This window comes from Pristiophorus japonicus, chromosome 10 (assembly GCF_044704955.1).
Source record: "Pristiophorus japonicus isolate sPriJap1 chromosome 10, sPriJap1.hap1, whole genome shotgun sequence".
NCBI lineage: Eukaryota > Metazoa > Chordata > Chondrichthyes > Pristiophoridae > Pristiophorus > Pristiophorus japonicus.
Window position 1 is genome coordinate 115,991,984 of NC_091986.1, and position 72,089 is coordinate 116,064,072.

Sequence of the window (72,089 nt, forward strand, 5' to 3'; positions counted from 1 at the left end):
CCCAAATGTGTTGGCTAAGTTAGGATAGTTAGGAATCAAAGCAAACAAAGGCAGCCCTACAAGGGAGAGGTGGTGAAGAAAGGGTCAACTGCAACAAAAGGCAGAGAACAAGAACAAATAAGGATAATATACCATGGTCCTGTTCAAAAAGGATGCCATTGGTGACCATTTTAGCCAATATTGTAAATGGTTTCCCTTCCTCAGACACTGTCCCACTGGTCCTCTCTGTCCTCACTAACCACTGGTCTATTTCCCTCCCACAACACTAAAACAAGGGAGGGGATGGTTCTGGACTTGGTTTTAGGGAATGAAGAGGGACAGGTGGAAGGGGTATCAGTGGGAGAGTATTTTGGTGCTAGTGATCGTAATTCAGTAAGATTTAGGGTAGTCATAGAAAAGACAAAGGGGGACCAGGAATAAAAGATCTCAATTGGGGTAAAGCCAATTTTGCTGAGCTGAGATGGGATTTGGCCAAAGTGAACTGAAAACGGCTGCTTGATGGTAAATCAGTGTCAAAGCAGTGGGAGACATTCAAGAAAGAGATCCTGAGGGTACAGAGCCAGTAAGTTCCCTTAAAAAAGAGGGGTTAACAAATTTAGAGCCCCCTGGATGTCAAGGGACATAAAGGATAAGAAAGGAAAAAAGGGAAGCTTAGGAACTCAACACTGCAGAAACTATAAAAGAGTATAAGAAGTGCAGGGGTGCAATTAAAAAAAATGAGGAAAGCAAAAAGAGCATGAAAGAATGTTGGCAAGTAAAATCAGGGAAAACCCAAAGATGTTTTATAAATACATTATGAGCAAGAGGATAACTAGAGAGTGGGACCAATTGGAGACCATAAAGGAAATCTGTGTGCGGAGGCTGAAGAGGTGGGTAGGATTCTTAATGAATACTTTGCATCCTTTTTCACAAGAGAGGGGCAATGCAGACTTTGCAATGAGGGAGGCGTGTGAAATATTAGACAAGATAAATATCGTGAGAGGGTAAGTATTAAGGGGCTTAGCAGCTTTGAAAGTGGATAAATCCCCAGGCCTGGATGAAATGTATCCCAGGCAGTTAAGAGAAGCAAGAGAGGAAATAGCAGAGGCTCTGACCATCATTTTTCAATCATCTCTGGCTACAGGTGCGGCGCCAGAGGACTGGAGGACTGCTAATGTTGTACCCTTGTTTAAAAAGAAAGGGATAGACCGAGTAATTATAGACCAGTCAGCCTAACTTCGGTGGTGGGAAAATTATTGGAAAAATTCCTGAGGGACAAGATAAATCTTCATTTGGAAAGACATGGATTAATCAAGGACAGTCAGCATGCATTTGTCAAGGGAAGGTCGTGTCTATCTTGATTTAATTTTTCGAGGAGGTAACGAGGAGGGTCGATGAGGGCAGTGCGTGTGATGTAGTGTATATGGATTTTAGCAAAGCATGGCAGACTGGTCACAAAAGTAATAGTCCATAGGATCCTGGGTAAAGTGGCAAGTTGGGTCCAAAATTGGCTCCGAGGCAGGAAGCAAATGGTAATGGTTGATGGGTGTTTATGTGACTGGAAGGCTGTATCCAGTGGGGTTCTGCAGGGCTCAGTGCTAGGTCCCTTACTTTTTGTGGTATACACCAATGACTTGGACAAATGTTGGGAGTATGATTAAGAAGTTTGCAGATGACTCTAAAATAGACTGTGTGGTTGATAACGAGGAAGAAAGCTGCAAACTGCAGGAAGATATCAATGTACTGGTCAGGTGGGCAGAACAGTGGCAAATGGAATTCAATTTGGAAAAGTGAGGTAATGCATTTGGGGAGGTCTAACAAGGCATGGGAATACACATTAAATGGTACGACACTAAAATGTCTAGTGGAACAAAGGGACCTTGGAGTGCAGGTCCACAGATCCCAAAAGGTAGCAGGCCAGGTAGACAAGATGGTTAAAGCGGCATATGGAATACTTGCCTTTATAATTCGAGGCATGGAATACAAGAGCAAGGAGGTTGTGCTTGAACTATATAAAACATTGGTTCGGCCGTAACTGGAGTACTGTGTGCAGTTCTGGTCACCATATTACAGGAAAGATGTGATTGCACTGGAAAGGGTGCAGAGGAGATTTACAAGAATGTTTGCTGGACTGGAGAATTTTGGCAATGAGGAAAGATTGGAGATGTTGGGTCTGTTTTCTTTGGAATAGAGGAGGGTAAGGGGAGACCTGATTAAGGTGTATAAAATTATGAGGGGCCTGGATAGAAAGGACCGGTTTCCCTTGGTAGAGGGGTCAACAACCAGGGGACATAGATTTAAAGTAATTGGGGGGAGGTTTAGAAGAGATACGAGGGGAAATTTCCTTACCCAGAGGTTGGTGGGGGTCTGGAACTCACTGCCTGAAAGGGTGGTAGAGGCAGAAACCCTCACCACATTTAAAAAGTACTTGGATGTGCAGTCGAAGTGCCATAACCTACGGGGCTACGGACCAAGAGCTGGAAAGTGGGATTAGGCTGGAGAGCTCTTGGTCGGCCGGTGCGGACACGATGGGCCAAAATGGCCTCCTTCCGTGTTGTAAATTTCTATGATTCTTAACCCTTATCAAAGTCACGAATGAGTTTCTGTGATGATTGGTACACTATCCTTAATCATCTCTGCTGGCTTTGACCGTTGGTCTCATTATCCTTCTCCAATGCCTCTCCTTCCTCACTGGTCACTTTAATTCTCCGCTCCACTCCCACTCTGACCTCTGCCTTGCACTGTTCCAGCGAAGCTCAACGTAAGCTTGAGGAACAGCACTTCATCTTTCGATTAGGCACTTTATGTTGAGACCAGAAGGCTATAAAGTTCAACAATTTTAGATCATAACCTCTGCCCCTACTTTTTCCACATGGCAGCTGTTGATGATTCTGCCATTCCCATTTACACCTCTTCCAGTCTCATCTTTTGTTTCTTTACTTGTCCCATTACCATCTCCCATTGCTTTCTACTTTCATACCTTTTGTCATTTAATCACTCCTGCCTTCCACCCTGTCACAGACCTTCCCTTTTGTTCTTTACTCCCCTGCACTTGCTTAAAATTGGTTATATCTCTAACTTTTTCCAGTTGACGAAAGGTCATTGACCTGAAACGTCAACTCTTATTTCTCTCTCCACAGATGCTGCCTGACCTGAGTATTTCCAGCGTTTTGTTTTTATTATTGCCTCTCTTCCCTTGTTGGTTCCACTGTTAACGATTCAATCATAGCCTGGTTCGCATCCCCTCGCAGTCAACTCAAGTCCCAAGATTCCATGCTTGGCCTCCACTTCATTTACATGCTGTCCCGGCATTATCTGAAGCCACAGGGTCAGCTTCCACATGTACACCACTGACAGCTACTTCTAGCTCATCTCTCTCAACCTTTCTGCTACATCTGCCATCATACTGCTTGCCTGACCTCCAGTCGTGGATGAGAAGTGACCATTGGGAAGGTCAAAGCCATAGACTTTGGCCTCTGCTACAAACTCCGGACCCTTGCCACCAACTCCACTCCACTGCCTCAAACTGAACCGGATTACTTCCAACCTCGTTGTCCCTTTCAACGGAGCCGAGCTTCCAACCTCGTGCTCGATTACAAAGATCACACAGCTCCAACCCTACTTCAGCCCATTCACTAAAAAACTTGGGAACTTGAATGCTCCTCTGGCATCTGATCATTCACCATCGTAAACTTCAGTTCATCAAAAACTCTACTGCTTGTATTTAGCCCAGAGCCATTGCCCATCTTCATTAACCAACATTGGTTCCGGAACACAAAAACCTCTTAAAATTTTCATCCTTGTATTGTCGAAGACACCGATTCAAGATAAGACTCTTAACACAAGCAGCCCGTCAGATTGTTAGTTTATTGTTACTTGTATACAAGGGGAGAGTGCCCTAGACAAAGGCTTAGGGTACCAACTCCAGTAATACACAGGAATTAGACCATATTTATACACCCAAGTAAACAACTCGCATGTGATGGTTCCTCTTTTTTTTTCTAGCAGTTAATTTAATTACCTCATCAGTGTTATCCAATGGCTACTTGTCTTAGATACCCTTTCCTTATTTTGGGCTAACCTCTCCTTGCCCCCTGTACACAGTGTCTGTTTTTTTTGGTTTACACATCCTTATTGTGATTATAATTAGACAAAGAAGACAGATGACCTTAGCTGCTGTGAAGTAATGCAACCCATGGTTTCAACTGCTGACAGCTTGTTTGATATAGTTGCTGAAGTAAGCTCTAATTCTTAGGTTGACCAAATATAATGTCCCACAGCAAGCCTTGCAATCTATGGTTGCTCTTTTTCTATCTTTCCACAGTATTTAAAGTCCTTCATGATGTTGTCCCTTCTTTCTCTATAATCACCGCCCCTCCCCCCCACACACACTTCTGACTGCCCTTGTATAATTTCTTCCCTAATGCCCTTTACCTCCCTCTCCTTGGGAGGCTTGGGCCTCAGCTAGTTATAATCCATAATAATGACTTAGATGAGGGGACTGAACGCAAGGTATCCAAGTTTACTGACGATACAAAGCTAAGTGGGAAAGTAAGCTATGAGGACGCAAAGAGATATAGATAGACAGGTTAAGTGGGTGGGAAAGGTGGTGGCAGATGAAGTGTGAAATTATTGACTTGTCAGAAGAATTTTTTTTTTAAGAAATAAGGGTTATAGATTAGTAAATGTTATTCAGAGGGATTTTGTTGTCCTTGTACATAAATCAAAGTTAACATGCAAGCAAGTAAGAAGGCAAATGGTATGTTAGTCATTATTGCAAGAGGGTGAGAGTATAAGAGTAAGGAAATCTTGCTGCAATTATATACTTGTCTTAAATAGATGTTTGATGGATGAGAAGGTTGTCTTATGAGGATATTTTGAGTAGAATGGGCATCTGGAGTTTAGAAGAATGAGAAGCGATCTCCTTAAAACATAACATTATTAGAGGGCTTGACAAGAGTAGATGTGGAGAAGTTGCTTTCCCTGGCTGGAGAATCTAAAACTTGCGGTCATATCCATTTAGGACTGACATGAGTAATTATTTCTTTGAGGGTTGTGAATTTTTGGAATTCTCTACCCCAGAGGACTGTGCTCAGTCGTTGAGTATATTCAACACTGATAGATTTTTGGACAGTAAGAGAATCAAGGGATTATGGGGATAAGATCTGAAAAAGAGAGTTTTAAGTAGATGCTCAGCTATGAATGATGGAGCAGGCTCAAGGGACCGCATGGCCTCCTCCTATTTCTTAGGTTCCTCTAAAGACTCTCCTCAAAATTTCCCCCCATTGACCAAACGTTAGGTCACTCCCCCTTTAGCTCAGTATCCATGGTCCTTGCACCTCTGAAGTGCCTTAAAATTGTTTAATGGTATTATATAAATGTAACCATGCCAGATCTACCCATACTGGTTCAGATCCTAAGAATTTATATGTTCTAATGTGCACAATTATTTAACTTACTGTAACCCTTTATAATCTTGAAGACTTCCATCAGGTCATCCCTTACCCTTCACAGAATAAAGCAAGCCTCAACTTCCAAGTCTTTCTTCGTAACTAAACCCTCATCAATGGTATGTCCTAGTAAATCTACACAGCAACTTTTTCCAAGACTTAAACCCACAAAGATGTGGTTGGAGACTAGGCACTTATTCCTTAGGTTACAATGGCACCTTAGAGGAAAAAAATAATTTAGCTTTTGACGTCAACTATTGCAACATTAACTGTTGTTTCGAGGGGCCCAGTGCGTTAAACTTATTTACACAGGTTTTATTTTAATTGTAAATTAAATTGTGCAATGACTTATAAACAGTGTAGGAGCGAAAAACCTTAATCAGGGGTAAAGTAATTCGGTGTAATTAAAATATAAAGCAAGAAGGGCTGAGAGAAAGGTTTAAATGTGTTCATTGTAGAATAGCTGAATCCCACATCCCAGCAATTAGGCTGAAACATAGGTGGTCAGAGAAATTCTCTTAGGAGATAAGAACACCCACAAGATTTATGTAGACAGCTCACAGAAATAATGAGAGGAGGCCACGATGTTCCAGCCACATGAGATAACAGGAACAAAGCCTCTTTTAAAGCAGAGGGTAAGCAAACATCTGCCAAGGACAGAGTTAGCCTGGGAAGACATCCCCAGAAAAGTAACGTAACCTGCAGGGCTGTTCCCTAGCAGCAGCCGTCAGAACTGAATTGACCAATAGAATAATTAGATATTACTGTAACCAATAAAATTAATCTAACTGTAGTAACCAATGACATTGCTGAAAATTGTATTGACCAATGTATTAGTAGTAGGTGGGCAGGGACTGGTGGCAAATAACCAATGGAACACTTCCCCGCCTGGTTTCTGTATTTCGACTCTATAAACTGCAATTGCACAGCTTGTCCTGAGAGACCTGGAGCAGAGCAACCAGTGAGCGCACTGTTGCAAACGGCTCTCCCTTTATTAATCAGGTTTTAACAATTATTTTTTCTCCATTCCGTGTCGAATGTTATATTTTTAATACTCCACAACAAACAGCATGTACATACAGGCAGACAACATAAAAAAATATATTTTATTGACAGCAGAATAAAAGCAACAAGCAGCACGAAAGGAAAAGTCAAACTTAACTACACAGTATGCATTATTAGATATGCACAAATAGTAAGATTTCTTTGACAAAATGTATAACTGGACAAAGCAAGCTGAGAAAATATTCAATGTCACTGGTACACATTAAATTCACTAAATTTGGAACATGATTCATTTTTTTTTATCGAAGTCTGTCCCAGCGCCAGATAGTGGCATCATCACATACAGCAATGAGAATACTGCTATCTCTACTAAAACTGGTTTGTCGTATGGCTGCAGTGCATTTCGGATAAGCCAGTGTTGTGCACCTAAGGAAAAAAATAATTACATTACAAAATAGTTGAAAGCTTAATTGCAGTATCAAAAAAAAAGTGCAGCAGCTCACCATGGTGATATTTGCAAATGGTATGCCACAAAATGGACTTGGACTTCTCCATGTTGCAAGTTCCAATGTCAGCTGTACAAAAGTCAAGACACTTCCTTACAGGGAAATCTAGAAAATCTGAACTTCTTTCTCCAGGTGAGGGCTGCCATTGATAAGGTTAAAATTGAGAGGGGGGCATTAAATGTACAGTATTTTAAACCACCAGACAATTTTTTTTTTTTTTTTACGTGGAAGCAGTTTCTAAATCAAAAAAAGTTTTTTTTTTAAAAAGGTACAATGATACAGGGTGCAAGAATGAAATTTGTTTCAAGTAGTCTCTATTTTATTAAGTAAAATAAGTCTAACTAGAATCTTGACATTTTTGGAGAGCAGGCTCCATAGAAAGCAATACGTCTATGATTTCAAAACAGCTGGAGAAATGCTTAACCCTGAGAAACCACATTATCTGCTGCCTTGATTTTAGCAAAAGTCATTTAAAAAAACAAGAAAATAAAATACTAACTTGGCCTTGTGAGGGTCTTCCACTTCGAGGTCCCACACATAGAGTTTTCCAACTTGATTACCTAAAGCCAGCATCTTTAAAAAGAAATCTAGATTTTAATAGTTGAATAATTTCAAAGAAACCACTGACAAAAAGGTCTTTAAAATATGTTGATTTCATGGTAATCTTAAAAATCTTGGATACGAAAGAGATATAACTTGTATATTACTTAACTGGAGATCAAAAATCTCTTCAGTAATTAATGGCGACAATCCACTCAAAGAACAGTCTAATACAAAGCCTTTTTATCAAAACAGTGAAGTAAGAGAAGGCCACTCGACTGCCCATGACACAAATTTAATAAAGGGACAACAGCACTTAAATCGATCCAAATTCTCCCCGCCCCCCGCACGACTGTGTTGTGTGTAGATATTGAACTTCTTTCAACAAACAAGATCGATCATAACCTATGGGAGGGTTATTGGTAACCACTTACCTCAATGATTGAGTAGTAGACTCCACTGCAGAATGGGAATACACTCCTAAATTATACTAACTGAATATTTTAAGCGCACTTCATTCTTACCTTCTGCCAAAAATCCATTGAGAACCTCATATACCAGATATCACACTGACTGTAATCAAATCTTCCCAGTATGGTCACATTTGATTCATTTGGTTTTATTCTATCAATGTCATCTTCAATTTTGCTAGGTTTCCAGCATACAATGGCATTTTCACAAGACTGAAACAGATAACATAATTGTTACTGCTCGTAATCCTTGTAAATACAAGCTGAGCTATAACAATTTATCAATTCAACTGACCCAAGTCAAAATAAATCAACTAATTTTATTAGAAAGGAACTGAAATCTTTTGTAATTCACTAGGTTGATTCCGGAGATGGAGGTTGACTTATAAAAGGATAGGTTGAGACTATACACATTGGAGTTCAGAAGAATGACAAATAAACATAAGATAACGAGGGGGCTCGACAAGGTGGATGCAGAGACGATATTTCCACTCATAGGGGAAACTAAAACTAGGGGACATAGCCCATTTAAACTGAGACGAGGAGGAATTTCTTCTCTGAGGGTTGTAAATCTATGGAATTCTGTGCCCCAGAGAGCTGTGGAGGCTGGGTCATTGAATATATTTAAGGCGGAGATAGACAGATCTTTGAGCAATAAGGGAATAAAGGGTTATGGGGAGCAGGCAGGGAAGTGGAGCTGAGTCCATGATCAGATCAGCCATGATCTTATTGAATGGCAGAGCAGGCTCAAGGGATCAAATAGTCTACTCCTGCCCCTATTTCTTATGTTCTTCTGTAATACTGAACACTCATCTTAAGGTACTTTCTAAAATGCAGTCTTTAATCAACAGAAATATCCACTATGCAACAACTTGTATTTATATAGCACTTTTAACATAGTAACACGTAAAGGCGCTACACAGAAGAATTATAAAACAAAATTTAACACCGATCCGCACAAGGAGAAATTAGGGCAAAAGACCAAAAGCTAGGTCAAAGAGGTAGGTTTTAAGGAGCGTTTTAAAGGAGGAAAGAAAAGTAGAGAGGCAGAGATGTTTAGGGAGGGAATTCAAAGTTTAGGGTCTTGGCAACTGAAGGCACAGTCACCAATGGTGCAGCGATTGAAATCAGGGATGCTCAAGAGGCCAGAATTAAAGGCACATAGATATCTCCGGGGGGGACCTGAAGGAGATTATAGAGATAGGGAGGGGCGAGGCCATAGTTGGATTTGAAAACAAGGATGGAAACTTTTTTTTTTACATTGAGGCGTTGCTTAACTGGGAGCCAATGTAGGTCAGCGAGCAAGCTGGGGTGATAGGTGAACTGGACTAAATGTGAGTTAGGAGACGTCTGCAAGAGTTTCGGATGACCTCAAGTTTACATAGGGTAGAATGTGGGAGGCCAGTGCATTGGAGTAGTCAAGTCGAGAGTAATGAAGGCATGGATGAGGGTTTCAGCAGCAGATGAGCCGAGGCAGAGGCAAAGTCGGGCGATGTTACGGAAGTGGAATTATCTAGAAATCTCTACAACAACACTACTGTTAAAACCAAATGAATATTCACTAGAGGGATTTTTAATTTCTGCACATCCTTTTCCTGAAAAAAGTCAACCACTATGCACTGATTTCTGACCTGGAACAAGCATCCAACCCTACTCCAACATAACCACAAGAAAGGCCACCAATTTATAATTTAGCCACCAAAATTATCTATGTAGATTCCCATAAACATGGAGGGTAAAAGTTCAGACAACCTTTAGCCAAATGAATGTTGCAGACAAGAAAAGAATGTTTACCTTTGATAATATCAGATCTCCAAGCCACCGCACACAGTCCACATAATTCCTGTGTATGTCTCTTGTGGAGAAATCTGGGAAATGGATTTTCTGCGACACAAATGGCCTACAATCCAAAAAGACATTTTTATGAACAGTTTTACCAACGTTCCATCTCTCCTCTAAAATAACTCAGACAAGACCGTGATCATTGTTAATGGTACTCAGAACGTAACATTATTAAAAATACTTGCATTTATGCAGTGGATTATCACATCTCACCAACATCTTCATACACAATGAATTACTTTGAAGTGCAATAACAATGATATAGGCAAAAGGGGCAGAAAGTTTGTGCACAGCAACCAGCAGCAAAGAGAAATAACATGAATGATCAGTCTGTTTTGGATGAGGATCATTAGCCAGGACATTGAGAGAACGGTGATCTTCTTTAAATAGTACCATGGGATCTTAAAAATCTACCTGGTCAACAAAGTCAGTTTAATGTCTTATCCCAAAAAAATGGCAGCTCTGACAATGCATCACTCCCCAAACTCTATTGGAGCTTCAATCTAGATTGTGAGCCAAGATCCTGGAATGGAGCTGGTATCTACAACTTTCTAATTCAAGTGAGTGATACTAACTATGCAAAGTCGACACTTCAATTAGGCAATGAACTTTGTTGTTAAAAACCATACTTGAAGTATGTTTTTTAAAATTCTTTCTCCGCTCAAGATATTGATTGGGGGTTGCTCAGGTTTATTATACCAACCTCAATTAAACTCTAATACTTCACCCAAGTGGTCATCCTTCCTGTGAAAGGCTGACTGATTAGAGGGGGAATGGGGCAAATGGAGAAATCACAGCTAAGCCCAATCTACTGTCACCCGATGTCGACATACGTGCACTTCCAGCAAGGGTCTCTGGATAGCAGTTAGCAGATTCATTGGTTAAGGATGAAAAAACCAGTGGTATTGTCCCTAGCAATTGAAATCAGCTAACCTACAACAGATCAGGAATCAAACTTAGCACCTACATCATGTATGTGGCTCAGAAAATTACCTCAAACATCAAAGGACTATTCCCACATGTTACGAAGGTCAAAAGACAGTTACAATCGTTTTTTTTAAATCCAAAGTCTGTGGAGTTTTATTATAGCATTTTTAGATCTTCCTCTGCTAGATTGTACAGCAGTTCAAATGCGATAAAAGGTAGAGGAAAAGTCCACAAGGCAGGTGAAAGGGAGTAAACAAGAGCATCAGTGCCAATTTTCCCTGCAATTTTTTGTGAGCTGTGCAGCCACTTTAACGGGCTGCGCAGCCCATTCAAAAATCCACACGTGCGGTTTTTGCATTTAAAGGCCTGTGAGCTGGCTGTGCGAGTCTTCCAGAGTGCTGCACAGCCATACAGCTTAAAGGATTAAGACCTACCTATCAATTAACGTACTTGTGCAAAAATGTGTAACAGCTTGGAAAGCAGAGTAGTAGAATTGGTTATAACATAGGAGTTTCTCCACAGTACAAGCTGAGGAGCTGAGAAACAAAAAACCTAACTGACAATTTCCATTATGAATGTGAACGTATAAATTCATAATGGAAAAGTTGACACGGGAAATGAGTGAAGATGTTGAGATTTTTAATACATTATATAGATAGACATAAAATTAAAGAGTCTCCATTTGAAGTCATGCACGAGTTGGCAGGTGTAACATAAAAAAGTCCAATTATAATACCAATTATATGGGAAATTAATACTGAGATCACATTTTTATAAACCATGGAAACGTAAATTTGAACCAAAGATACCAGCATGAAAGTTTTTGCTATCTTAGTAGAATAAGTAAGGTCCTTTTTAAAATAAAAAATACATCCAATATAAATTTTGCAACAGGCAACGGTGCAGTAAGGTAGCAAAAAAGCAGCCAGTTCCACAATAATAAACGAGTAATAGCGAAAGCAAGTCCAGGCAATGTGATTTGAAGAGGGCTGAGGTTTGAAGTATATAACCGTTACCTGTTTGTTTTACTTGGGTTATATTCATTCGATGCTTTAATAGCTTTTAGCATCCTTTCCGAGTTGATTCGCCACAGTTTAAGGGAATGATCCATGCCGCAAGACATTATTTTCTCTCCAAGGAGATCAAAATCCTGCAAACAAAGAAAAACATAAGATGTGTAACACAATCTATTTTATAAAATGAAAATGTTGAGTTGGTCCCAACATGTCTTTTATGAATACATTGAAAATTATTAGGTCAGGCTCTCTTTTGAAAAGTCATTATAAGTGTCAACGTGTACCTGCAGTATCAGTTATGCGTCAATGTTAATGTCCAATTTCCATTTTAAATACATCACAGCAACATTAGTTATAATAGCAGTATCCCACATACCTACCAACTGCTGGGTCTATTGCTGGCTGCCTCTGGACTATTATATCGGATTTTAGCATCACTCTTAGCTCAATAGTAGCATTCTCACCCAAGACTGAAGATTGTGGGTTCACGTCTCACTCCAGAGACTCGAGAACATATTCTAGGCTGACATTTCAGCGCAGCACTCAGTACTGCACTGTCAGAGGTGCCGTCTTTCAGACGGGATGTTAAACCAAGGCCTCATCTGCCCTCTTGCCTGAATGAATAGTGCCATGGGACCTTTTACAAAGAGCAAGGAGATTCGCCTGGTGTCCTGATGAATATTCATCCCTCAACCAACATAATCAAATTATTTAGTCATTTCTCACTGCGGTTTGTGGAACCTTCATGTGTGCATTTCCCTGTATTACAACTGTGATGATGCCTCAAAAGTACTTAATTGGCTTTGGGACATCCCGAGGTCGTGAAAGGTACTATATAAATGCAAGCTCTTCGTGTTCGGTCAGACATGTAGCCTGACCCATCAATTCGACAAATAAGCCTTTGCCTTCAATCTCCCCCTCCCCACTTAGATGGATAAGGGTGCTTCAGTGCCTCAATGCACTTCAACTCAACAAGGACAGAAGCCCACATCCCCACTGCACTTTGGCTCACTCTCCTCCCCCGCCAAGAAATATTTTATACACTGTTTCCCCCTCCCCACAATGAGAATCATTTTGTATTGGAGAGCCCCCTTCACGAAGCAGGAATTTTTGAACAATCCCTCCCCCCAACCCACTTAAATATTTTGCCATACCCTACCGAGCAACAATATGTACCCCGACTCCATGCAACATTTTGATGATTGTACTCCCCTTACCCAATTATCCGGATTTTGAGAGAGTGACCTTTCTAACCCACATAGCACATTGCTTCCCTCCCCCCCACAACTAAGCAACATTTTTGTAGATGCAAACAACCCCCTCTGGGCAACATTTCCAACGTGACAGTCAACTCTACCCTCCAGAGGACATCTCGCAGACTTCTCAACACCCCGTGGCCAAGTGTGTTTCCTGGCTGCACTATCCCTATCCTCCGCACCCTGCCCCACTTAGCCCCGATTTAACCTTTCTCAACCAGAATATTGTCCTTAATCTTAATTCCCCATGTGCAACGTCTTTAAGAGAAAACACAAGTACTCAAGAAATGAAACATCTTGCAACATGTAGCACTTAGAAGTCAGACAACGTAGATTTCCTTCTAGATCATCTTGCTACTGACCCACACACACACACACACACACACACGAGCATCTCCTTCACTTTCAATACACTTCCTGCATTTTATTATACCCGTAGGAGTCTAAATAGTGCCGTGAAGAGTCCATCGGTCATTACTAGAGAATGTTGTGCAAACTCAAAACAAATAAGTAATATTGTCTTGAATGGAATTTTTAGGTTATCAACAGAAGCCAAATAATGGAACAGCACAGAATATGACTGGTTACTTACTGCACTCAGAACCTCATCTCGGTGTCCTTCCACGCCTCCAAATATTGCAACTAAAGTGTCTGTCTGGATGTTCCAAAATCTTAGAGCATGATCTAGTGTGAAGCACAGGTTCCATTTAGCCTTTCAGATGGATTACTTCATAGAAGCTGTACAGTTTTTTTTTAATCATTTTGATAAGCTACAGGCTCCCAGAGTCCAGAGTGAGTTACAAGACTTACAGCACTCACTTGTGCAAAAATTTTTTTTCAAAAAGTGATTATTGTACCATGCAATTGTGACACTTACTTTTAAACTTATGACAGAAGATGTAACATCACTTCTACATAATATATTAAAAATACATCAATAGAGACAATAAATCAAATTTGAATTAAAAAATGTTAAAGCTTCAAATCAAAGACTCAACTGGTTCAGGAGAGAAAACAAGTGAGGAACAGCATTTAAAAAAAAAAACGTTAAGTAGGCACAAAGTCAGATGGAACAGGGGGAATAAACACCAATTATGCCCAAAATCTAACATGACGGTCTTCAATCTTTGTGAAATTGATTTTGGGTATCTGGTTGGCGTATGAGAATGTGTCCGGATATTACATTGACCAATGAGCGCATTTTTGGTTTTCTATGATTTACACTTCTACATTTACTAGACACAAAACTTAGTATATATACCCTACTAATTTACACCTTTATCATGAAACAGTCATAAGAATAGACAAGCATTCCCCTGGCACATTTGTCAAAGGATGCAGATTGTAATGCAAGGACTTTATTTTCAACCTATTCCTTTCCAATTCAATTTCTTCTTCCCCATGCCACAATTACTACAGTATCCTGGACCTTCTGCAATACTGTCAGGCTGGTGGCTGGGAGATGACTACAGAAGCAACATGTCATCAAATTCCTCTGCCCTCCCAAAGGCTTCAACTCAGCAATTACATCCAGCAGCATCGCTGAACCTGCAGTTCAGCATCGAGGAGATTCCAGATATAAACTCTCATACCACCACTATACAGGAACTCAAGAACACAATTTAAAACTAAGTGCAAGCAACTCTCGATTATCTGTACACGGATCCAATGGAAAACCGTTGCAACGGGATTTAAAATTCTGTTGTTAACAAGTGAAAAGACAGCCCCAAATAATTTGGAAAAATCCTCTTCCAAACACTGTGCTCATTTGTATTTGCTTATTCTCTCCCTCACATTCTCTCTCCCTGGCCAAAGGGACCCCGTACCGGCCGCTTCTATCCCAGGCCGAATTCAGGGGACGTCTAACCGGCCGAAGGGACTCTGGGATGACCTGCCAAAGGGTCTCTCTCTCTCACACACACTCTCACTCGCCATAAAAATCATCCTCCTCTGCACTTGCTTTGCTGGTGTGTGTGTGCGCACTGCTGCAGCTGCTGTCTCTCGCGGCCGCCACTGATGTTGGGAACGGGGGTAATGCCGGCATCAGGTTCCAGGCACAGACTTTAATCAGAAGACTACTAACTTCTTTTGTGATTGTTTGTATTTATTCATTCAAGTTTTAACTTAAAAATGTAGACTCACCCCAACAGAAAAATAGTTTACCCGGAATAGCCCAATCCCTAAGGGACTCGGATAATCGAGAGTTGCCTGAGTTAATCTTAATTGATATCTTACCTTTGCTTACAGAAAGCAGGAGATTTGGCTCTCTGGGGTGGAATTTCAACTCATTGATTGCATTACCGTGTCCAACATAGTGCTACAATCAACAAAAAGGGGAAGAAAGCCACATTAGTTTCATCCACAATGAATAGCAAATACTTTAGGAATTAAAGTAAATCAAGAAGTTATGATGTTCCTTTGAAATGCAGCAATTTACCAACTGAAAATATACACTTGAGTATTAAAGCACCGGTGTGCTTTGCAACCCTTTGATTTCCAACAGTTTTTCCAAAATTCACATTACTTCTCAAATGAAATACAAAGCATCATAAGCACCACCATCTTGGGACAAGAAATAATAGTACTAGTTATAATCTTATCCACTGATCATACATTTCCCTTTTGTAGTTTCTTGCAGAAGTTGTATTCAGGTTTTATATTTTCAAATTAAGCAATTTTGTAAGTGCAGAGATATTTTGGAACTACTCCAAAAATTCCTGGTTTAAGCCAAAATTCAATACAAACAGCAACTCCCGAATCATGAGCAGACACTTTGGAGGGGGGGGGTAAGAATTTTAACCCTCAAAATCGTGGGGGATTGGGCCAGATATTATTAAAATTCTCATACCCAACCTCAAACCACCCCCACAGCACACGCGCGAGCGGGGGGGAGGGGGGAGAGGAGAAGAGAGAGAGAGAGAGAGAGAAAAGAGAGAGAGAGAGAGAGAGAGAGAGAGAGAGAGAGAGAGAGAGAGAGAGAGAGAGGGGATCAGAGGAGACAGGATTGGAACGGGAAGAGGGGGGGGGGGGGGTTTCAGGATTATTCGGGGTGGGATAAAGAGTATGGAGAGAACAGAGAGTATGGTGGAAGAATGTGACCCAGGTTTAAAGGGGTGGCCAGGGGGTTGAGTGCGAGAACATGATCCAGATAGTAAGACTGGAAGAAATCCGAAAGTCACGACATGGTCACTATTCACTTCATACCTTGTTAACAATCCGTGACCCACACACAATACACCATCTATGGCTAGGGGGATATGGGGAAAGAGGTGAGGAACTTGGGTAGGATGTGATCAGGAAGCTGGGATGGAAGGGAGAAGATCAGGATCATGTGCAGAGCGGGAAGCACAGGAACGGAGATTGGGAGTGGTTGTCAGGAACTTAGGCAGGGCGGGAGGGGAAGAGAAATAGAATGTCAGAAACTTGGGGGTGGTGGGTGGGAGAAGGTCTTAACCCGAGAGAGATAGCCTGTCTGTTCCAAGTGAGTTCTGTTCTGCCTGGAGTCAGCAGTCAGAATGATTCGAATTACACTTTGTAAAGTCACGGATTACATCGGCAGGGAGGATCTAATGACACAATCCAGAGAAACTGCTCGGTGTGTCTTAACCTCCAAGGGGACCAATCAGGAATCCGGACTAGTCATCAAGGGGGCCCAAGCAGAGCTTTAGGTGTTGCAAATTAATACGTCTGACAAAAAATGTTAATCAGGCCCAGTCATTAAATTCGGCAGGGCTCCAAGGGAAACCCGTTCTTTCGAGTTTCCCAACCACAAAACAGTCCCTCGCTCCCTCACCGCCTCCAAATTAGTATCAGCCATTAGTTCCCTACTCCCAACTAAACTGTCGATCCTCACAAATTTATGCAAACTCCAGCATTTCATGGAAAACATGCTCTGGCTTGAGCTAGAAAAACAAGCTAAGGCACTTGATGCTCATTTTCTTAGATCATGCAAGGCCTCAACTGTTGTCAGATTATTGTCTGAAATTTGATTCAAGAGATTACTGTATCCTTTTTCTATCCAACATTTAATAGAGATGTTTATTATTGCAATATCAAAAGAGCTCTAGTTTCTAGGGCAGATCAAAGAAGTCATATGATGCAGGAAGGTGACTCAAAAGTCTAAAAAAAAAGTAAACACATTCCTGTTATTTCCCCCCACTGAACTAGACCCGTCAATGGCACAGTCCTGTTTGATTTATGAATTACTCCCGCTTAAAGACAAATAACAAAACCCAACGGTTCTGAATTCAAACAATTTTAAAAATAAAATGTATACATTTACAAACACCGCAGCATTGATATTTAGTACGGCAATAGATCACAAACACAAGTGGTAAACTGAAATTAACAGGAATAACTTGATTATATTTGACAGTATAGTACTTTTACTGTATTTGCTCCTGCTTGGTTTTGTGGGTAAGTAAAGAGGAACCACTGGCAAAATTCAGTCGAGAACTAACCTACAGAAACATTATTCTATCCCAGAGTATAGTATTCACAACTGATTGTACTGACCTTAATGCACTGCATGGAGATGGGATTAATAATTCGGATAATGCCCCTCGATCCTGCCACAGCCAGGAGGGGATGGCTTGTATTACTGTCATAGGTCCATGCACATGTGTAGAAGTTTTCATCTGTCTGAACAGCTCCAGAGTTAGAGTCAATACTGAATGAAACCTCATTGATAATTTCTCTTTGCCCCGAAATCTCTTGTAACTTCAATGCCTCCTCCAGTCAGGACTAGGAAACAATCTTACTCAGACTTATCCAAGACAATTGCTGGTGCCATTTTGGCTATGTAATCAACAGGACTGGAGAACCAACTAAGCAAGGTAAATTTTCTTCAATCTCCTAAGAGGTTATCGCCTCACCCACAGAAGCACAAACAGATTTCTATTATTCATCATAGGCAGTCCCTTGGAATCAAGGAAGACTTGCTTCCACTCCTGAAGCGAGTTATTTGGTGGCTGAACAGTCCAATACGAGAGCCAGACTCTGTCACAGGTGGGACAGATAGTCGGTGAGGGAAGAGGTGGGTAGGACTGGTTTGCCACATGCTCTTTCCACTGTCTGCGCTTGATTTCTGCATGCTCTTGGCGTTGAGACTTGAGGCGCTCAGCGCCCTCTCGGATGCACTTCCTCCACTTAGGGCGGTCTTGGGCCAGGGACTCCCAGGTGTCAGTGGGGATGTTGCACTTTATCAGGAAGGCTTTGAGGGTGCCCTTGTAGCGTTTCCGCTGTCCACCTTTGGCTCGTTTGCCATGAAGGAGCTCAGAGTACAGCACTTGCTTTGGGAGTCTTGTGTCTGGCATACGGACTATGTGGCCTGCCCAGCGGAGCTGATCAAGTGTGGTCAGTGCTTCAATACTGGGGATCTTAGCCTGAATGAGGACGCTGGGAGGACAGGCGCACCAACCATTACTAACTAACAAGAAGTTAAGTAAAGTTTGCTGCCCCTTTTAAATTCAGTTTTAGCTTTCACTGGATCTGATTAGCCGTTAGTAAAAAGGACTCAAAATCACTTTCAAATTATTTTAAAATCTACCCTTATGCTGGCATTTCTATCTTAAAAAAAAATAGAAGGATATTCAATTATGTTGCGGTAATTTAACTAGGTACCATTGTTGGATGAAACCAACAGTCCCTGGACTTTACTCCCCTCACCAAAAAATTGAACAGATAATTATAATCCAGCTCAGAGTGGCACTTTAAAATTTCAAGCAATTACTGACACAAAAATACATGTTAACTGAAGTTAATTCCAATTTTACATCTATCATGTAATTATGTTTATATTCCAAGAAGGATACATCAGCATCCACATACGACTGCAGTAATCGTATTTCCCCTTGTGAATGACATTCATAAAGTGTGACCTAGCCCAAACAAAGAGAAAGAGAGAGAGAGAGAGAGAGAGAGAATTAGAATATATATGAACACATGATGAAATATTGCATTCATTAGTAACAGAATTGAAATTATCCAAATTTATTTTCCTTTGACAAGAGGTAAGATAGCCTCTTTTTTTTTTTGGGGGGGGGGGGGGGGAATGGAAGAGAAGAGTGGAAGTGGGAGAGAGCAAAAAGAAAATGAGGCATACCTCACTTCTGACATCAGTTTCGAGCTACACACCTTGTACAGTCAAGAGTCATCATATCATAGGCAATACCTTGAAAGAGGCTGACTTGCTTCCACGAGTTCACAGATGTTTCAATGAAGGACTTGATGTTCCCGTCCTGAACTCCAATTGAGTGGGGTGGAAGATGCCTGTGCGTGGATTTTATTAACGTGTGGTGACCATTGCACATCAGCCACCACACGGGCTTGACAGAGCTAGGCCTTTATCCAGTGTCAAGGGTTAACCAGGACGATTGGAGACCTGCTCTGCTGCATGGACCTAGTGCGCACACATATGCCGTGTGGGCTTGCCCGTGCTGCCCCGGGCTCTTCTGGGCCCCGTACTCTCATTTGCCGCACCTCCGCCATAATCTCTCGCTGCTCCTCCGCACGATCGCTCAGCGTTCCTCCGCCACAAAACACTCGCCGCACCTCCGCACCAAACATTTGCTGGACCTCCGCCACCGAATCGCAGCCACGGTCCCTCATCACTCCTCCGCCTTGATCACTCGCCACACCTCTGCCACGTCCTTCCCGCTCCTCTGCTTTACCAGGGCCCCGCCAATGCGCCTGCCCACGCTCCAAACGGCGGCGTGGGTCCTGATGACATTACCCAATCGCCCACCTCGAAGTCGTCGCACTTTGAGCAGCTCACACTGGAAGTTGTAGTGGTGACTGAGGAGGTGTTCTCTCGCAGGTCGAGTGTCAAGAGTGTAATCGCAGGAAGCAACGGTCAATCTTGCTTTGATGGGGCGAGTCAGATATATAATATTAAACAGTGTGGGTTTAAAAATGTGGCCTATTTTAATATGTGATTTTTAATTATAAAAAAAAGTTTTAAATTGTATATTCGTTGGCAAGGAACTGCCCATTATACACTGTTTTTGCGAAGGGAAATTTGTGGCATGACATTTTTGTTAATCAACTTAAGGCACTGACCCGGTTGCTACCAACTGTGGCAAATACCAAAGGATCTCCCTCTTTACTGTGCCAGTTAAACTGCACTCCAAAAAGTGGTTGACCATGATCCTCCTAAAAAAGAACATAAAGAATCATATTTTTTTTCTTGTATAAAACTTTGTTTGGAGCATCACAAAACATCAGCATATAAGAGGCCAAGTAGATGGCATTGTTAATATCCCTATAGTTAGTACGGGGAGGTACATAGGGCCATCCAGGTGGAACTCTGCCTTCCAATTTCCCCCCACTGCCTGCAAGATGATGTTGCAGCTTCTACTTCACATCTTCCTATTCAACAAACTTCAGATCATAGAAATCAAATTGATGTTTGTACTTCATTCCACAACTTGGAGCATCAACACTGTGCCTCCACACTATCCAGTAAGTCCACTTGAGATATAAACTACATCTAATGACTTATGATCATATATCCTTTACATAGACTAGATAACACAATTCAAAATGTTTTTTTGATTGAAGTATATTGAAGTTGATTCAAGTGTCTGGCTTTTGGTAAACTATTTGCCCAAGATTACAAAGGTAAACTGAGGTATATAAATACTACTTTCTGTTCATATCATTAAATACTACATTCCGTCACTTGCATTCCTTGGTCAATCAATATTCAAGAGGCTTTAATGATAATTCATTTTGCAAACAGGATTCAAACACTTTCAGAAAATGTATGTACCATTTATGACATTTTATAAAAAAATATTTAACATTGTGATGGAAGGTTTTTTCCAAGTTACAGGACAAAAGTTAATTTCCTCAAAAGGGGAAATGATTTAGCTATTGTTTTGTAGACAGTGACATTGTCTTGTGGGCAATGCCAAAAATCAAAAACACAGTAAAAAGTAAAAAGTGACGGTGACAAGAATGAGAGCTGATCTTATCAAAACATAAGATAATAGGCCCAAGTTTCCACACGATAAAAAAACGGGTGCCCCTCCGAGCTGGGCACCCGTTTTTCGCGCCTAAGCGTTCTGCAGCTCCTTGTCTGCCTGGCGCGGCGTGCAGGGGGGGCGGAGCCTACACCCGCACCGATTTTGTAAGTGGGAGGGGACGGGTACTATTTAAATTAGTTTTTTTCCTGCCGGCAACGCTGCACATGCGCGTTGGAGCGTTCACGCATGCTCAGTGTGAAAAAAACATTGGCACTCGGCCATTTTTGTAGTTCTTTGTAGCGGTTTAATTTTTTAACATTTTTAAAATAAAAGCACATTGCCATCAGCACATCTCACTGCAGCCTTCTCACTGTCTCCTCCCCCCGGCGGGAAGAATGGGCGCCTCCTACCCCCGCCGCGGGAAAGAGCGGGCGCCTCCCACCCCCCCCCCCCACGGGCGAACGGGCACCTCCTACCCCCGCCGCGGGAAGAACGGGCGCCTCCTACCCACCCCGCGGGCAGAACGGGCGCCTCCTCTCCCCCCCGCGGGAAGAACGGGCGCCCCCCCCCCCCCCGCGGGAAGAACAGGCGCCTCAGGCTGACTGCAGAATTCTCCGTGCCTGAAGCACTTTCACACAGGTAGGAAGATGGTTTATTTAATCTTTTCTTTGCTTATAAATGTTTATTCAGGTTGGATTTATTTGTATAATATTTGTAGAAGTATAAATAAGGATTTATTGTAGAATTTAATGACTTCCCTTCCCCCCCACCTCGTTCTGGACGCCTAATTTGTAACCTGCACCTGATTTTTTTTTAATGTGTAGAACAGGTTTTTTCAGTTCTACAAAAATCTTCACTTGCTCCATTCTACTTTAGTTTGGAGTACGTTTTCACTGTGGAAACTTTGAAATCAGGCGTCAGTGGCCGGACACGCCCCCTTTTGAAGAAAAAATTCTGTTCCAAAGTAGAACTGTTCTAACTGACTAGAACTGCAGAAAAGAAAATGTGGAGAATTGCGATTTCTAAGATAGTCCGTTCTCTACCAGTTGCTCCTAAAAATCAGGCGCAAATCATGTGGAAACTTGGGCCCAACAAGGTGGATGCAGAGAGGATATTTCCAACAGGGGAAACTAAAACTAGGGGTCTCAGAATAAAGGGGCCGCACATTTAAAATTGAGAGGATGAGGAATTTCTTCTGAGGGTTGTAAATCTATGGAATTGTGCCCCAGAGAGCTGTGGAGGCTTGGTCATTGAATATATTTAAAGGTGGAGATAGACAGATCTTTGAGCGATAAGGGAATAAAGGGTATGGGGAGCAGACTGGAAAGTAGAGCTGAGTGCATGATCAGATCAGCCATGATCTAATTAAATGGCGGAGCAGGCTCGAGGGGCCAGGTAACCTATTCCTGCTCCTATTTCTTATGCTCTTATGGTGTGCAATGTTCCCTTTCAGCTGTTCTGCTTCTCTCGCACAGCCGGGTCACCAGTTTTTAAATAGGAAAAACCACCCATGTGCGGTATTTTGAATGGGCCACGCACCCAAATATAAAATTAAAGGGAACATTGGTGGTGTTTGAGCAGTATTTTTTTTTTAAAATGAAGCTCACCATATTAAAAATAGGTAACGTATCTTTCTTTGGGAATTTTCTTTGGGTTTTTCCAGTCGGAAATGTAGTAAACAGTGAGCATCATATAGTGGCAGATTTCAAGAGGACATAAGAATTACATAGAATTTTACAGCACAGAAACAGGCCATTTTGCTCAAAAGGTCAATGCCAGTGTTTATGCTCCACACGACCCTCCTCCCATTTTACATCATCTCATCCTATCAACATATCCTTTGATTTCTTTCTCCCTCATGTACTTATCTGGCAGTGGCTCATTTTTGCCCGAGTCAGAAGATTGTGGGTTCAAATCCCACTCGAGACTGGCGCACAAAAATCTAGGCTGACAGTCCAATGCAGTACTGAGGGAGCGCTGCACTGTTGGAGGTCCGACCTTTCGGATGAGACGTTAAACCAAGACCCCCGTCTGCTCTCAGGTGGATATTACATAAGAAATAGCAGCAGGAGTAGGCCATCTGGCCCCATGAGCCTGTTCCGCCATTTAATACGATCATGGCTGATCAGATCATAGACTCAGGTCCACTTCGCTGCCCACTCCCCATAATCCCTTATTCCCTTATCAGTTAAGAAACTGTCTATCTCTGTCTTAAATTTATGCAATGACTCAGCTTCCACAGCTCCTTGGCAGCTAATTCCACAGATTTACAACCCTCAGAAGAAATTCCTCCTCATCTCAGTTTTAAAGTGATCCCATGTCACTATATCGAAGAGCAGGGGAGTTATCCTCGGTGTCCTGGCCAATTTATCCCTTAATCAACATCACTAAAACAGATTATCTGCTCATTATCACATTGCTATTTGTGGGAGCTTCCGATCATCATAGGCAATCCCTCGGAATCGAGGAAGACTTGCTTCCACTCTAAAAATGAGTCCTTAGGTGACTGACAGTCCAATACGAGAACCACAGTCCCGGTCATAGGTGGGATAGGTTTGCCGCACGCTCTTTCCGTTGCCTGTGCTTGATCTCCGTATGCTCTCGGTGTTGAGACTCGAGGTGCTCAGCGCCCTCCCGGATGCACATCCTCCACTTCGGGAGGTCTTTGGCCAGGGACTCCCAGGTGTCAGTGGGGATGTTGCACTTTATCAGGGAGGCTTTGAGGGTGTCCTTGTAACGTTTCCTCTGCCCACCTTTGGCTCGTTTGCAGTGAAGGAGTTCCGAGTAGAGTCCTTGCTTTGGGAGTCTCGTGTCTGGCATGCGAACAACGTGGCCTGCCCAACGGAGCTGATCAAGTGTGGTCAGTGCTTCAATGCTGGGGATGTTGACCTGGTCAAGGACGCCAACGTTGTTGCGGCTGTCCTCCCAGGGGATTTGCAGGATCTTGCGGGGACATCGTTGGTGGTATTTCTCCAGCGACTTGGCGTCTACTGTACATGGTCCGTGTCTCTGAGCCATACAGGAGGGAGGGTATTACTACAGTCCTATAGACCATGAGCTTGGTGGCAGAACACTCTTTTGCTCAGGCGGCCGAAGGCTGCACTGGAGGCGGTGTTGAATCTCTTTGTCAATGTCTGCTCTTGTTGCTAAGAGGTTCCCGAGGTATGGGAAATGGTCCACATTGTCCAGGGCCACGCCGTGGATCTTGATGACTGGGTGGTAGTGCTGTGCGGCGGGACAGATTGGTGGAGGACCTTTGTCTTACGGATGTTTAGTGTAAGGCCGATGCTTTCGTACGCCTCAGTGAATAGTTTACTATGACTTGGAGTTCAGCCTCTGTATGTGTGCAGAAGCAGGCGCCGTCTGCGTACTGTAGCTCGACGACAGAGATTGGGGTGGTCTTGGACCTGGCCTGAAGACAAAGACTGAGCAGGTTCCCATTGGTTCTGTAGTTTCGTTCCACTCCAGATAGGAGCTTGTTGAATGCGAGATGGAGCATGGCAGCGAGGAATATTGAGAAGAGGGTTGGCGCGACGACTCAGCCCTGCTTGACCCCGGTCCGGACGTGGATTGAGTCTGTAATGGATCTGTTGGTAAGGATCACGGCTTGCATGTCGTCGTGGAGCAGGCGGAGGGTGGTGACGAACTTTTGGGGGCATCTGAAACAGAGGATACTCCATCGACCCTCGCGGTTGACAGTGTGAAATGCCTTTGAAAGGTCGAAGGAGGCCATGTACAAGGGCTGGTGCTGTTCCCTGCATTTTTCTTGCAGCTGTCGCGCTGTAAAAATCATGTCCGTTGTGCCCCATTGGTGACAAAATCTGCACTGTGACTCTGGGAGGAGCTCTTCAGCTACAGGGAGAAGATGGTTGAGGAAGACTCTAGCGACAACTTTCCCAGTGGCTGATAACAGGGAGATTCCTCTCTAGTTGCCGCAGTCAGACTTGTCCCCCTTTTTTAAAAAAAAAAATGGTCACGATCACTGCATCTCAGATCTCCCAGCATGCTCTCCTCCCTCCAGATGAGAGACATGAGGTCATGTATTCGCACCAGCAGTGCCTCTCCGCCATACTTCAGTGCCTCAGAAGGGATTCCATCCGCTTCCGTAGCCTTGTTATGCTTAAGCTGCCTTATGGCTTTTTCTCTATCTCGTGCAGGGCTGGGGTTTTACTGAGCTGGTGGCAGGTAGCATAGTGCAGGATGGAGTCGAGGACACTCGAATAAAAGGCAGAGTCTTGATTGAGGAGATCTTCGAAGTGCTCCTTCCAGCGGACCCCGACTGCCTCGGCATCCTTGATGAGTGTTTCCCCGTTCTTGGCCAGCAGTGGGATGGGGCCTTGACTGCAGTGAAGAATGCTCGCAACATCATGGCTGTCTGCCAACTGCTGTAGCTCCTGTGCTTTCTCCATCCACCATCAGTTTAGGTCCCAAGTTTTTTGTTGGACCTCGGCCTTAAGCTGTTTGTAATGCTGCCTTGCTGCTCCCGAGTTGAGTTGTTGTTTAAAGTTCAGAAATGCACTGCGCTTGCGATCTATTAGCTCTTGGATCACCTGGTCATTCTCATCAAACCAGTCTGGTGTTTCCTGGTTGAGTGACCGAGTGTCTCTTCGTGAGCACTGGTTATGGAGGCCTGGAGGGCAGACCAAGCACTGTGGGCATTCTGCGTCTCGGGGTCATCAAGGCACGCCACGTTAGCTGTGAGGCGCTGACAGTATAGAGCTCTCTTAGCTGGGTCTTTAAGTGCCCCGGCATTGACTTTTTTGCGGCACTGCTTCTGCTGCCCCCTTCGCTTTGGGGCTATGTTGATGTCGATGATGGATCGGATTAGGCGGTGGTCCCTCCAGCAGTCATCAGCTCCTGTCATGGCGCGAGTGATGCACACATCCTTGCGATCCCTGGCAGGTGCCAGTGTTTGGAGTGAGGGTGTTGCCACGATGCCTTGTGCTTGTCCCTCTGGCAGAACAAGGTGTTGGTGATGACAAGGTCATGTTCTAGACATTTTGTCAGGAGTGGGGTACCGCTGGAGTTGGTTTTCCCTACCCACTCTCTGCCGATCATGCCTCCCCAGAGGGCTGTGTCCTTGCCGACCCTGGCGTTGAAGTCACCGAGGAGAATCAGTTTGTCGTCCGCAGGGACGTGAGACAGGGATTTTGAGGCTGGAGTAAAAACCCTCTTTGGTCTAATCTGTCGCATCGAGTGTTGGGGCGTACGCACTGATGACTGTGGTGCATTGAATCTGGGTTAGGGCGAGTCAGAGAATCATGAGATGTTCGTTAACCCCGCAGGGGGAGTCTTTGAGGCGGTCGACCAGCTCGTTTTTGATGGCAAAACAGACTCCGTGGAGGCGGCGTTCTTCCTCTGGTTTCCTTTTCCACAAGGTGTAACCGCCACCTTGTTGCTCGAGGTAGCCGTCCCCTGCCCGCCGGGTCTCGCTTAGGTCGACAATGTCGACATCGAAGCGTCCAACTTCCCGGGCAACTATGTCGGTGCGGCGTTCCAGCCGGTCGCTGCTGGGAGTTGTCCATGAGGGCCCTGACGTTCCAGATCCCGAACTTCATGTTAAAAGGATTGGAAGTGCCTGTGCGCGAGTTCTTTTAACGTGGGGTGGCTGTTGCACACCAGCTACCACACGGGCTTAGTGGAGCACGGTCTTGGTCCAGTGACAAGGGGGTCCAAGATGACTAGAGAGCAGGGAGCTTCCTGTGGGCAAATTGGCCGTCATGTTTTCTACATTATAACAGTGACTGTAAAGCGCTTTAGCATGTCCAGAGGTCGTGCAAGGCACGATATAAATACAAGTCTTTCTTACTTTCTGTTTTGCATCTGTATTATTTGCCTCAACCACTCCACGTGGTGGTGAGTTCCACATTCTTACCACTCTAAAGAGTAAAGACGTTTCTCCTGAATACATTATTGGATTTAGCAGTAACTATCTTGAATTTATGGTCCCTAGTTTTGGACGCCCCCACAAATGGAAATATCTTCTCTATGTCAACTGCAGGAACAGAAAGACCTAGGACTTCACATATATAAATCTTTGAATATGGCAGGACAAGTTAATTAGGCCATTAAAAAAAAATTATAAATATAAGCAGAGTACAAAAGCAAGGAAGCTGTGCTAAATCTTTATAAATCATTGGTTAGGGCTCAGCTGGAGTAGTGTGCGCAATTCTGGGCACCACACTTTAGGCCTTGGAGAGTACACAGAGGAAATTTATGCTATGATACTAGGAATGAGGGATTTCAGTTATGCAGAGAGACTGGAGAAGCTGGGGCTGTTCTCCTCAGAGCAGAGAAAGTTAAGGGGATAATTAATAAATAGATGTTCAAAATTATTAAGAGGTTTGATAGATAGGGAAAACCGGTTTCCACTGGCAGGAGGGTCAATAGCCATGGGGACACAGATTTAAGGTAATTGGCATAAGAATCAGAGGGGAGATAATGAGATTTTTTTTTAGGCAGCAAGTTATGAATCAGTAATGCCCGAAAAGATAGTGGCAGCAGATTCAATAGTAAATTTTAAAAGTAATTGGATATTTACTAGAAAAGGAAAAATTTGCAAAGGTATAGGGAATGAGCAGAGGGTAGGACTAATTGGATAGCTCTTTCTAAGAACCGGCACAGTAACGATGAACGAATGGCCTCCTTCTGCACTGCATGATTCAAGTTACATCATCAGCCACTGATGTATTCTTCCAGACACAAACCTTAAGACTGTTGACACATTTAAAAGAATATTTGCATTTCTTGGACTTCCACTTTCCCTTCCCCCAGCTCTTCCGTCCAGGGACGTTTGGTGTGTTTGTAGGGGTGTCTGGCCTCTCTGTATTTGTACCACTCTCTATACTGGCAGCATCATCCTGTAAAGAAAACACAATACAGCAATAAGCCAAAACAAAGACAATCCCAAACAGCGCAACGCAACATCTTTTTTGGAACTACTTTGATCTTAGCAATGCACAACAGCATGAGGCAGCATTGCTGAACTACTTTGATCAACAAGAGCTATCACCATTATTAAAACACCGTGAACATTTAAAAAAGGGTTGAGTACAATGAAAGTGTAACATGGGAACATATGGATAGTTTCATTCTGTGTCTCACTCAAAATGATCGGCTGTGAAGACAAAAAAAAACCCCCACCAATTTAAAAAAGTATTTCTATCAGTTACCGTCAAATCAATAATGAAATATCTTGTGTAGTGGAATATTAGTTCTGACAAAGGGTTACAAACCTGAAACATTAACTCTGTTTCTATCTACAGATGCTGCTTGACCTGCTGAGATTTCCAGCATTTTCTGTTTTTCTATCAGATTCCAGCATCTGCAGTATTTTGTTTTTGTGTTGTAATGGAATATTTTTGTTCTGGTTTCACTTTTCAGCTCAGCACCAAATGTGTGAAACACTGGTCAACAGTAAAACTTGTCACACATACACAAACATAAGAACATAAGAAATAGGAGGAGGAGTAGGTCATTTGGCCTCTCGAGCCTGCTCTGCCATTTAATAAGATCATGGCTGATCTGATCATGGACTCAGCTCCACTTCTCTGCCCGCTCCCCATAACCCTTTATTCCCTTAATCGCTCAAAAATCTGTATTTCCACCTTAAATATGTTCAATGACCCAGCCTCCACAGCTCTCTGGGGCACAGAATTCCACAGACTTACAACAGAGAAAAAATTCCTCCTCATCTCAGTTTTAAATGGGCAGCCCCTTATTCTGAGACTATGTCCCCTACGAGTGGAAATATCGTCTCTGCATCCACCTTGTCGAGCCCCCTCATTATCTTACACGTTTCGATAAGATCACCTCTCATTCTTCTGAACTCCAATGAGTATAGGCCCAACTTATCTTCATAAGTCAATCTCCTCATCTCTGGAATCAACCTAGTGAACCTTCTCTGAACAGCCTCCAATGCAAGTATATCATTCCTTAAATACGGAGACCAAAACTGTACACAGTACTCTAGGTGTGGCCTCACCAATACCCTGTATAGTTGTAGGACATCTCTGCTTTTATACTCTACCCACCTTGCAATAAAGGCCAACATTCCATTTGGCTTCCTGATTAATTGCAAAACCTGCATACCAACTGGTGTATCATGCACAAGGATCTACAGGTCCCTCTGTACTGCAGCACTTGCAATTAATTTGCTTTTCTATTTTTTCTGCCAAAGTGGATAACCTCACATTTTCCCACATTATACACCATCTGCCAACTTACTTAGCCGATCTATATCCCTTTGCAGATTTTTTGTGTCCTCCTCACAATTTGCTTTCCCACCCATCTTTATATCAGCAGCAAACTTGGCTACATTACACTCGGTCCCTTCATTCAAGTCATTAATATAGAATGTAAATAGTTGAGGCCCCAGCAACGATCCCTGCGGCACCCCACTAGTTACTGGTTGCCAACCGGAAAATGACCCATTTATCCTGACTTTCTGTTTTCTGTTAGATAGCCAATCCTCTATCCATGCTAATATATTACCCCAACCCCATGAACTTTTATCCTGTGCAGTAACCTTTTATGTGGCACCTTATCGAATGCCTTCTGGAAATCCAAATACACCACATCCACTGATTCCCCCTGATCCACCCTGCTCATTACATCCACAAAGAATGGCAGCAAATTTGTCAAACATGATTTCCCTTTCATAAAACCATGTTGACTCTGCTTGATTGAATTATGCTTTTCCAAATGTCCTGCTACTGCTTCCTTAATAATGGACTCCAACATTTTCCCAACAGATGTTAGGCTAACTGGTCTATAGTTTCCTGCTTTTTGTCTATTTCCTTTTAAAACAAAAATAGGGTTTTCCAATCTGCTGGGAGCACCCCAGAATCCAGGGAATTTTAGTAGATTACAACCAATGCATCCACTATCTCTGCTGCCACTTCTTTTAAGACCCTAGGATGCAAGCTATCAGGTCCAGGGGACTTGTCCGCCTTTAGTCCCATTATTTTACTGAGTACTACTCCCTCCCTATTGCCCCTTGAATATCCATTATTGGGATGTTTTGCATCTTCTACTGTGAAGACTGATACAAAATATTTGTTCAACGTCTCTGCCATTTCCCTGTTGTCCATTATTAATTTCCCAGTCTCATCCTCTAGGGGACCAACATTTACTTTAGCCACTCTTTTCCTTTTTACATACCTGTCGAAGCTCTTACTGTGTTATTATATTTCGTGCTAGTTTACTTTCATAAAAAAAAATGAGGGAAGGTGGATTAAGTCATTCTTTGCTGGCTTTTAAAAGTTTCCCAATCCTCTGTCCTCCCACTAGTCTTGGCCACATTGTATGCCCTTGTTTTCAATTTGATACCATCCCTTATTTCCTTAGTTAGCCATGGATGGTTATCCCTTCTCGTAGTCGTTCCTTCTCATTGGGATATATTTTTGTTGCGAGTTATGAAATATCTCCTTAAGTGTCTGCCACTGCTCATCAACCGCCCTACACTTTTATCTATTTTCCCAGTCCACTTTAGCCAACTCTGCCTTCATAACTTTGTAGTCTCCTTTATTTAAGCTTAGGACACTGGTTTGAGATCCAACTTTCTCACCCTCCAACTAAATTTGAAATTCAACCATGTTATGGTCACTCATTCCTTGGAGGATCCTTTACTCGGAGATAGTTTATTAATCCTGTCTCATTACACAGTACCAGATTCAAGATAGCATGCCCCCTGGTTGGTTCCACAATGTACTGTTCAAGGAAACTATCCCAGATACACTCTGAATTCTTCCTCAAGGCCACCCGGGCCAATTTGCTTTATCCAATCAATATGAAGGTTAAAATCGGCCATTCCTTTTTTACAAGCCTCCATTATTTCTGGATTTATACTCCGTCCAACAGTGTAGCTACTGTTAGGGACCTATAGACTACGCCTACCAGCGACTTTTTCCCCTTATTATTCCTTATCTCTACCCAAACAGATTCAACATCTTGATTTTCTGAGCCAATATATAGTTTCTCACTAATGCACTGATCTCATCCTTTATTAACAGTGCTACCCCACCTCCTTTTCCTTTGTGTGCTTCCGTATTGTCAAATACCCTTGAATATTTAGTTCCCTGGAATATATACTGTTCTACTGTTTAAGGAGTAGAATCCAATAAGAAATTTGTCAAGTGTGTAAAGTACACAGATATCTCTCCACTCAGCTCTGCAAACCATGGGCAGCTTACCAACACTCTAAGCTATGTGGGTTTACTTGGTTGAACTCCAGGAAAAGCCCTGTGCACATTTGGCGGTCCTTAAGCCTTGTGTCTGCTAACCTACAGCTGAACTCTCTGGACTTGGGTAAGTGAGGTGCATCCCCATGGGGAGTGTGTATGAACTCTATTGAACAAATAAAAATTCTGCATATATTTCTCAGTAACTGGGTTTGGAGAGCATAACAAAATACTGCAGATGCTGGAAATCTGAAATAAAAACAGACGGGTCATCGACCTGAAACATTAACTCGGTTTCCCCCGCCACAGATGCTGCCTGACCTGCTGAGTATTGCCAGCATTTTCTGTTTTTATTGGAGAGCATAGGGATAGGTTTGTGCTCATCAGATATATGGCTAGCCAAAAAGACACAGGGCTCAATTTTCCCCAAAGCATTTTTTTTTGGTGTATTTGAAGAGTTGCATCCGATTTTTTGAGACCCCAAGTACGCCAAAAAGTGATATAAGTTTCCCCATTGGATCTCTTCATTTTGGCGTGGCCTAACCCGACTTTTAGTTTTGGGGTGGAGCCTTGATCTGCACCAAAAAGATCAGGCTGCCATGGTAACCAGGGACACAATGCGAGCTGAGGCTGGAAAGTGAAACATACAGCCACCTCCCAACACATTAAAGAATTGAAAAAAACATAGCATCTCTCTCGAATGGGATCGGACTGTGAGAGAGAACCGGGGACTGAGAATGGGACCGGACAGCCTTCGGGCAGTGTTGGAGGCAAGTTGTTGCTATGTGTTTTTCAATTCTTTGAGTGTGTCCGGGCATCTGCTGCACCGATTTCCTTAACTCTGGGGAAGGTTTTTCAGGACAGGCCATATACGCTGGTTACACCACCTTTGGCTGAAAAAAAAACTGCTGGGCCAGAAAAAGCAGCCTGCTCCAAAAAAAAACCGGCACAAATACTGGGGAAAATTGAACCCACGGGGAGTGAAAGTCAGGGCATGCATTTCCATAATTTTCCCCTGTTGAGGAAGTAGCTCCCTGGCAAATTTAGCTCCCACTGCACCAAGAGCCACAGTGCAGGGAGTAAATTCAGCACAAAGCCCTGCACCCAGCACTTTTCCAAATTAGTATCAATGCAGATCAACCAGATTCTGGGTCTGCCGATAACAGTAGCCATGTCAAAACAAACATCAATAGCACTAAGTCAGTTTCATTCACCAGGCCAATTCTTCTTTCTCAATCCTATTTCTCATCTACATGCTGCCCTTCAGCAACATGATCCAAAAGTACAGCGTCAGTTTCCACATGTACGCTAATGATACCCAGCACTACCTCACCACCACCTCTCTCTCGACCCCTCCACGGTCTCTAAATTGGCAGATTGCTTGTCTATGACATCCAGTACTGGATGAATAGAAATGTGGTACAAGTAAATATTGGGAAGACCGAAGCTATTGTCTCCAGTCCCTGCCGCAAACTCCGTTCCTGAGCCACTGACTTGATCCCTCTCCCTGGCAACTGTTTCAGGTTGAATTATACTGTTTGCAACCTTGGTGTCATATTTGACCCCAAGATGAGCTACTGACCACATATCTGCACCATCATTAAGATCGCCTATTTCTATCTCTGACACATCACTTGACTCCACCCGTGCCTCAGCTGATCCGCTACTGAAACCCTCACTCGTGACTTTGTTACCTCTAGACTTGACTATTCCAACGCTCTCCTGGCCGGCCTCAAACTTTCCACTCTCTAAATTTGAGGTCACCCAAAACTCTGCTGCCCATATCCTAACTCACACCAAGTACTGTTCACCCATCACCCCTATGCTTGCTGACCGATATTGGCTCCCAGTTAAGCAACGCCTCGATTTTAAAATTCTCATCTTTGTTTTCGAATCCCCCCCATGGCCTACCCCTCCCTATCTCTGTAATCACCTCCAGCCCCACAACCCTCCGAGGTATCTGCACTCCTCTAATTCAGGCCTGCTGAATATCCCCGATTTTAATGGTTCCCCATTGGCAGCCGTGCCTTCTGCTGCCAAGGCCCAAAGCTCTAAAACTTCCTGCCTAAACCTCTCCACCTGTCGAATTCTCTTTCCTACTCGGAGCAGTAGGCGGCCATACGGCCCGTCGAGTCTGCTCCGCCATTCAATATCATGGCTGATCATTGACCTCAACTCCACTTTCCTGCCCAATCTCCATATCCCTTGATTCCCTTACAGACTCCAAAAATCTATGCATCTCAGCCTTGAATATATTCAGAGACTCAGCACCACAGCCCTCCAGGGAAGAGAATTCCAAAGAGTCACAACCCTCAGTGAAGAAATTCCTCATCTCTTAAATGGCCGACCCCTTATCCGGAGACTATGCCCCCTAGACACGACTGCCAGGGGAAACAACCTCTCAGCATCAACCCGTCAATCCCCTTCAGAATCTTGTATGTTTCAATGAGATCACCTCTCATTCTTCTAATCTCCAGAGAGTACAGGCCCATTCTACACAATCTCTCACCATAAGACAGCCCTCTCATCCCAGGAATCAATCCAGTGAACCTTCGTTGCACTGCCTCAAAGGCAGGTATATCCTTCCTTGGACAGAGATCAAAACTGTGCACAGTACTCCAGGGCCCTCACCAAGGCCCTGTACAATTATAGCAAAACTTCCATACCCTTATACTCCAAACCGCTTGCAATAAAGGACAACATACCATTTGCCTGCCTTATTGCTTGCTGTACCTGCATGCCAGCTTTCTGTGTTTCATGCACAAGGTCACCCAAATCTCTCTGAAGATCAACATTTAAACATTTCTCACTATTTCAAAAAAATATTGTTTTTCCATTCTTCCTACCCAAATTATTTCATTTTATTTATCTGACATTTCCCCACATTATACTCCATCTGCCACCTTGCTGCCCACTCACTTCGTCTATCTATAGCAGAAAACTATAGACCCGTTAGCCTTGAGAATGTGAATAGAAGAGTTGTGAATGTGTCAGTTGAAGAGGATCATGGAAAGATAGCTAAAAGAAAATGTCAAGCTGTGATATTTGCAATGTCGACACAAAAAGGGGTTACTCAGAGTTGTGGTCAAACTCGAGTTACGCGAAAAAGCAAAGTCAGGCATGAGTCAGACGAGGGGCTGCTATAACCAGCCGTAAAATAGGGAAATGCTATGTAAAACGAAACTGTAAACACATCCCTGGAGCCCGCCCTATTTTAAGAGTTGTTAGCCTGCAATTGGTTATGCTATGGGGGAAGTCGACCAATGATTGTATAAACTGAGTGTCACTCAAATATGTTCTGCTGTAACAATGTATAAAATATTGACCTTTTGTACTGTTACGGGACTTGTCAGGAGAGAGGTGGACAGGCTCAAATCGAGAGTGTTCCCTTTATCTTAACAGGTCCCGGCCGGAAAATCTCTAATAAAGGTCTTATGTTGCTAAGACTAAAAGTGTTCGTGTGTCAGTGAATTCGCTGAAACAGATTGAAGGGAAAAGAATCCAGTATCAACATTTGGTGTCAGAAGTGGGATCTCAACGGACAACTGCCGAAAACTTGCGAATTAAGAGCCAGACTAGCCTTGGACGAGACGAGAGGAAAATGGCCACTGGAGTAAGTATAATTTCAATACTGCTCCAGTTTCCTCCGGTTTCAAAAGTCTGAGGAAAGTTTAGCCACTCGCTGGTTCTCAGGTGGTGTCTGAACGAGATCCAGGTCAATCTGGCGAACACTTTCTAAACTTAGGAAATAAGTGTCCAAGTCAGGTGTGACGTTGACCTTGTAGATCACTTGGCCCGTCTATGCACTGATTAGATTTAAATCTGGAACCTAGAACAAATTAAGTAAGGATTATCATGCGGCGACACGGAGGGATAGAGAATCGCGCGAACCGCGTGGGAGACGCGGAGGTTAGGGAATTACGTAAAATTAAGCTGCGGGACTGTGTAAATTTTAAATTGTACTTACGGCAGGTACGGTGTCGATCTTGTATATCACTTGATCCGCCTAGGCTCTGGGCAAGATAACTGAAACCACCACGGGGCGACAATCAGGACTAATTAGGACCCTGATCCAATGTGCGGCAACACGAGGATGGGTAATTTAGATAAAACTACGAATTCCCTGAAAGGTCATGGATCCAAAAATAGAGCCGGCCAAAACAATTAAAAGAAGAGAGACTCTTGTGAACGTCTATTTTAAATGAGAAATGCTTGTATGATTTTTACTGTGAATAAGGAAGCCTGTGTAGGAAACGGGGGAGTTGTGGTTTGTTTTAGCTCCACCCACTTTTTCCAGTAGTGAAAGTTTTTTTAACCCTTCGTAGTGTTGTCCTGTATGTGGGAAGTTTAAGAGTGTGAACGTTATTGAATTACGTATATTCGGATGATAAGTTACGGAGCCAGGAAATGCACAAAGGATAGGTTTGTTGAGTAAAAAAAATACATGGTCCCGGTGGTTAAAAAAGGATTTAATAGCCAAATGGAGACAGTACTGTCAAAAGCTGAAAGACGAGTCCCTTCTGTCAAGCTGGCGGGAAAACACCACTAAACTAGGACTCTCCTTGACAGAAGGAGGACATGTTAAAACTGTAGACGTCTTAAAGAGTGCGCACACGAGAAACGTACTAAGAGTTCCCCTGGGACCTCCGAGAAGGGTACAGATAGACTACGTAGTCGAATGGTTGGCTTTGCGTTGACCGAGGCTGATGATGAAATTGATGAATGGACACAGCCGCGCCCAACGGCGCCTCCTGCAGCCTCTGACCCTTTGTCACAGCCTCCTTCCCATCCCCCTCCACCTTACACTCCGGCGAGAGGAGTTAAAGACAGGATCGCCTAAACGCTATCTTTAATGCTCTCAGCAAGAACCTTCAGAAGCCCATCAGTATGGCAGCAGTATTAGAAACTAAAACCAAACGAGAAGAAACTGCCGATGAATTCATGGAAAGATTTATTGAAATATACGGAGGTCAATCAGGAGATAATGCCTTCAGGGCAGGGGATAATTCACCTCAATTCTGCGCTATCCTACTTCAGTGCCTGCCCTATTCGATTGCTCACACTATCCGGACAAATAATATGAATTGGGCAGATAACAGTAAAGCCCAGATGGAAAGGGCGGTTAAATATTATTGGCAGGAAAAGAAAGGAGAGGGGGGAGGTGCGCCCCCAACCCGGGTCAAGACTGAATACGTGACTAGAAAAGAAGAGCCGCCTCAGGTGGAAGGACCAAAACCCGACCCAAGGGGATACCAGATGGAACCGCAGTATTGCGTGCAGGGTTGGGTGGATAAACAGGGATACGGTTATACCAAACACCCAAATGGCCCGGGCCCTGCTAATTACGGACTGCCCTACTGTCCCCAGCCTGGTATGGGAAGAGGTCGGGGCTGGGAAAGACGAGATGGATGCTTTAATTGTGGGCAAGAAGGACATTGGGGTAGAGAGTGTCTCTCCCGTCGGTACGAAAGAGGAAGAGGAGGGGGACAAGGGGGGGGGGGAAAGAGGACGGGTATCTTACACTAACTTCTCCCAGAACAACCCCTTTGGCCAACCGTCCCCCGATTACGTAGCTTGATTGTACAGAGAACCTCCCCGGATGATGAACCAATTTGCCAGTTTCCAGTCCCTAGCACGGCTAAACAAATGCAACAGTGGTTGGGGATGATCAATTACTGCAGATCCTGGATCCCTAATGTTGCCCTGATGACTAAGCACCTCACCCCGTATACAAATAAGGAAGGCAGCTTTGAAATAAAAACCGCAGACGTCCAAGCCTTTAAGGAACTAAAGACAGCCCTGCTGCAAGCTCCGGCTTTGGGCCGGCCCCTCTATGACCGGCCCTTTCAACTGTATTGTACAATCCTGAAAGACTGTGCTACCGTTGTCTTAACACCTCTCACTCCGTAGCTGCCCTCCTGAGCCAACTGCAGACTCAACACCTTACCTTTCGGCACTGTACTGCAATTAATCCGGCCTGTTTTCTTACTGAGCCACACCAAGATGAGGAAGAACCCAGTCATGATTGTTTATCTTTAATTCAAGAGGCCACATCAGTCAGGGAAGATTTAGTTGATGTACCAATGGAAGATCCAGACTGTATTGTGTATGTTAACGGAAGTTCTTCTATTAATCCAGAAGGTACACGAATCTCAGGATACGCCATAGTAAACCAGGAGAATCAGGTCTTGGAATCTGCCGCCCTCACCCGAGCCTGTATCTTGGCCAAAGACCTCAAAGTCAATATCTATACCGACTCTCGGTATGCCTTTGGGGTAGCCCATGATTTCGGACAATTATGGAAAAATAGGGGATTCCTAACCTCACAGGGGAATGAGATATCCCATAAGCAACTAGTATCTGATTTGTTGCAAGCCCTCATGCTCCCCAAGCGTATTGCCATTGTCAAGTGTACCGCCCACACTACCGGAAAGTCTCCGGTTGACATAGGAAACCACTGTGCTGACAGAGAGGCTAAACAGGCCTCTTGCGGACAACAAATGGTGGTGCCGAGAATGATGAGTCAAACTAAAAATCCTGCCAAGGATAAGTTAGCCTCGGAAAAACCAATGCCAACCATCCAAGATGTCATTAAAGCACAGGAGGACGCTCCTGAGAAAAATAAACTGTTGTGGAAAGATTATGGATGTACTTATAACAATGTTTCTAAACTCTGGACCACCCCCGTGGAACAGACTTGCATGTCTGACGAGTTGGCTCTATGGGTTATTGAATGTATGCATTTTGCTACTCATTGTGGAGCAAGGACCACGAGTGACACACTTTTGGCTACTTGGTGGCACCCGAGACTCCAGGCGCTCGCCCAGAACATCAGTAGCCGTTGCCTGGTTTGCCAGCAACATAATCCAGGGAAGTATGTCCTGATTAAGAAATGGATTCGAAAGGGACTAGAGCCACGATGGGAGGGGCCTTTTCAGGTGTTACTCACTACCCCCACCGCAACTAAGGTTGAAGGGAGAAGTGCCTGGGTTCACCTGCACCACTGTAAACGTATTACTTCATAATGAGCCTATCTCACTGGTCGGCCTAACCCTTGTTTCTGTTCCAGACTTCCTCTCCTCCATAGCTGAATAAACCACATCCTTGGGGCAGGAAGAAAAACGGCAAGAACACGGCAGGAGAAAGGAACAAGCAGACTTAGCTGTTTTCTGATCTATCCTTATCTTATTAACTAATATATAGTCTCGTCTAAAATTATCTAAACATGTGTAAGCTAGTAGGTATAATTGTGCTATCTTGTGCTATCCTAGCGAAACTAGAAGGGCTACAGGATAACTTATTTTATCAGACCCATACCCGATTGCATGGCAATCGAACTGTGTTACCCACGAGCCCAATCAGTAGAGGCCCTGTTCGTGGCCACCCCTGGGTTGTCTCCCCGTGATTTATATACGGCGGATACCTCGGACGCACCCTGTGAGGGACAAACGGGCGAATATAAAAGGGGGGTACGGGGGAGATGCATGGTGTCAGTTAACTGTACCGGGATTCGGAGCGAAGATCCGGTGTGTTCCAACTTTCCACCACTCAACACAACGGACGTCAATAAGACAACCGGTTTTACTAATGAGTCCTTATTGTTTGGATTCTTCCCCTTCTGCTTTTTCGGCACAGGATGGGGCTGTGGTTACATAAATGTCACTCACAACTACACTCACAGTTCCTGTAAAGAACAAAGGTGCAAGACTAGTGGGGTCACCCATTCCTGCCAGTGTATTAGTAAACAGAATCACACCATGGGTAAGGGAGTCCAGTAAGCTTGTGGCTACTGGAATGGCACTCACGTGAAGGAAAGAGAAGACGATCAAGGGTGGGTGTTCCAGGCAGCAGAACAACAGTATCTAGGAAATCCCGCAGTAGGACCCAAAAATCCCCTTCACTGGCTATACAACCAGTTTAGTCGCGAGAGTAACGGCTCTAGTAAAAGGGACAGAGGAACTGGAACCGGCAGGAAGATAAAGTGCTACAGGGCTAAGGAAGGATTTGTGTTCATCCTTAATGGTACCTTTAAGACAGCCACACCGACCCTCCCCGTCCTCTTTGCAGTAGGGACTATCGGGCCACTTACCGTTTCCATGCCCTCAGAGAGGACATGTGCAACGAAAAATAGTGACCCGAGCTATTAGCAAGGAATTCTGTGCGGATTGGGAAGACCCTATCACGCTTGGATCGTCGCTCGGCTATGGGTTCCTTGGGGCCCTGTCTGTAGGTGGATCGGCAGGGGTAATTAGTGCCTTATTTGCGGATTGACCATTTTGGGAAATAGCACGTCTAAGGGACTGGATGCCATCAAGAGAGAGCTGTCTGAACTAAGATTGTATACGCAGCAAACCCGCTATGCCGTGGATTATCAGCTGGCCCAACGAGGAGTGTGCACAATTATAGGGGACAAATGTATAACACATGTCACGGATGAATCATACAATATCACCCAAGCCATTGATGCCATAAAAAAGCAACTGGATGAGTTTAGGCAGGAGAGAGGTGGACAGGCTAAGTGAGTGGGCAAAAATTTGGCAGATGGAGTATAATGTTGGAAAGTGTGAGGTTATGCACTTTGGCAGAAAAATAAAATTGAAGAGCAAGTTATTATTTAAATAGAGAAAGATTGCTGCAATACAGCGGAACCTGGGGGTACTTGTGCATGAAACACAAAAGGATAGTATGCAGGTACAGAAAGTGATCAGGAAGGCCAATGAAATCTTGGCCTTTATTGCAAAGGGGATGGAGTATAAAAGCAGGAAAGTCTTGCTACAGCTATACAGTGTATTGGTGAGGCCACACCTGGAACACTGCTTGCAGTTTTGGTTTCCATATTTACAAAAGGATATACTTGCTTTGGAGGTAGTTCAGAGAAGTTTCACTAGGTTGATTCCGGAGATGAGGGGGTTGACTTATGAGGAAAGGTTGAGTCGGTTGGGCCTCTACTCATTGGAATTCAGAAGAATGAGAGGTGATCTTATCAAAACATATAAGATTGAGGGGGCTTGACAAGGTGGATGCAGAGAGGATGTTTCCACTGATGGGGGAGACTAGAACTAGAGAGCATGATATTAGAATAAGGGATCACTCATTTAAAACTGAGACGAGGAGAAATCTCTCCTCTGAGAGGGTTGTAAATCTGTGGAATTCGCGGCCTCAGAGCTGTGGAAACTGGGACATTGAATAAATTTAAGACAGAGAGAGTTTCTTAAACGATAAGGGGATAAGGAGTTATGGGGAACAGGCAGGGAAGTGGAGCGGAGTCCATGATCAGATCAGCCATGATCTTATTGAATGGCGGAGCAGCAACGTGGGGCCATGTGGCCTGCTCCTGTTCCTATTTCTTATGTTCTTATGTATATCCCTTTGCAGACGCTTTGTGTTCTCCTCAGCTTGCTGTCCCACCCAGCTTTGAATCGTCAGCAAACATGGATACATTACACTTGGTCCCATCATCTGGGTCATTAATATAGATTGTAAATAGCCGAGGCTCCAGCACTGATTCTTGCGGCACCCCACTAGTTACAGCCTGCCAACCTAAAAAAGACCCATTTATCTCTATTCTGTCTTTTAACCAATCCGTTATCCATGCTAACACATGACCTCCAATCCTATGATCCCTCATCTTGTGTAATAACCTTTTATATGGCATCTTATCGAGTGCCTTTATACATCCACTGCTAGTTATCTACCCTGCTAGTTACATCCTCAAATTTGTCAAACACAATTTCCCTTTCATAAAACCATGTTGACTCTGCCTAATCATATTATGATTTTCTAAGTGCCCTGATCCCACTTTTTTTAACAATGAATTCCAGCAATTTCCCGATGACTGATGTCAGGCGAACTGGCCTGTAGTTCCCCGTTTTCTCTCGCCCTCCTTTCTCAAACGGTGTTACATTTGTTACCTTCCAATCCGCTGGGACCGTTCTAGAGAATTTTGAAAGATCAAAACCAATGCATCCACTATCTCTGCAGCCACCTCTTTAAGAACCCTAGGATGTAGGCCATCAGGTCCATGAGATTTGTTGGCTTTTCGTCCCATTAGTTTCTCTACTTTTATTAATTACATTAAGTTCCTCACCCTCATTAGACCCTTGGTTCCCCACCATTTTAGGTATGTTTTTTTTGCATCTTCTACTGTGAAGACAGATACAAAATATTAGTTTAACGTTTCTGCCATTTCCTTATTCCCCATAACAATTTCTCCTGCATCAACCTCTAAGGGACCAATGTTTACTTTTGATACTCTCTTCCTTTTGAAACTTGTAGAATCTCTTACAATCTTTTATATTTCTTGCTAGATTTGTCTATTTTTTCCGTTTCATCAATTTTTTGGTCATCCTTTGCTAGTTTCTGAAATTCTCCCAATCCTCAGGCTTAATACCATTTTTCACATCATCATTATATGCTTCTTCTTTCAATCTAATGCTATCCTTAACTTTGGTTAGCCACGGATGGATCACTTTTCCTGTGTAGTTTTTGTTTCTCAATGCATGTATTTTTGTTCAGAATTATGAAATATTTATTTAAACGCTAGCCACTGCATAGAAGAACATAAGAAATAGGAACACGAGTAGGCCATACGGCCCCTCAAGCCTGCTCCGCCATTCAATAAGATCATGGCTGATCTGATCATGGACTCAGCTCCACTTCCCCACCTGTTCCCCATAACCCCTTATCGCTCAAGAAACTGTCTATTTCTGTCTTAAATTTATTCAATGTCCCAGCTTCCACAGCTCTCGAGGCAGCAAATTCCACAGATTTACAACCCTCAGAAGAAATTCCTCCTTAAATGGGCAGCCCCTTATTCGAAGATCATGCTGTCTAGTTCTGGTCTCCCCCATCAGTGGAAACATCCTCTCTGCATCCACCTTATCAAGCACCCTCATAATCTTATACGTTTCAATAAGATTACCTCTCATTCTTCTGAACTACAATGAGTAGAGGCCCAACCTACTCAACCTTTCCTCATAAGTCAACCCAATCATCCCCAGAATCAACTGAGTGAACCTTCTCTGAACTGCCTCCAAAGCAAGTGTATCCTTTTGTAAATATGGAAACCAAAACTGCAAGCAGTATTCCAGGTGTGGCCTCACCAATACCTTGTATAGCTGTAGCAAGACTTCCCTGCTTTTATACTCCATCCCCTTTGCAATAAAGGCCAAGATACCATTGGTCTTCCTGATCACTTTCTGTACCTGCATACTATCCTTGTGTTTCATGCACAAGTACGCCCAGGTCCCACTGTACTGCAGCAATCTTTCTCTATTTAAATAATAACTTGCTCTTTGATTTTTTTCTGCCAAAGTGCATAACCTCACACTTTCCAACATTATACTCCATCTGCCAAATTTTTGCCCACTCACTTAGCCTGTCTATGTCCTTTAGCAGATTTTTTGTGTCCTCCTCACACATTGCTGATGATACAAAGATGGGAGGAAAAGCAAACTTGGCTACGTTACTTGGTCCCTTCTTCCAAGCCGTTTATATAGATTGTAAGTAGTTGGGGTCCCAGCACTGATCCCTGCGGCACCCCACTAGTTACTGGTTGCCAACCAGAGAATGAACCATTTATCCCGACCCTGTTTTCTGTTAGTTAGCCAATCCTCTACCCATGCTAATATATTACCCCCAACCCAGTGAACTTTTATCTTGTGCAGTAACCTTTTACGTGGCACCTTGTCAAATGCCTTCTGGAAGTCCAAATACACATCCACAGGTTCCCCTTTATCCACCTTCTTCGTTACATCCTCAAAGAACTCCAGTAAATTTGTCAAACATGATTGCCTCTTCATAAATCCATGCTGACTCTGCCTGACCAAATTTTGCTTTTCCAAATGTCCTGTTACTGCTTCTTTAATAATGGACTCCAACATCTTCCCAACCATAGATGTTAGGCTAACTGGTCTATAGTTTCCTGCTTTTTGTCTGCCTCCTTTTTTAAATGGGGGCGTTACATTTGCAGTTTTCCCAAATCTGCTGGGACCTCTCCAGAATCCAGGGAATTTTGGTAAATTGCATCCACAATCCCTGCTGCTACTTCTCAAGACCCTTGGATGCAAACCATCAGGTCCAGGGGTCTTATCTGCCTTTAGTCCCATTATCTTACTGAGTACCACCTCCTTAGTGATTGTGTTAAGTTCCTACAGCCATATCTTGTTATCTATTTTTCCAATCTGCCTTAGCCAACTCACCATTCATTCCTATGTAACTGGCTTTATTTAAGTTTAAGACGCTAATTTTGGACTTAGCCAAGTCACTCTCAAGCATAACATGAAATTCTATCGTATTATGATCAATCTGCCCCAGAGGATCCTTTACTATGAGATTGCTAAATAACCTTGTCTCATAACACAATACTAAATAGCCTGTTCCCTGGTTGGTTGCATGACAAATTGTTCTAAGAAACTGTCCCAAATGCATTTCATGAACTCGTCCTCCAGACTACTTTTGCCAATTTGATTTGTCCAGTCTATAAGATTAATGTCCCCCACAATTATTGCATTACCTTTGTTACAAGCTCCTACTATTTCTTGGTTAATATTCTGTCGAACAGTATAGCTACTGTTAGGGTACCGACATAATACTCCCACCAGTGTTTTCTGCCCCTTGTTATTCCTTATCTCCACCCATACTGATTCTACTTCCTGATCTTCCGAGCCAAGATCCTTTCTCTCTACTGTCCTTATGTCATCCTTTATCATCAGGACTAGTCTCACCCACCATTTTGTCTGTCTTTTTGAAATGTCATGCAACCCTGGAACATTGAGTTCCCAACTTTGGTCACCTTTTAACCACATCTCTGCAATAGCAATTCGATCAAACTCATTTATCTCGGTTTGTGCCACTAGTTCGTCTATCTCATCACGAATGGTTCGTGCATTCAGGTAAAGAGCTTTTAATTAAAAACATTTTTAACCATTGTTCCCTGCTTTGACCGTATTCTCTGCTGCACTGCTACCCACCTATCCTCCTCCATTTCAGATGCCCCCAAAAGTTCGGCAACACCCCCCCCCCGCACGATGACATGCAGGCCGTGATCCTTACTGATGAATCCATCACAGACCCATCCACATCCGGACCAGGGTCGAACAGGGCTGTGTCATCGCTCCAACTCTCTTCTCAATCTTCCTCACTGCCGTGCTCCACCTCAGTCAACAAGGTCCCCGCTGGAGTGGAACTAAACTACAGAACCAGTGAGAACCGGTTCAACCGTTGCCATCTCCAGGCCAGGTCCAAGACCACCCCAACCTCTATCATCGAGCTACATTACCCGGACGGCGCCTGCGTACATACAGAGGCTGAACTCCAGGACATAGTCGACGTATTTACTGAGGCGTATGAAAGCATGAGTCTTACGCTAAACATCCGCAAGATATAGATCCTTCACAAGCCTGTCCTCGTCGCATAGCACTGCCTCCCAGTCATCAAGATCCACGGCGCAGCCCTGGACAACGTGGACCATTTCCCATGCCTCGGGAGCCTCTTAACGAGGACAGACATTGATGATGAGATTCAACACCGCCTCCAGTGTGCCAGTGCAGCCTCCGGCCGCCTGAGTAAAAGAGTGTTCGAAGACCAGGCCCTCAAATCCGCCACCAAGCTCATGGTCTACAGGGTTGTAGTAATACCCACCCTCCTGTATGGCTCAGAAACATGGACCATGTACAGTAGACACCAAGTCACTGGAGAAATACCACCAATGATGTCTTCGCAAGATCCTACAAATCCCCTGGGAGGACAGACGCACCAACATTAGTGTCCTCGACCAGGCCAACATCCCAGGCACTGACTACACTTGATCAGCTCTGCTGGGCAGGCCACATTGCCTGCATGCCAGACACGAGACTCCCAAAGCAAGCGCTCTACTCGGAACTCCTTCACAGCAAACAAGGAAATGTTACAAGAACACCCTTAAAGCCTCCCTAATAAAGTGCAACATCCCTACCGACACATGGGGTGGTCTTTGGCCAGGGATTCCCAAGTGGGGGAAGTGCATTCGGGAGGGCGCTGAGCACGTTGAGTCGCATCGCCGAGTGCATGCAGAAATCAAGCACAGGCAATGAAAAGAGCGTGCGGCAAATCTGTCCCACCCTCCCTTACCCTCAACAACTATGTGTCTCACCTGTGACAGGGACTGTGGTTCACGTATTGGACTGTTCAGCCACCTGAGGACTAATTTTTAAAGAGTGGATGCAAGTCTTCCTCGATTCCAAGGGACTGCCTATGCTGATGATGCTACCATTAAACTCTGTTCCTTCTCGTCACTCTTATTTTTACCCAAATCTACATTGCTCTATTGTATGGACCTTTCTCTTTAGATATCTAACTATCCCCTCACTTGACCCCCACCCCACAATTAAAACATACCTCTGTGCTCACCTGCCCATATATCTTGTTAGGTGTTAAATGTTTTATAATGCTGCGGAGAAGCACCTCGGAACGTTTTGCTTAAAATACAAGTTGTTGTTGTATTCGCTGCTTGTAGTTACAACGCGCGCACAGGAGACGGGGGTAACAGCAGTTAGTGATGGAGATAACACCAGAAGCCACAGCATGGTAGCAGGGATTCAGGATTCCACAAATGAAATGAAGCCTATGCCGATAAACCCGTCGATTCCTTTCCATTAACGTGTTTTATATTCACACTACTGGGGTCAAGCCGCAGGGTGTGTGAGTTTGAAAACTCTCTTCCCCCGCCCCGACTCCCGGCTGATCCACACTGACGACGTTAAAGTGAAGCCGAGCCACGGGGCCAGGGCGGGCAAGCGGCGACTTCTCGCTGTTCTTCGCTCCGCACCAGAGGCCTGAACCAGAGGGCGGCGGAAGTTTTAATCAAAATGATAATTCTAAATGGCCTGGCGATAACGCCGCTGGGACCCCCCGTTAAGTGCGCTCGACGGGACTCACATTTTCGTCCCCGGACACGTCCGGGTTGCTGTTCTCGTCGCTGAGTTTCTGTCTCTTGGCCGGCATTTCCCCTCGCGCCGCGCTCGCCGACATGATGCGCACAAAGAGAGCGCGTCATGCCGCAAAACCAGCGCGTCACTTCATACTGTCGCAAAGAGCACGCGGCCAATCACATTATCGTGAAGTGCGGCCCAGTCTACTCGTTGCCTGTTCTATCATCATCAGCAGTCCCTCGAAAGAGGATGACTTGCTTCCACGCGGAAAGCGGATGAGTTCACAAGTTCACAGGTGTTTCAATGATATTCCGGATCCGAAATCCTGAAGGGTGAAAGATGCCTGTGCGTGGATTTTTTTTAACGTGTGGTGGCCGTTGCACCCCAGCCATCACACGGACTTGACAGAGCTAGGTCTTGGTCCAGTGGCAAGGATTAACCAAGATGACCGGAGACCAGCTCTGCTGCATGGACCTAGTGTGCACACATATCGCAGTGTGGGCTGGTCCGTGCTGCCCCTGGGCCCTTGCCTCTCCTGGGTCCCAATCACATCCCTCTACGAACTCTTGCTGCTCCTTCATTCCGACCTCGCCACTACTGCTGTACCTGTCCACACTGCAGTCAGCCATCGCCCTCCTGCAGTAGCACGCGCTGCTCCCTGCAGTGGTATGCCGCCGCCCTCTAATGGCCCCAGCCTGCTGATGGTTTTGCAGGCCAGGACCGCGCCGATTTCTGGGCTGGGCCGCCACACGCTGCTCCCTCTAATGGCCCCAGTTCTCTGCTTTGCTGGCAGCGGCCGAGCGTAGCTGAGCGGCTGAGCGTTGTTTAATAACGCTCTGCAAACGTCAGCTGCCAAAACACCCAGTGCTGCTGTGGACTCGCCTGGTGCTAATCTTCGCAGGCCAGGCAGCATCTGTGGAGAGAAAGTAGAGTTAATGTTTCGGGTCAATAACCCTTCGGCAGAACTGGAGAGTGTTCGAAAAGAACAGATTTTTAGCAAGCACTGAAAAGGGGAGGGGAAGAAAGAACAAAAGGGAAGGTCTGTGATAGGTTGGAGGATAAGAGAGACAAAAGGAATGATGGGCCAAATTTAAATGCTCATGCCAGGAGTTAGAAAAGCATTATTCGAGATAGGATGTGAATGGTGGGATAATGACCAACTGCCATTAGAGACAAGGAGAAAAAAAGAAACAGGTGGGGGGTCGGCGGGTGGGGAGGAAGCCAAAGGTTGCAGCGGTTACGCTCTGAAATTTTTGAACTCTATGTTGAGTCCAGAAGGCTGTAAAGTGCCTAAATGAAAGATGAGGTGCTGTTCCTCGAGCTTGCATTGAGCTTTGTTGGAACAATGTAGAAGACCAAGGACAGAGATGTCAGAGTGGGAGTGGAGCGGAGAATTAAAATGACAGGCAACTGGAAGCTCAGGGTCACACTTGCGGACTGAACGGAGATGCTCTGCAAAGCGGTCACCCAATTTACGCTTGGTCTCCCCAATGTAGAGGAGACCACATCGTGAGCAGCGAATACAGTATACTAAATTGAAAGAAGAACAAGTAAGTCACTGTTTCACCTGGAAGGAATATTTCGGGCCCTGGATAGTGGGAAGGGAGAAGGTAAAAGAGCAGGTTTCTTTTTTTCTCCTTGTCTCCAATGGCAGTTGGTCATAATCCCACCATTCACACCCTATCTCGATTAATATTTTTCTAACTCCTGGCATTGGCATTTGAATTTGGGCCATCATCCCTTTTGTCTCTCCTATCTCTCTTGTCTTCCAACCTATCACATAGCTTCCCTTTTGTTCTTTCTTCCCCTCCCCCTTTCAGTGCTTGTTAAGAATCTGTTCTTTTCGAATACTCTCCAGTTGTGATGAAGGGTCATCGACCCAAAACGTTAACTCTGCTTTCTCTCCACAGATGCTGCCTGACCTGCTCAGATTTCCAGCATTTCCTGTTGTTATTCCAGATTCCAGCATCCGCAGTATTTTGCTTTTGTATCGGTGCTAATCTTTCATAGTTTGCCAATCTAGGTGTGCACATTCTGATTTGTCTAATGCACTGATTCATAGAAACATAGAAAATAGGTGCAGGAGTAGGCCATTCGGCCCTTCTAGCCTGCACCGCCATTCAATGAGTTCATGGATGCAACTTCAGTACCCCATTCCTGCTTTCTCGCCATACCCCTTAATCCCCCGAGTAGTAAGGACTTCATCGAACACCTTTTTGAATATATTTATTGAATTGGCCTCAACAACTTTCTGTGGTAGAGAATTCCACAGGTTCACACTCTCTGGGTGAAGAAGTTTCTCCTCATCTCGGTCCTAAATGGCTTACCCCTTATCCTTAGACTGTGACCCCTGGTTCTGGACTTCCCCAACATTGGGAACATTCTTCCTGCATCTAACAAGTTGATCTTGCTGCTAGCAGAGAATGGTTCGGGTTAGTTAAATACTATTCAATGCTTCACCTGTGAGTTGCATCTTTGGCTGCAAGTGTAAAAAGAGACTTGAAATATCAGGTTCAAACAGAGTTCTGTCTTCCCCCCCTGGTATTTTCCCGTAATAACACCTGTCCATTTTTGCTTTTCCCTGTCCCAGTGAGTGAGGCACTGAACACTTATTGTGAAGCACATGTATCTGCAACAATCGAATATACTTCATTACAGCAGTGTAATTATGGTCCTTGGAGGAATCTGTGTCGCTCTTGAGACCAATACGTATGTCACATGGGACACGTTCTGTCTTGTGTCCGCTTTCTGCATTCCTCCCCATTGCCTTGGCTAAACAACAACTTGTATTTATTTGGGACTTTAAGGTAGTGAAACATCCCAAGATGCTTCATAGGAGTATTATGAGATAAAAATTTGACACTGAGCCGCATAAGTAGAAATTAGCGCAGGTGACCAAAAGCTTGGTTAAAGAGGTATATTTTAAACAATAACTTGTATAACTTGTATTTATATAGCGCCTTTAACGTAGTGAAACGTCCCAAGATACTTCACAGGAGTATTATGAGTTAAAAATTTGACACTGAGCCGTATAAGTAGAAATTAGCGCAGGTGACCAAAAGCTTGGACAAAGAGGTATGTTTTAAGGAGCGACGTTGAACTAGGAAATAGAGGTGGAGAGGTTTAGGCAGGGAGTTCCAGAGCTTCGGATCTAGGCAACAGAAGGCACAACTACCAATGGTTGAGCGATTATAATCAGGGATGCCCAAGAGGGCAGAATTAGAGGAGCGCAGACATCTGGGCCGGTGGGGGGGGGGGGGGGGGTGCGGGGAGGCGGAGGTTATGGGGCTGGAGGAGATTACAGAGATAGGGAGGGGTGAGTCCAAGGAGGGATTTGAAAATAAGGATGAGAATTTTGAAATCAAGGTGTTGCTTAACCGGAAGCCAATGTAGGTCAGCGAGCACAGGGGTGATGGATGAGTGGGACAAAGGTAGTAAAATGTCCCAAGGTACTTCACAGGAGCATTATCAAACAAAATTTGACATGGAGCCACATATGGAGAGATTAGGGCAGTTGACCAAAAGATTAGTAAAAGAAGTAGGTTTTCAGAAGTGTCTTAAAGGAGAAGAAAGACGGAGGGGTTTAGGAAGGAAATTTCAAAGCATAGGTCCTAGACAGCTGAAGGCACAGCCGCCAATGGTGGGGATGGGGATGCTCATGATGCCAGAATTGGCAGAGTACAGAGATCTCGGATTGTAGGGCTGGAGGAGATTATCGAGATAGGGAGGGATGAGGCCATGGAGCGATTTGAAAACAAGGATGAGAATTTTAAAATCGAGGTATTGCTTATCTGGGAGTCAATGTAGGTCAGCGAGCACAGGGGAAATGGATGAGCAGGACTTGGTGCGAGTTGGGACACAGGCAGCAGAGTTTTGGCTGACCTCAAGTTTATTGATGGTAGAACTACGGAGGCCGGCCAAGAGTGTGTTGGAATAATCATGTCTAGAGGTAACAAAGGCATGGATGAGGATTTCAGCAGCAGATAAGCTGAATTGTAGAGTATGCCTTTTCTTAATTAAACTATTAAATGAAAACTCTTAACAAAAGTATAAAGAACTTAAGTAAAAATAAAAGAATGATTTCAAAAGTATGTCTTTTCTTAATTAAACCAAAAGGAGACATTGGGTAGAAGTCAAGAATGCATTGGCTTCCAGCTGGGCTTTAAGAGGGCAGATATAGAGATAATGGGCCCAAGTTTCCACATGATTTGCGCCTGATTTTTAGGAGCAACTGGTGGAGAACGGACTGTCTTAGAAATCGCAATTCTCCACATTTTTTTTTCTGCAGTTCTAGTCAGGTAGAACAGTTCCACTTTGGAACAGAATTTTTTCTTCAAAAGGGGACGTGTCCGGCCACTAACACCTGATTTGAAAGTTTCCACAGTGAAAACATACTCCAAACTAACTTAGAATGGAGCAAGTGAAGATTTTTGTAGAACTGAAAAAACCTGTTCTACACATTAAAAAATCAGGCGCAGGTTACAAATTAGACGTCCAGAACGAGGTGGGGGGGGGGAGGGGGGGAAGGGAAGTCATTAAATTCTACAATAAATCCTTATTTATACTTATACAAATATTATACAAATAAATCCAACCTGAATAAACATTTATAAGCAAAGAAAAGATTAAATAAACCATCTTCCTACCTGTGTGAAAGTTCTTCAGCCAGGGAGAATTCTGCAGCAAGCCTCACAAAACGAGGCAGCCGTTCCCGAAGGCGGGCGGGAGGGAGGGAGGGAACCGACCGAACGCGGTGGGGGGTAGGAAGCCGTTCCAGACGGCGGGCGGGCGGGAAGGAGGGAACCAACCGACCGACAGAACGCGGGGTGGGGGGGAGGAAGCCGTTCCAGACGGCGGGCGGGAGGGAGGGAGGGAACCGACCGAACGCGGGGGTGGGAAGGGAGGGAACCGACCGACCAACCGCGGGGGGGGGGAGAGGAAGCCGTTCCAGATGGCGGGTGAGAGGGGGAAGGAAGCCGTTCCAGACAGCGGGCGAGTGACCGAACGCAGGGGGGAGGGGGGGCGGAGGAAGCCGTTCCAGACGGCGGGCGGGAGGGAGGGAGGGAGGGAGGGAACCGACCGAACGCAGGGAAGCCGTTCCAGACGGCGGGGAGGGATCCAACCGACCGAACGCGGGGGGTGGGGGGGGGGGGGAGCCGTTCTAGACGGCGGGCGAGCGACCGAACACAGGGGGGGGAGCCGTTCCAGACAGCGAGCGGGCGGGAGGGACCCAACCGACCGACCGAACGCGGCGGGGGGGGGGGCGGGGGGGGGGAGGAAGCCGTTCCAGACGGCGGGAGGGAGGGAAGGAGACAGACGGCTGCAGGAAGCCTCAGAAATTGAGGAGCCATTTCCCGATGGCAAAAGGGGGAGGTTGTCAGGAAACGGCTGCCTCAACTTTCTGAGGCTTCCTGCAGCCTTCTCAGTGCTGATGTGCTGATGGCAATGTGCTTTTATTAAAAAATGTTCAAAAACTAAACAGCTACAAAGAACTACAAAAATGGCCGAGTGCCAATGTTTCCTTCACACTGCGTGTGCGTGAATGCTCCAACGCGCATGCGCAGCATTGCCGGCAGGAAAAAAACTAATTTAAATGGTACCCGCCCTCTCCCACTTACAAAATCGGCGCGAGTGTAGGCTCCGCCCCCCTGGTCGCCGCGCCAAACAGACAAGGAGCTGCAGGGCGCTCCAGAATCGCGCGTTTTTTTTCCGGCGCCGTTTTAGGCGCGAAAAACGGGCACCCAGCTCGGAGGGGCGCCCGTTTTTTATCGTGTGGAAACTTGGGCCCAATGGTCCTTGCCCTCCAAGAGCTGAAATAGATTGCATCAAAATCATGGTCTTGATGGAAACTTGGCTGACGGGTGTTGTCACCTTCCCTCTTTATGAAGCCTCCCGCCTGGCTATACCTTTTACCACTTGCCCCATGCATATCACAATATCCTTGAGCAAGAGAATATTAAAGGAATCAAGGGATATGGGGATAGTGCAGGAAAGTGGAGTTGAGGTAGAAGATCAACCATGATCTTATTGAATGGCGGAGCAGGCTTGAGTGGCCGAATGGTCTACTCCTACACCTATTATGTTTTAATCTTTACCTCCATATAAACTCCTCTACCCATAGTCACAGCTATCTCCTTCATCTTGTCATCTCACATGGCCTCTCTACTCCCATTGTGTCAACACCACTTCCTTCTGTGTCCACCCTGGAAAAATTTCTTGCTCAAGTCACTCAGTACTTTCAAATTCCCAACAATCTAACCTTTCGCCCTCCATTCACCATGATATTTCTGCAGACACTGATCTGCTCAATCACACCCTCACCCCCACCTTCAATGGCTTTGTCCCCTTTAAAACCATTATTCTCTTTCACTCTGGTCGTTCCGCTGGTACGGCCCTCATCTCCATTCCCTTAAGTCCAAGAGGCACAGAGTTGAACATTTATGGCAGGCAACTGGTTTAGCCATTCATCGCCAAATCTGGCTGGACCACAGAAAGCATAATCGGGTCCTGCTCTCCTCTGCTAAATCTGATCACTAAAGATAATGCCAGCTTCTCCACGACAAACAGTCTTCTTAAATCACTCTCTCCTGCCCCTCCACCCTCACCTCCAACAACAAGTGCGAGGAGCTCATGGATTTCTTTTTCACTAACATTGAGACCATCCGATCAGCTGCCTCTGCCGCTTCCCTGGTGCAAGGGTCAAGGATGTCTCGGAGCGGGTGCAGGGCATTTTGAAAGGGGAGGGTGAGCAGCCAGCTGTCATGGTGCATATAGGTACCAACGATATAGGTAAAAAACAGGATGAAGTTCTACAAGACGAATTTAGGGAGCTAGGAGATAAATTAAAAAGTAGGACCTCAAAAGAAGTAATCTCAGGATTGCTACCAGTGCCACGTGCTAGTCAGAGTAGGAATCACAGGATAGCTCAGATGAATACGTGGCTTGAGGAGTGGTGCAGAAGGGAGGGATTAAAATTCCTGGGACATTGGAACCAGTTCTGGGGGAGGTAGGACCAGTACAAGCCGGACGATCTGCACCTGGGCAGGACCGGAACCAATGTCCGAGGGGGAGTGTTTGCTAGTGCTGTTGGGGAGGGGTTAAACTAATATGGCAGGGGGATGGGAACCTATGCAGGGAGACAGAGGGAAGTAGAATGGGGGCAGAAGCAAAAGCTAGAAAGAAGAAAAGTAAAAGTGGAGGGCAGAGAAACCTAAGGCAAAAAGCAAAAAGGGTCACATTACAGCAAAATTCTAAAGGGGCAAAGTATGTTAAAAAGACAAGCCTGAAGGCTCTGTGCCTCAATGTGAGGAGTATTCGGAATAAGGTGGATGAATTAACAGTGCAGATAGCAGTTAACGGTTATGATGTAATTGGCATCACGGAGACATGGCTCCAGGGTGACGAAGGCTGGGAATTCAACATCCAGGGATATTCAACATTTAGGAAGGATAGACAGAAAGGAAAAGGAGGTGGGGTGGCATTGCTGGTTAAAGAGGAAAATAATGCAATAGTAAGGAAGGACATTAGCTTGAATGACATGGAATCTGTATGGATGGAGCTACGGAATACCAAAGGGCAGAAAACGCTAGTGGGAGTTGTGTACAGACCACCAAACAGTAGTAATGAGGTTGGGGACAGCATCAAACAAGAAATAAGGGATGCGTGCAATAAAGGTACAGCAGTTATCATGGGCGACTTTAATCTACATATTGATTGGGCTAATCAAACTAGTAGCATTGCGATGAAGGAGGATTTCCTGGAGTGTATTTGGGATGGTTTTCCAGACCAATATGTCGAGGAACCAACTAGAGGGCTGGCCATCCTAGACTGGGTGATGTGTAATGAGAAAGGACTAATTAACAATCTTGTTGTGCGAGGCCTCTTGGGGAAGAGTGACCATAACATGGTAGAATTCTTTATTAAGATGGAGAGTGACACAGTTAATTCAGAGACTAGGGTCCTGAACTTAAGGAAAGGTAATTTCGATGGTATGAGATGTGAATTGGCTAGTATAGACTGGCGAGTGATTCTTAAAGTGTTGACGGTGGATAGGCAATGGCAAACATTTAAAGATCACATGGATGAACTTCAACAATTGTACATCCCTGTCTGGAGTAAAAATAAAACGGAGAAGGTGGCTCAACTGTGGCTATCAAGGGAAATTAAGGGTAGTGTTAAGGAAGAGGCATATAAATTGGCCAGAAAAAGCAGCAAACCTGAGGACTGGGAGAATTTTATAATACAGCAGAGGAGGACAAAGGGTTTAATTAGGAGGGGAAAAATAGAGTATGAGAGGAAGCTTGTTGGGAACATAAAAACTGACTGCAAAAGCTTCTATAGATACGTGAAGAGAAAAAGATTAGTGAAAACATGTAGGTCCCTTGCAGTCAGATTCAGGTGAATTTATAATGGGGAACAAAGAAATGGCGGACAAGTTAAACAAATACTTTGGTTCTGTCTTCACGAAGGAAGACACAAATAACCTTCCGCAAATACTCGGGGACCGAGGGTCTAGTGAGCAGGAGGAACTGAAGGAAATCCTTACTAGGTGGGAAATTGTGTTAGGGAAATTGATAGGATTGAAGGCTGATAAATCCCCGGGGCCTGATAGTCTGCATCCCAGAGTACTTAAGGAAGTAGTCCTAGAAATAGTGAATGCATTGGTGATCATTTTCCAACAGCTATCGACTCTGGATTAATTCCTATGAACTGCAGGGTAGCTAATGTAACACCACTTTTTAAAAAGGGAGGGAGAGAGAAAATGGGTAATTATAGACTGGTTAGCCTGACATCAGTAGTGGGGAAAATATTGGAATCAGTTATTGAGGATGAAATAGCAGCACATTTGAAAAGCAGTGACAGGATCGGTCCAAGTCAGCGTGAATTTATTAAAGGGAAATCATGCTTGACAAATCTTCTAGAATTTTTTGAGGATGTAACTAGTAGAGTGGACAAGGGAGAACCAGTGGATGTGGTGTATTTGGACTTTCAAAAGGCTTTTGACAAGGTCCCACACAAGAGATTGGTGTGCAAAATCAAAGCACATGGTATTGGGAGTAATGTACTGACGTGGATAGAGAACTGGTTGGCAGACAGGAAGCAGAGTGTCGGGATAAACGGGTCCTTTTCAAAATGGCAGGCAGTGACTAGTGGAGTGCCGCAGGGCTCAGTGCTGAGACCCCAACTCTTTACTATATACATTAATGATTTCGATGAAGAAATTGAGTGTAATATCTCCAAGTTTGCAGATGACACTAAACTGAGTGGCGGTGTGAGCCATGAGGAGGATGCTAAGAGGCTGCAGGGTGACTTGGACAGATTAGCTAAGTGGGCAAATGCATGGCAGATGCAGTATAATGTGGATAAACGTGAAGTTATCCACTTTGGGGGCAAAAATACGAAGGCAGAATATTATTTGAATGGCGGCAGATTAGGAAAAGGGGAGGTGCAACGAGATCTGGGTGTCATGGTTCATCAGTCATTGAAAGTTGGCATGCAGGTACAGCAGGCTGTGAAGAAGGCAAATGGTATGTTGGCCTTCATAGCTAGGAGATTTGAGTATAGGAGCAGGGAGGTCTTACTGCAGTTGTACAGGGCCTTGGTGAGGCTTCACCTGGAATATTGTGTTCAGTTTTGGTCTCCTAATCTGAGGAAGGACGTTCTTGCTATTGAGGGAATACAGCGAAGGTTCACCAGACTGATTCCCGGAATGGCTGGTCTGACATATGAGGAGAGACTGGATCAACTGGGCCTGTATTCACTGGAGTTTAGAAGGATGAGAGGGGATCTCATAGAAACATATAAGATTCTGATGGGACTGGACAGGTTAGATGCGGGAAGAATGTTCCCGATGTTGGGGAAGTCCAGAACCAGGGGACACAGTCTTAGGATAAGGGGTAAGCCATTTAGGACTGAGATGAGGAGAAACTTTTTCACTCAGAGTTGTTAATCTGTGGAATTCCCTGCCACAGAGAGTTGTTGATGCCAGTTCATTGGATATTTTCAAGAGGGAGTTAGATATGGCTCTTATGGCTAAAGGGAACAAAGGGTATGGAGAAAAAGCAGGAAAGGGGTACTGAGGGAATGATCAGCCATGATCTTATTGAATGGTGGTGCAGGCTCTAGGGCCGAACGACCTACTCCTGCACCTATTTTCTATGTTTCTATGGTGTAGTGGTACACCATCAACCCAAAAGTCATAAGGATAATTCTTACCATTGCACATTGCAATTTAATTCAATTAATCTAGCAAATGTAGAGCTGTGACTGTGAAGCCTCAAATACAGTTAAACTCGAACCACATCCCTGTTTATTTAGCAATTTACTAGCAATTAGCATCACATTAACAACACTTTCTGAATTTAATATCCACCTGAACAGGTAAGTATGTCTTCTCTGAAGGATGGCATTTTTGACAATGCAGCAGTTCCTTAGTAATGCACTGGAGCTTCAGACAAGATTAAGACAGAAAGACAAGTTGTTGTCTATGGGTAAAGCCACAATTGATCAGTTATATTTATAATACACTATGGGCTAGATTTTCCATTATTTTTGCATGTATAACGCCCACTTAATGTCCATTTTAATGCTGAAATGAGGTGTAACGCCCAGATAACGCCCATTTAGCCACAAAATTGAAACTGACGCCCATTTCTCAGACACTTATCGCCGAAAACACCGCTCTGAAAAAGTTGAACTGTTCTGAACTAATCACGGCGGTGTGGACGACATTTTGTAAATCGCAGGTCGCTTCATTGAAAAGACTGCTTCAACTTCGGGGGAGTTTGGATTTACTCTGGAGTTCTTCTCAGGTGATGTGACCATCTGAACAGACATCTTTTAATACTGTGGATGATTGGGTTTTACTGTAGGTGTCTTAGTGGGGAAATTTATTGCTTGTGAACAATCAGCATTATACTTTTATTGGAATGGGGCTAGCCATTTCTCATCCTGCATCGATTACAATGCAGATGCTGCAGAGTGCAAATGGCATGACATCTAATCCACAGCATTACGTGCCGAATCTAAGATGTGCCAGACTGATGAGGAGGTCCAGACCATACCTCCCCCATACTTACAGGGAGGAGTGGTCTTATCTTGACTTATCCGAGAACACCTGCCTTTGGAGACTGCACTTCCACAAAGTGGTTAACAGTGAGATATGCCGGCTCATCAGGGCAGGTCTGCAGCCTGCCAGAACCTTCAGGACATCACGGTCACCGCAGCACTGTCGTTTTATGCTTCTGGTTCCTTTCAGACCTCCGCGGTCGACATTTCCCCTGTGTCTCAGCATGCCACGCATTGCTTCATTAGACAGGTCATGGAAGCCCTGTACATGTATAGGATGGACTTTAACAGCTTCCCTATGACCACGGAGGCTCAACCTGACAGGGCTGGAGCATTCTATCGAATTGCTAAGTTCCCCAAGGTGCAGGGAGCAATACACTGCACCTTCTCAGGACCCAGAGGTTTTTCGCAACAGAAAAGGATTTCACTCCCCGAAGGTCCAACTAGTCGTCGACCACAACCAGATAATTATGGCAGTGAATGCCAAATATCCGGGCAGCTTCGATGAGGCTCACATCCTGCATGAGAGCGCTGTATCTGACATGTTTACCAGTCAGCCACAAGGTCAATGCTGGATGCTAGATGATTGGTAATAAACGATATGTCCTCGCAACCTGGCTGATGACCCCACTGCGTGACACCCACACCGAGGCCGAGAAGCAATACAACGAGAGCCACAGAGCCACACGCAATGTGGTCCAGAAAACTATTAGTGTGCTTAAGCAGCGCTTTAGATGCCTGGAGCACTCAGGAGGGGAACTACAATACAACACTGAGCAAGTAGCTAAATTTGTGATCGTGTGCTCCATGCTGCACAACCTGGCTATTAGGAGGGGACAAGAATTGCCAGAAGGGACTGATGATCCACCTCAGGAGAGAGAGGAAGAGAAAGACGAGGGTCTGGATGCTGATCTCGGGCCAGACAATCAGGCTGACTATGCAACCATGCCCACGCCCCCCCTCCAGATCGCAGGAAAGGGTCTGTGGTGGCTACATAGCTGCAAGACTCTTACGTCAGGAGCTCATAAAATGAGCGATTTGCCTGAAAGAACGTTGCTGTTATTGACAAAGCTGACACACTGCTGCGTGTGCAGCTCAGACATCAATGGTGGGCATCACCTTGATGCCAGTTAAAGTTTAATTTGATTCAAGTTAAGCGCAATTATACCTTTTCATGTTAAGGAATCACCAGTGTGTAACGGTCCAGCTATCTGAGACAATGTGCAACAAGGTTAAGTTGAATAAAAAACATTTAATACGACTATTGGACTGAAATCATAAGTATCACGGGCAAAAACACTTTACCCCACCCCACTTTTTTGAACATTGACATCAATCAAATGGTCAACATGTCCAGCAACACAGAACACAAATGCAAACTAACAGGGTGGCCCCCTCCCCCGATACCTTATAACAAATTGCATACATTGAGATGGAGATATAACAAAGCCATCACCTGCGGACATACACCTCAGTTTCCTTCCATATCCCCTTCTTCTCCCCACCTCTACCCCTTCCCCTCCTTGCTCCACGCTGCCTGGCTGAGGAGCTCCTCAGGTGGTGCCTCATTGCGGGGGATGAAGGCAGAGACGGTGGTCGCACGGATCCGGGAGTGGGGGGTACCGAGGTGGCAACATTATCGGATGCAGAAACAGTATCTTGCTCCTGCCTCTCAAGTGTCATTGGCACTGGGGGTGTGGAGCCTTGGGGTGGAGTGCCATGCTCCGGGACCACTGGGAGGCTTGTGCCACCAGTGTTCCTGGCTATCGCCTTCAGGGCCTCCGCCATCTGTAGTACGTACTCGGTCATGGTGCCAGAGATGGTGGCCAGCTGTCGGGACATGCCCCCCAATGCCTCTATGATCTGGTCACCTACATCAACAGTCCTTGTGTCCAACTGTACCATCTCTCCGCTCTCATATGGCACTCGTGGAGCAGACCTGCCGCGTCCACGAAACCTCCGCGGGGTCGGTGCCGTCCTGGGGACACCTGGGGTGCCCTGTGCCGAGGTGCTTGGGCTCGTTACCTTCAGAGTGGAGGAGCACTAGATGGCCTTGGGGTAAAATGCCTTCTGGAGCCTGGTGATTTCTCAAAGTCGGCGCTCCAATCCGTGGAGAACGGACCCAGCTGATTGACGGGTGAGAATCGGACCTCCTCAGCAGCAGATGTATGATCGTCTGCCGAGTCCGGCCCCTCGCCGCCACCTTCTGGCCTCTGTGGTCTTGCCTTGGGGTGCGCTGCTGGCTGAGCTGAAAAACACAAATGAGGTTATTAGAGGAGAAGGGGGTGCTAGGGTCACAAGGTGAGTCCAGCGCTACACACAGCATATGCATGAAAAAAGCACCACTGCTCTCAAAATCATCACAGACATCACATTTCATGACCATCAACACATTCTGCATTGCAATAATTCTCAAGAGGCCAGCATTATTTATAGGACACTTTTAGAAATCATCTATCATATATTATTTTTCGGATATGAGTGGGTGTGGCATCTATTGACTTTACATCACGCAATCGTGTATACTTTACTCACGTGGCATTTTTTCAGGGTCTGCAGCTGCCTGCGTGGCTGTCCGGGAGTTGCTCCCCACGAGTGTGAGCACCCGCTCCTCAATGTCAGTGATGTCGCTGATGACTGGTGGCGCCCCCCCACCTGTTCTCCTCTGCTCGGACCTATTCCTTGATAGCTTCTTCTGTACAAGCTAACAGGATGACATGGCATGAGATAATTGCGTGATATTATTGCTAGATACTGTCACAGAGACTGATACAACACATAACCGACAGATGTAATCATGATTATTATGATAATTATCATTGTTTACCTAAAGACGTGCACCGTGACCACAGGCTTTGAGTACAACATTCCCGGTAAAAGTGAAAGACCTCACATCTGATGATAGTCACTCATGATTCTTACAAATCAAATTATATAAATACATAAGTACATGGAAATAAATGTAATACTTACTCTTGCGGATCCAACAAGGTCGTTCCATCGCTTTCGGCATTGGTTGCCCTCACGCACCTCGTTGGTCGCCGACGAGACCACCTCTGCTATCTCGGCCCATATCCTCTGGTAGGCCTTTGAGGTAGGCTTCCCACACCCTCCCTGTGTCAAATCACCCCAGCGTGACTCGACCTTATGCATGAGGGAGGCATTCGCCTCATCCAAGAACCTCCTCGCTCTTTTGCGCCCTCCAATGTGTTCCTCTCCCAACTCACTGCTCTCGCCAGTGTCAGTCTCCACAGCGTGCTGTGTCGCCTCCTCCACTCCCTCCATTATAGGCACCAAATTCGGGAAAATATCTGGCTGCTAACAGTTAAGGTTTTTGGCACAATTTGCGATAAAGCTCGAAACTCTTCCTCCTTCCTCCCAAAGTAGCCACACCACACCCACACACGCCTTCACTCCCTCTCAGCTCTCTCTCTCTTCATCTCCTGTTATGTGCATGAATCGCAGGAATCGAGCGTTCCAATGCCATTGCTAAGGACGGCGACACTTTACAGCAGAAGGTCAGAGAGATTTAACGCTAACGCCCATTTAAGATTGCTCGTGGTAACGTCCATTTTATAAATAGAAACTAGGGGGTTTGAAAGTGGGCGACAAGCTGGCGATCTGAAAACCCATATTTACCGCCCACGCCAGAAATAATGCCCATTTTAGGCGATCTGCACAAAAGTACAAAATCTAGCCCTATGAATTACATAGTGCAATGCTCCTGCCCTTATAAAACAGCGTATCCTTTGACTTATTGCAAGGGGATTGACAGGGTAGATGCTGAGAGGTTGTTACTGCTGGCTGGAGATTCTAGAACTAGGGGGCATAGACTCAGGATAAGGGTTCAGCCATTTAAGACTTTAATCTACATATTGATTGGGCTAACCTAACTGGTAGCAATGCGGTGGAGGAGGATTTCCTGGAGTGGATGAGGGATGGTTTTTTTAGACCAATATGTCGAGGAACCAACCAGAGAGCTGGCCATCCTAGACTGGGTGATGTGTAATGAGAAGGGACTAATTAGCAATCTTGTTGTGCGAGGCCCCTTGGGGAAGAGTGACCATAACATGGTAGAATTCTTTATTAGGATGAAGAGTGACAAAGTTAATTCAGAAACTAGGGTCCTGAACTTAAGGAAAGGTAACTTTGACGGTGTGAGGCGCGAATTGGCTAGATTAGACTGGCAAATGATAATTAAAGGGTTGACGGTGGATAGGCAATGGCGAACATTTAAAGATCAAAAGCATGAACTTCAACAATTGTACATCCCTGTCTGGAGTAAAAATAAAACGGGGAAAGTGGCTCAACCGTGGCTAACAAGGGAAATTAAGGATAGTGTTAAATCCAAGGAAGAGGCATATAAATTAGCCAGAAAAAGCAACAAACCTGAGGACTGGGAGAAATTTAGAATTCAGCAGAGGAAGACAAAGGGTTTAATTAAGAGGGGGGAAATAGAGAGGAAGTTTGCCGGGAACATAAAAACTGACTGCAATAGCTTCTATAGATATGTGAAAAGAAAAAGATTAGTGAAGACAAACTTAGGTCCCTTGCAGTCGGATTCAGGTAAATTTATAATGGGAAACAATTGAACAAATACTTTGGTTCTGTCTTCATGAAGGAAGACACAAATAACCTTCCGGATGTACTAGGGGACCGAGGGTCTAGTGAGAAGGAGGAACTGAAGGATTTGCTTATTAGGCGGGAAATTGTGTTCGGGAAATTGATGGGATTGAAGGCTGATAAATCCCCGGGGTCTGATAGTCTACATCCCAGAGTACTTAAAGAAGAGGCCCTAGAAATAGTGGATGTGTTGATGATCATTTTCCAACAGTCGATCGACTCTGGATCAGTCCCTATGGACTGGAGGGTGGCTAATGTAACACCACTTTTTAAAAAAGGAGAGAGAGAGAAAATGGGTAATTATAGACCGGTTAGCCTGACATCAGTAGTGGGGAAAATGTTGGAATCAATCATTAAGGATGAGCAGCGCATTTGGAAAGCAGTGACAGGATTGGTCCAAGTCAGCATGGATTTATGAAAGGGAAATCATGCTTCACAAATCTTCTGGAATTTTTTGAGGATGTAACGAGTAGAGTGGACAAGGGAAAACCAGTGGATGTGGTGTATTTGGACTTTCAAAAGGCTTTTGACAAGGTCCCACACAAGAGATTGGTGTGCAAAATCAAAGCACATGGTATTGGGGGTAATGTACTGACGTGGCTAGAGAATTGGTTGGCAGACAGGAAGCAGAGAGTCGGGATAAACGGGGCCTTTTCAGAATGGCAGGCAGTGACTCGTGGAGTGCCGCAGGGCTCAGTGCTGGGACCCCAGCTCTTTACAATATATATTAATGATCTAGAGGATGGAATCGAGTGTAATATCTCCAAGTTTACAGATGACACTAAGCTGGGTGGCGGTGTGAGCTGTGAGGAGGACGCGAAGAGGCTGCAGGGTGACTTGGACAGGTTAGGCGAGTGGGCAAATGCATGGCAGATGCAGTATAATGTGGATAAATGTGAGGTTATCCACTTTGGGGATAAAAACACGAAGGCAGAATATTATTTGAATGGTGGCAGATTAGGAAAAGGGGACGTGCAGCGAGACCTGGGTGTCAAGGTTCATCAGTCATTGAAAGTTGGCATGCAGGTACAGCAGGCGGTGAAGAAGGCAAATGGTATGTTGGCCTTCATAGCTAGGGGATTTGAGTATAGAAGCAGGGACGTCTTACTGCAGTTGTACAGGGCCTTGATGAGGCCTCACCTGGAATATTGTGTTCAGTTTTGATCTCCTAATCTGAGGAAGGACATTCTTGCTATTGAGGGACTGCAGCGAAGGTTCACCAGATTGATTCCAGGGATGGCTGGACTGACATGTGAGGAAAGACTAGATCAACTGGGCCTTTATACACTGGAGTTTAGAAGGATGAGAGGGGATCTCATAGAAACATATAAGATTCTGACGGGGCTGGACAGGTTAGATGCGGGAAGAATGTTCCCGATGTTGGGGAAGTCCAGAACCAGGGGACACAGTCTTAGGATAAGGGGCAGGCCATTTAGGACTGAGATGAGGAGAAACTTCTTCACTCAGAGAGTTGTTAACCTGTGGAATTACCTGCCGCAGAGAGTTGTTGATGCCAGTTCATTGGATATATTCAAGAGGGAGTTAGATATGACCCTTACGGCTAAGGGCATCAAGGGATATGGAGAGAAAGCAGGAAAGGGGTACTGAAGGAATGATCAGCCATGATCTTATTGAATGGTGGTGCAGGCTCGAAGGGCCGAATGGCCTACTCCTGCACCTAGTTTCTATGTTTCTATGTTTCTATGAGATGAGGAGGAATTTCTTCACTCAGAAGATTGTGAATCTTTGGAATTCTCTGCCCCAAGGGATTGTGGATACTGAATCATTGAGTATATTCGGGGCTGAGATAGTTTGATTTTTGGACTCTAGGGGAATTAAGGGATATGGGGATTGGGCCAGAAGTGGAGGAGATTGAAGATCGGCCATGATCTTGTTGAGTGGTGAAGCAGGCTTGAGGGGCCATTTCGACTACTCCTGCTCCTAATTCTTATGTTCTTATGGGGGTGATCTAATATAGTTCTTTAAAATTATGAAAGGTTTTGATACAGTAGACACAGAGAAGATGTTTCCCATGTGGGGAAGAGTAAAACTTGAGGCCATCAATATAAGATAGTCACCAAGAAATGAATTAGGAATTTCAGACAAAAATTCTTTACCTGGAGGGTGGTGAGAATGTAGAACTCGCTACTACAGGTAATGGTTGAGGCGAATAGTATGGATGCATTTAAAGGGAAGCAAGATAAGCATATGAGGGTGAAGGGAGTAGAAGGGTATGAAAGAGTTAGACGAGGAAGGATGGGCAAAGCCTTGAGTGAAGCATAAACACTGGTACGGACTGGTTGGGCCAAATGGCCTGTTTCTGTGCTGAACTTTAAAAAAATTTGTTCATGGGATGTGGGCATCACTGGCAAGGCCAGCATGTATTGCCCATCCCTAATTGCCCTTGAGAAAGTGGTGATGAGCCGCCTTCTTGAACCGCTACAAGACTTCTGGTGAAGGTACTCCCACAATGCTGTTCGGGAGAAAGTTCCAGGATTTTGACCCAGCGAAGATGAAGAAAAGGCAATATATTTCCAAGTCAGGACGTTGTGTGACTTCAAGGCTTGGAGGTGGTGGTGATCCCATAGGCCTATTTCCCTTGTTCTTCTACGTGGTAGAAGTCGGGGGTTTGGGAGTTGCTGTTGAAAAAGCCTTGGCGAGTTGCTGCAATCTCTCTCATAGGTGTTTGTCTGAGGAAATCTTCCTTTCTCCCAAGCGGACCCACTGAGATAGAGGATCGACGCCCGATTGATGACAGACTCCAGAGATAGGTTCGAAACGATCTTTATTCAAGCATATGTCGGGAAAAAACCCTTTTCAATCACTCTCGAGAGGGACTTCATCGATCTATAAATCAATAACGTTTATATATAGTATTATTTGGCAACCATACAATATTCTCGCCCTTCTGTGATCATTTCATATGCAGCTGTCAGGCATCCTATCTAAATTTCCAGACAGCTTACTCCCTACTGTCCTTGGAGATTTTATTAGTAGGTGTTGCTAACTCCCTTGAGTTCTGCCCTTGGTTCCCTGATCAGCCAAGACTGTCCCTTTCCCATGAGCTCAGCTGCTGCTACAGTTTTAGCTGTTTATTAATTATAACCCTTACAATCACCTCTTATGACACTTGGCTATACACAAGCAGGCCATACCGTTGAGATTTGTTTAAGAACACCCTCTGGTTTTCCTAGACCAGTGGCCATCTAGCCTGGATTACCATCACGTGTCTCTCCAAACCTCAAACAGTGCGTCCTCTGCTCATAAAGGTTTTCCTGCCTCGAAGTTGACCTAACCTTAATTGCCCTTATCAGTAGTCGGGCCTTCCATTTTCTTGCTGCAGCACATTGCAAACACAACAAATATAACACAATCAGTAATTGAATCACGATAAGTACATAGTATATTATCCTTAACCAAGGATGAATTTGAATGTTCAGTCCCCAGTTCCATAGGTCATCCCACCATGTGGTGACCTTAATGTCCTCGATATCCTTCCGAATGTCCTGATTGTTCTGCCTAAGAGTGTAGTAGACACTCTGGACGAGACTTTCCACTTTACATCGCTGGGTTAGTGCCCATATATTACCCAAAAAGGGCTGATATCACCCAAAGATGGAAAGTTGGACACATCGCCGAGCTTATCGCTGATTGATCGCACGGCCCAACTTTCGGCTCACATCGTCGAAGTGATCGCCCACACATCGCCCAGCCCAACTTTTGGCACATCGCCGGGCTGATCGCTTGCCGGGAACATCGCTAAAGAATAGTTGCTATTGCCTGGCCTTCCTCACAGACCTTGGCACTAAGGACGCCATTTTGAAGTCGGAGGAAGAGAGGAGGCCTCTTAAACAATGGCTTAGATAGTTTGTGAATTATTTAAGGGCCTTTTAAAGATAGATACACTCACAATTAGACATTTTATTATATTTATATAAGTAAGTGACATTTCATACTTACTTGGTCTGGCCCGGACATTATTTAACAATAGTTGCACTCATGTTCTATTTTAACTTACGTTATTAGAAGACACTGCACAACAATTGTAAAGTGAAATAAAATGGTTTTAATAAAATGACAACTTTTGAATGTTATTTTTCAATTACAAACACCAAAACATCCTCCCACTCCCCACCCCAACCAGTGCCCCCCCACCCACATCCCAAGAGTGAAACGACAACACCAACAATAAATGTGAACAATAGGAACAATATTAAAAAGAGTGCACCCCACCCCCCCACTACCTGCGGCCACATTTCCTTCCAGATCCTGGACCCCCCCCCTCCGTGTCGTTATCTCACACACCTGTTTTGGTCCCCGGGTACTGCTGCAAAGCCAGCATGCAGTGGGCGATGGCAAGACTTTCTGCCGTGGTGGGGGACATGTTGGGATGATCGCCTGTTGGGGGGCTGTTGGAGGGGAAGGGGAAGACAAAACAGGGGGATTGCCTTCCGAATCAGGAGGTGGCGTATTATCCTGACCCGCCTTTGTGCCGGTGTTTGTGGTCACGGGAGCTCGGGGTGCAGCACCGTGTACCGCCAACAACGCATGCCGCATGGCGTGGGAGGAGGCGGTGTTTTCACACATCTCGTGGATCTTCTGCTGCATCGCCTCCGCTTGGCAGGCAGACATCCGGGAGAATTCCTGGCGCGAACCCCACAAACACATGCTGCTCGCGCTGGATCGCGACAGATTCCTCGCACAGTCGTGTCAGCCTCTCCACGTGGTCGTCCAGGGTAGGCCTTTGCTCAAGCCGCTGACCCGGCCTCCGTGGGGTCTGCGACGGCACCAATGTGCGCCTTGGCGTCGCTAACTGCATGCTGCTTGATGCCGGTACCTCCTCAGTTGGGATCCCCATCGTGGCTGCAGGTTCCCCAGACAGAGGGATGCAAGGGCCATCCTCCTCTGTCTCCAGGTACTCCTCCTCCTCCTCGTGCTCGGTGGTCTTCTCCTCTTCACAACCCATGGTGAATGACACAGCAGTGGGTCAGGTCCATGTGAGCGTCTGTCCTCTCGTTGCGCCTCTGGAGCTGGTAAAGCTGCAAAACACAATTGAGATTATTAGAGCAGAAAGCATTGTTGTGCCGTGCTGGCATACATAGGAGGAGAAGCACTAATCCCATAAATGTGACAGAGAAACGTTACATATTAATGCATCATATGGTGGTATCTATGGCAGTACATCTATGTGGAATTCACTATGCCAGAGAGCTGTGGAGGCTGGATCAGTCGAAGATAGACAGAATGATAAGGGAGTGAGGGTTTATCGGGTGTGGACAGAAAAGTGGACAGTTGGCCAGATGGCCTGCTCTTATGTTCATATGTTCTTATGTTGTCAACCTGAGTGTGGCAGAGTCGCACAGAGGCTGCATGCATAACATGACATCATTCGTCTATGATATGTTAATGAAATGATGTCACATAGCTTTTACACTGCTTGACACATTACTCACGTGGCACATGGGATGGTCCGGCAACACCATGGGTGGTGACCACTCGACTGTGGACCCTCACTAGTGCTGCAGCACATTCCTCCAGGTCTGTCAGTGCCTGTATTACAGCAGGGCCTCCCCCGGTGCACCTCTGCTGTGCCCGATTATGAGATATCTTCCTCTACAAACATGAATAGAGCATGGCATAAGCTACTTGACTAGGTTATGTCATTTATACACAACAGTTTCAAACTTTATAAGTTAATATGGGTTGTGTCTACAATTGATGCATGGTTATAACAAAGATCAGTGTGTTTAGAGGCTAACACTTGCCACATACATTTCTCTCGAATACAATCTACATTGAAGTCAGCAATGACAGTAGCGAATATCCAAAAGTGTCCCAGGCCATACAGTAAGCAAAGGCAGCTCTCCCCCAGTCCATGCTGGGTCCCTGTATAAGTGACAGCAGCCAGAGAGACTTAAAACGGGTATAGGTTCATGGCCCTATCCAGTTCTTAGTGGGGTGATATATGTTATCTAAGTTAGAATAACAAGCTGACATTCAATCCAGGAGAATTTTACCATTATAATGATTATTATACTTAGAATGTGCATCATTAAAATATAAAATCGTACTTACTCTTGCTGAAGCAACGAGACTGTTCCAACGTTTGCGGCACTGGTCAAAGCCCCTGGGCTTGTGGGATGCAGACGAGACGACATCGGCTATCACACCTCATAACCTGCGGTACACCCGTAGTGCAGGTTTCCCACCATGCTCCCCGGGAGTGCACCTCCACCATGAGGGCCTTGTTGGCCTCCTTGGAGAAGGGTTTGGCCTTCTTCCTTCCCCTCTCAACATCTCTCCCACTTTCATCGCTGTCAGGCTTATTTCTCTGTCTTTCTTTCTCTCGCTCTCTTTTTTCTCACCTCTCTGTCTCTGCCTTTGTCCTCTCTCTCTATCTCGCTCTCTCTCCTCTCTTGATCTCTCTCCCCGTTCTGCGCATGTGTGGCTGACCCCTGACTTCCCAAAATGCCAGAAAACATGGCCACCAAAAAAAAGTTTGTGCATGCGCAGAATGCCATTGCTAGGGAAGCTTTTGTCTTCACCATCGCTGGGCTATCGCTGGCCGATATCACATCGCTGGGCTCTCGCTTTGCCCATTTCACGTCGCTGGGCTATCGCCGAGCTGAAAGTCGCAATCCAAAAAATGGGCGATGGTCCAGCGATCATGAAGGCTGCAACATCACTAAGGCTGGAACATCGCCCATTTTTTGGGCCCCAGCGAACAAAGTGGAAAGTCTAGACCTCTGACTCTTGGCAACTGTTTCTCACAGTTTGACAAGGTGTTCTGGTAATGGGGGCACCTCATACCCAAATGTGTTTACGTACTTGGTGAGCTCCTCCTTTATGTCTCCTGACACTTGTATCGATGTTGACTCTCGTCGATGTATGTGTACCAATTCCTCCTTTCCGATTCTCATGGGTGTTATGTCTTGAATAAAGAGTCAGACTAGATAATGCGAGCTCAAAGTAAGGTGTGACCGTAGTCCTTTATTACAGATCTCAGAGTGCCTCTCCAGCCTGTGAGGCCTCCTTATATTCAGGTGCTCCCAAGTGATTGTGGGATCCCTTGGAACTCCAGGGGATAAGCCCTCTGGTGGTTAGACATGGTAATTACAGATTTAGAAACATAGAAACAGAGAAACATAGAAACATAGAAAATAGGTGCAGGAGTAGGCCATTCGGCCCTTCGAGGCTGCACCGCCATTCGATAGGATCATGGCTGATCATTCCTTCAGTACCCCTTTCCTGCTTTCTCTCCATACCCCTTGATCTCCTTAACCGTAAGGGCCATATCTAACTCCCTCTTGAATGAACTGGCATCAACAACTCTCTGCGGCAGGGAATTCCACAGGTTAACCACTCTCTGAGTGAAGAAGCTTCTCCTCATCTCAGTCTTAAACAGCCTGCCCCTTATCCCAAGACTGTGTCCCCTGGTTCTGGACTTCCCCAACATCGGGAACATTCTTCCTGCATCTAGCCTGTCTAGTCCAGTCAGAGTCTTATATATTTCTATGAGATCCCCTCTCGTCCTCTAAACTCCAGTGAATAAAGGCCCAGTTGATCCAGTCTCTTCTCATATGTCATTCCAGCCATCCCTGGAATTGGTCTGGTGAACCTTCGCTGCACTCCCTCAATAGCCAGAACGTCCTTCCTCAGATTAGGAGGAAACTGAACTGAACACAATATTCCAGGTGCAGCCTCACCAAGGCCCTGTACAACTGCAGCAAGACTTCCCTGCTCCTATACTCAAATCTCCTTGCTATGAAGGCCAACATACCATTTGCCTTCTTCACCGCCTGCTGTACCTGCATGCCAACTTTCAATGACTGATGAACCCCAGTCTCGCTGCACCTCCCCTTTTCCTAATCTTCCGCCATTCAGATAATATTCTGCCTTCGTGTTTTTGCCCCCAAAGTGGATAACCTCATATTTATCCACATTATACTGTATCTGTAATGTGTTTGCCCACTCGCCTAACCTGTCCAAGTCACCCTGCAGCCTCTTAGTGTCCTCCTCGCAGATCACACCGCCACCAAGTTTAGTGTCATCTGCAAACTTGGAGATATTACACTCAATTCCATCATCTAAATCATTAATATATATTGTAAAGAGCTGGGGTCCCAGCACTGAGCACTGCGGCACTCCACGAGTCACTGCCTGCCATTCTGAAAAGGACCCGTTATTCCCGACTCTCTGCTTCCTGTCTGCCAACCAGTTCTCTATCCACGTCAATACATAACCCCCAATACCATGTGCTTTGATTTTGCACACCAATCTCTTGTGTGGGACCTTGTCAAAAGCCTTTTGAAAGTCCAAATACACCACATCCACTGGTTCTCCCTTGTCCACCCTCCCAGTTACATCCTCAAAAAATTCCAGATTTGTCAAGCATGATTTCCCTTTCATAAATCCATGCTGACTTGGACCAATCCTATCACTGCTCTCCAAATGCGCTGCTATTTCATCCTTAATGATTGATTCCAACATTTTCCCCACCACCAATGTCAGGCTAACTGGTCTATAATTACGTGTTTTCTCTCTCCCTCCTTTTTTAAAAAGTGGTGTTACATTAGCAACCCTCCTGTCAATAGGAACTGATCCAGAGTCGATGGACTGTTGGAAAATTATCACCAATGCATCCACTATTTCGAGGGCCACTTCCTGAAGTACTCTGGGATGTAGACTATCAGACCCTGGGGATCTATCTGCCTGCAACCCCATCAATTTCCCGAACACAATTTCCCGCCTAATAAGGATATCCTTCAGTTCCTCCTTCTCACTAGTCCTTCGGACCCCAAGTACATCGGGAAGGTTATTTGTGTCTTCCTTTGTGAGGACAGAACCAAAGTACTTGTTCAATTGGTCTGCCATTTCTTTGTTCCCCATTATAAATTCACCCGAATCCGACTGCAAGGGACCAACGCTTGTCTTCACTAATATTTTTCTCTTCACATACCTATAGAAGCTTTTGCAGTCATTCTTAATGTTTCCGGCAAGCTTCCTCTCGTACTCTATTTTCCCCCTCTTAATTAAACCCTTTGTCCTCCTCTGCTGTATTCTAAATTTCTCCCAGTCCTCCGGTTTGCTACTTTCTCTGGCTAATTTGTATGCCTCTTCCTTGGAGGAATATATCCTTAATTTCCCTTGTTAGCCACGATTGAGCCACCTTCCCCATTTTATTTTTACTCCAGACAGGGATGTACAATTGTTGAAGTTCGTCCATATGATCTTTAAAGGTTTGCCATTGCCTATCCACCGTCAACTCTTTAAGTACCATTTGCCAGTCTAATCTAGCCAATTCGCGCCTCATACCATCAAAGTTACCTTTCCTTAAGTTCAGGACCCTAGTTTCTGAATTAACTTTGTTTGAATTAACTCCACCTTAATAAAGAATTCTACCATATTATGGTCACTCTTCCCCAAGGGGCCTAGCAAAACAAGATTGTTAATTAGTCCTTTCTCATTACACATCACCCAGAATAGGATGGCCAGCTCTCTGGTTGGTTCCTCGACATATTGGTCTAGAAATCCATCCCCAATACACTCCAGGAAATCCACCTCCACCGCATTGCTACCAGTTAGGTTAGCCCAATCAATATGTAGATTAAAGTCATCCATGATTACTGCTGTACCTTTATGGCACACATCCCTTATTTGTTGTTTGATGCTGTCCCCAACCTCACTACTACTATGTGGTGGCTTGTACACACCTCCCACTAGAGTTTTCTGCCCTTTGGTATTCCGTAGCTCCACCTATACCGATTCCCCATCATCCAAGCTACTGTCCTTCCTTACAATTGCATTAATTTCCTCTTTAACCAGCAACGCCATCCCGCCTCCTTTTCCTTTCTGTCTATCCTTCCTAAATGCTGAATACCTCTGGATGTTGAGTTCCCAGCCTTGGTCACCCTGGAGCCATGTCCCTGTGATGCCAATCACATCATACCTGTTAACTGCTATCTGCGCAGTTAATTCATCCACCTTATTCCGAATACTCCTCGCATTGAGGCACAGAGCGTTTAGGCTTGACTTTTTAACACACTTTGATCCTTTAGAATTCTGCTGTAAAGTGACTCTCTTTGTTTTTTGCCTTGGGTTTCTCTGCCCTCTACTTTTACTATTCTCCTTTCTATCTTTTGCTTCTGTCTCTATTTTATTCCCCTCTGTCTCCCTGCATTGGTTCCCATCCCCCTGCCATATTAGTTTAACTCCTCCCAAACAGCACTAGCAAACACTCCCCCAAGGATATTGGTTCCGGTCCTGCCCAGGTGCAGACAGTCCAGTTTGTACTGGTCCCACCTCCCCCAGAACCGGTTCCAATGTCCCAGGGATTTGAATCCCTCCCCTC

General features: G+C 44.9%; 1 protein-coding gene across 2 annotated transcripts; it reads right to left on the reverse strand.

Annotated features, from left to right (window-relative positions):
• Positions 1–6,521: 6,521 nt before the first annotated feature.
• Positions 6,522–46,163, reverse strand: eed (embryonic ectoderm development). Of its 2 annotated transcripts, XR_011595666.1 has the most exons (13): positions 46,056–46,163; positions 27,666–27,818; positions 20,051–20,143; positions 18,805–18,870; positions 17,507–17,632; positions 15,227–15,308; positions 13,584–13,675; positions 11,736–11,869; positions 9,745–9,850; positions 8,005–8,163; positions 7,440–7,513; positions 6,938–7,079; positions 6,792–6,860 (listed from the first exon to the last, which is right to left on the reverse strand). XR_011595666.1 is itself a non-coding variant. In XM_070892015.1 (12 exons), exons 1-12 carry the CDS (start codon positions 46,146–46,148, stop codon positions 6,734–6,736), a joined length of 1,305 nt encoding a protein of 434 aa, XP_070748116.1. In that variant the 5' UTR covers positions 46,149–46,163; the 3' UTR covers positions 6,522–6,733. The 2 variants fall into 2 exon arrangements, 1 of the variants encoding a protein (XP_070748116.1); XM_070892015.1 differs by lacking the exon at positions 6,938–7,079 and having other exon boundaries at positions 6,522–6,860.
• Between the last annotated feature and the right edge of the window lie 25,926 nt (positions 46,164–72,089).

What these genes read in the sequence shown, in the direction of transcription:
- eed (XM_070892015.1), bottom strand. Translation starts at nt 46,148, where the DNA reads ATGTCGGCGAGCGCGGCGCGAGGGGAAATGCCGGCCAAGAGACAGAAA. An exon ending in ACGTGTCCGGGGACGAAAAT is followed by an intron (nt 27,819 to 46,055) that starts GTGAGTCCCGTC and finishes TTTTCTTTACAG; the next exon opens with GATGATGCTGCCAGTATAGA. An exon ending in AGTCGTATGTGGATGCTGAT is followed by an intron (nt 17,633 to 18,804) that starts GTATCCTTCTTG and finishes GGAGCTGTTCAG; the next exon opens with ACAGATGAAAACTTCTACAC.